The 52,532-nt window shown below is 41.8% G+C and overlaps 1 protein-coding gene across 1 annotated transcript; it reads right to left on the bottom strand.

Moving 5' to 3' along the window:
- Nucleotides 1-19,191: 19,191 nt before the first annotated feature.
- STARD6 (StAR related lipid transfer domain containing 6) lies at nucleotides 19,192-44,119 on the bottom strand. The gene is made up of 7 exons (XM_063456821.1): nucleotides 44,003-44,119; nucleotides 40,692-40,781; nucleotides 39,221-39,270; nucleotides 30,531-30,657; nucleotides 29,371-29,488; nucleotides 27,572-27,665; nucleotides 19,192-19,454 (listed from the first exon to the last, which is right to left on the bottom strand). Exons 2-7 carry the CDS (start codon nucleotides 40,779-40,781, stop codon nucleotides 19,307-19,309), a joined length of 627 nt encoding a protein of 208 aa, XP_063312891.1. The 5' UTR covers nucleotides 44,003-44,119; the 3' UTR covers nucleotides 19,192-19,306.
- Nucleotides 44,120-52,532: the final 8,413 nt, after the last annotated feature.

The raw sequence follows: 52,532 nt of genomic DNA, 5'->3' as shown, positions 1-52,532 counted from the left end.
TTAAGGAGTGCTCCCAATTAACTGGTATAGATGTTAGTGGACATGCCTAAAACAGACAGGAAAGAGTAATAAAAAGATATACCAATAGGCTTAATATGAGAGAATTAGGAAATAGATAAAGGGGTTATAGCAACTATCAAAAGCAAGGTACACTGAGTATATGGTAAGCTCCCAAGTATCCTGGCTAAACAAATGTTACAATTAAACTTTATTAGCTGTTGCCAAAATGATACAGTTGCCTCAGTGTGCTTTTGCAGGTATTGCTGCTAATCCCTATAACGTTACTGGGAGACTGCTTCAAGGGCTGTATAACGGTAAAATTGGTTATCCTTGGTGTTGGAGCGATTAAACAGCCGAAATAAATATTATAACCCTATTGAAGCAGACATGCCAGTAATGCAGGTGTAGTAAAGTAGGGAGAGAATAAGGTAATGTATCCTCCCCTGCTAAACACCTATAATGGATATACAGGTAGATAAAGGGAGATAGGGGGGAGAACCTGTGTGAGATTGTCCCCTAATCGAGGAGGGCAGCTAAAGGTGCTAACTCAAAAGCCGAGGAATATCTGTCTTAGTCCTATAATGGCTGAAAGCACTACTATGCTAGTTCCCTGCAAACTCCTTGTAACACCTTCGTGGGTGTTCTATGCTAACACTCGCGCTAGGAGTAAAGTCCCTATACAGATCAGCTACCTGTTGAAATTCCTATTCTCCGTAAAGCATGATATGATCGTCTTACAAAATAATACAAAACATAAGTGCGATAAAGGATTCCCTTAGGTGCATGGTGAGTGCACGGTGAGTGCTCTAGTGAAGTGTAGGGATATCCTAAGGCAAAGACCCGACGCGCGTTTCGGAGTTTAAAACTCCTTCGTCAGGGGCTGAAATTTGCCGCCCAGACCCCCCCGGTTTTAAATGTGGTTCGACCAATCAGGTAGCGAGACCCAGATCGGTCATCAGTGACGTATCGGTTGTATACCACGTGAGAATGCCGTGGGTGAAATACATACGTCACAAGATTGGCAGCTTAACTGCCCTCCCCCTTATACTCTTACGACATGATATGGACATAGATCCTGCCCATGATTGTAACGAGATATTTAGGTTGGATACTTGCAGTATAGATTCGGTTTTTGAGTGTCTTAAAGGTACATAGTTACTGTGTAAATATGTGTTCCTTTATGGCCCAACTTCTGGGACCAGGAAAAATGTAAATTGCCCAGGTCATATGAGTTATGAAGGTTACAGTGATTTTACAATATCATTTCTTGAAGTAATGGGGTTGCTGTAAATTCATATTTATCATTAGTATCTCTAGTTACAGATCGATAAATGGGTAGATATTTAATGAAGAATGAAAGTAGTAAAAGGGGCAGGGGGGAAAAAAGAAGGGGGGGGGGATGGGAAAAAATAAAAAATTGTTTTGGAACACCAGAGGGCTAGATAATGTCCTCGGGTGGTGAGTGATCAACATAAACGTGAAAATGTGAAATACACATAAATAATTAAATTAGCTAAGGTATTCTTTATTATAAAATTATAAGATTAAGAATGTCCATGAAATATATTGGAGACTTTTAGATAAATGGGGTATACGAGAATCCCTCGTTAAGACCCCTGGGGGACAGCGTTTGTAGGCGATAAATCCAATAGCACTCACGTCTTCTCAGACGTTGATCCCAGTTACCTTTTCTTTGGTCTGGTTTGATTAACTCAATACCCAAAAAGTTCAGGACAGTGGGATCTCCTTTATGAGCTGTCTTGACGTGTCTTGAAACTGGAGTGTCAATATTCCTTGTTGATTTGACTGAGTTTATATGTTCGAGTATTCGTCTTTTAAAGGGTCTGAATGTTTTTCCAACATACTTGAGGTGACATTGACAATTAATCAGGTATACTACCCCTTTCGAGTTGCAGTTAAAAAATGACAGGGGTTTAAAGTTCTCGGTTTTAGTGCTATTGCTGAAGTCTTTTTAATTCGGGCTTATATATCTACACGCTTTGCACCTCCCACATCTGTAGGTGCCTTTGATTTTTTCCGACAACCAATGTGTCGGAGGTTGGATAGGTTGAAAATGGCTGTGTACCAACATGTCCCTTAGGTTTTGGCCCCTTCTTGCTGTTAGGGATGCATATGATGGGAGTACATCCCTTAATTGTGCATCTTGTTTTAGGAGGGGCCAGAACCGGTTCATGATTGTTTTGACCTGGTCCCAGCCTGAATCAAAAGTTGCAATGCATCTAATTTGTGTCTGTGCTGCTTCCTTAGAAGTTGACCAGGTCCACCTTCCAGTAGAGGAGAACTCTGGGCCCAGTGACCTGCCGACTACAAGACGCCAATATGACCTACCGTTGGACAATGCCTAAAACCCTGTCAGTTGACCACAACAGCACCACTCTTAAACTCACCTCTATAAAGGAGGCAGACTCCTTCCTTCAAGCGTTGGGGCTCCCACCGGTAACTGGTCCACCTGACACACGTACCACCTCTCACACATGGGACCCCACAAGGACTGTCCCCTTCGTACCCCGAAGGAGAGGCGCCCCGATAGCAGCCACTTGATTCCAACTTATTTAAAAAAAAAAAAAGTCCACAGGAGCAATTGTTATTTTTGTCTATTTCTTTAGCTAATATATAAGAAGTTCTGAATAGCACACGTTTATGTTCCATCTCCCAGTTTTATAGTGTCATCTCCTTGGGGTGCGTTAAACCACAGGTTGACACGATCACCAGTGAGTATCCCACAACCTACACTGGTCACCACCGCAAAAGGGCTAATACAGTGGCCACCACCATCTATCTCCCTCCCCCCACGACCCCCTTGGTTAGGGGTCATAGACCACACTCATACCGCACATGCAAATACATGGCACATAGGGCACATAACTGGTAAAGAATGCCCAAACACAACGTACTTAGCCCCTATGCCCAAGCCAGTGTCACAACTGAAGGCTATGTGGTACATTCCCTCATCACTGTCGCTCCCACTAGTGTCCATCTACACAGTGCAATCAATAGTTGTCATTAATTAATGTTTAAAGCTTAGATGTGTAGGACCTACCAAACGACACAATGTTTTTCTCTTGTGACTACAGTATAACTGCGATAGGCCTAGTTAGTTTGTCATATCCTACAAGACTAAAATTAAAATGTGCAATGTTCTCAAATGCCGCATATACAGGTGATACTCAAAAAATTTGAATATCGTGCAAAAGTTCATTTATTTCAGTAATGCAACGTAAAAGGGAAAACTAATATATGAGATAGACACATTACATGCAAAGCAAGATAGTTCAAGCCGTGATTTGGCATAAGTGCGATGATTATGGCTTACAGCTCATGAAAACCCAAATCCACAATCTCAGTAAATTTGAATATTGTGAAAAGGTGCAATACTCTAGGCTTACAGTGTTACACTTCAATCACCTAAGTAAGCCATAACACCTGCAAAGGGTTTCTGAGCCTTTAAATTGTCTCTGTCTGTTCAGTAGGAATCACAATCATGGGGAAGACTGCTGACCTGACAGTTGTGCAGAAAACCATAATTGACACTCTCAACAAGGAGGGAAAGCCTCAGAAAGGTAATTGCAAAGGAAGTTGGATGTTCCCAAAGTGCTGTATCAGAGCACATTAATAGAAAGTTATGTGGAAGAAAAAGGTGCACAAGCAGCAGGGATGACCGCAGCCTGGAGAGGATTTTCAGGAAAAGGCCATTCAAAAGTGTTGGGGACTTTCACAAGGAGTGGACTCAGGCTGGAGTTAGTGCATCAAGAGCCACCACACACAGACGGATCCTGGACATGGGCTTCAGATGTCGTGTTCCTCTTGTCAAGCCGCTCCTGAGCAACAAATAACGTCAGAAGCGTCTTACCTAGGCTAAAGAAAAACAGACCTGGTCTGTTGCTCAGTGGTCCAAAGTCCTCTTTTCTGATGAGAGCAACTTTTGCATCTCTTTTGAAAACAAGGACCCAGAGTCTGGGGGAAGAATGGAGAGGCACACACTGCAAGATGCATGAAGTCCAGTGTGAAGTTTCCACAGTCTGTGTTGATTTGGGGAGCCAAGTCATCTGCTGGTGTTGGTCCACTGTGCTTCATTAAGTCCAGGGTTAACGCAGCCGTCTATCAGGAGATTTTGGAGTACTTCATGCTTCCTTCCGCAGAAGAGCTTAATGGGGATACCCACTACATTTTCCAGCAGGACTTGGCACCTGCCCACACTGCCAAGAGCATCAAAGCCTGGTTAAATGACGGTGGGATTACTGTGCTTGATTGGTCAGCAAATGGGGCATTGCCAAGAGAAAGATGAGACATGAGACCGAACAATGCAGAAGAGCTGAAGGCCGCTATTGAAGCATCCTGGTCTTCCATAACACCTCAGCAGTGCCACAGGCTGATAGCTTCCATGCCACGCCGCATTGAGGCAGTAATTGCTCCAAAAGGGGCCCAAACAAAGTACTGAGTCCATATGCATGCTTATACTTTTCAGAGGTCCGATGTTCTATGTATACTCTTAGTTTTATTGATTGCATGTAATATTATAATTTACGGAGATTGTGGATTTGGGGTTTTCATAAGCTGTAAACCATAATCATCGCACTTATGACAAATAACGACAAACTATCTTGCTTTGCATGTAATGCATCTATCTCATATATTAGTTTCCCCTTTTATGTTGCATTACTGAAATAAATGAATTTTTGCACAATATTCTAATTTTTCGAGTATCACCTGTATGATAGAGGAATGTGTTACATGAGGGTTATGTAGTTTCAAGTTAGTAACAAGGTGTTAGTAAGTAACGTGATGGTTTTCTTTTAGCTTAGGAAACAATAGATTGTGGGTAGCATAAAACTCTGCTGGAGTTTGTACATAGTGCAAGCTTATAAGGTATGTGTCATCCAGTTAGTTGGTTAGATGTGCCTGTGCAGTGTTAGTCGTGGAATTAACCCCTGAACAACCCCAGTTTAGCGTGGAATGTGGTCACATGAAAGCATACATTCAGAAAAAACAGTAATAGCTTATGATTAGTAGTAACATCAGCTTGGTTTTAGATGGGGACCAATGATTATTATGGCAGCAGCTGTAGCTTATAGAAATGTAGCTCTGAGCAGTGTCTCTGAGAGTTGATGGCGTTGTTCTTGGGGTGACTTGTCCATGTTAGCCAATGCCTTGGCTCGATAGAGTGGGGACACTCCGGGCAATGCAGCTTGAGTAGGATGTGCCAGGGCATCGCCCGCACCTCACTGCATCTGAGATGGGGTCTGCATCTGGGGTCCATGGACCCTAACAACGTGGTGCTCCAAGTCCCTCCCTTTTGGGGGATTGCGGGGGCTTCGAGCAGTCCGCCGCTGCTTGCGGTTTGCTAATCTCCGCCGGCGTGGTCGGTGTTTTACAGTTTTTGCCGGGGTGGCCCTCAGCTCAGATATGCCAGGATTAGGTTTCGCCGTTGCTTGCAAAGGTGCTTTGCCCTGAGGAGGCCCAGGCTCCCCTCGGCTCTCGCCCTTGCACTCACCTCCCTGGTACTGAGCTTGTGGGGTTGACATCCTAGCCTCCAGCCTTTGCCAGAATCTCTGGAATGCCTTGTTCAGGCGTTGCAGCATGTGGTCCACCGAGCCTGGTAGGACCGTCACCGGCCTGTGCATCGCCAGCCTCTGTATAGAGAGCACGTCCACCATCTTGGGGGTATTTGTCGGGGGCCTGTGTCCAGGGCTGCCATCAGAAATTTTGGGGCCCCTGACAAAGCACAAGGTCTGGGCCCCCCCTCCCCCGCCCCCTCCCTCCCGGGCCCGCCCACGCCCTACCTAGTCTGCTGACAATGATGCGGGACTGAATGTGGTGTGTATAGTGGAAGTGAATTAGAATGTGTGTAATGGATGTAGTGTTTGTGTGTATTAGATACTGTTTGTGCAGTGAATGCAGAGTGTGTGTTTGTGTAGCGGATGCAGTGTGTATAGTGAACGCAGAGTGTGTTTGAGTAGTGGATGTAGTGTGTGTACAGTGATGTAGTGTGTGTTTGTGTAGTGGATGTAGTGTTTGTATGTACTAGATGAAATGTGTTTAGTGGATGCAGTGTCTGTAGTGGATGTAGTGTGTGTATTAGACGCAGTGTCTGTGTATAGTGAATGCAGAGTGTTTCAATTTGTGGTGGATGTAGTGTGTGTACTGTGAATACAGGATGTTTGTGTAGTGGATGCTGTGTGTACAGTTAATGCAGAGTGTGTGTCAGTATAGTGAATCCAGAGTGTGTGCATAGTTTAGTGAATGCAGAGTGTGTGTTAGTGTGTAATGAATGCAGAGTGTGTGTTAGTGTGTAGTGAATGCAGTGTGTCAGTGTAATGAATGTAGTGTGTGTGTTAGTGCAGTGAATGCAGAGTGTGTGTAAATGTGTAGTGAATGCAGAGTGTGTGTTAATGTGTAGTGAATGCAGAGTGTGTGTTAATGTGTAGTGAATGCAGAGTGTGTGTTAATGTGTAGGGAATGCAGAGTGTGTGTTAATGTGTAGGGAATGCAGAGTGTGTGTTAATGTGTAGGGAATGCAGAGTGTGTGTTAATGTGTAGGGAATGCAGAGAATGTGTTAGTGTGTAGCGGATGCAGAGTGTGTGTTAGTGTAGTAAATGCACTGTGTTAATGTGTAGTGAATGCAGAGGGTGTGTTAGTGTGTAGCGGATGCAGAGTGTGTGTTAGTGTAGTGAATGCAGAGTGTTAATGTGTAGTGAATGCAGAGAGTGTTTGAGTAGTGGATGTAGTGTGTGTACAGTGATGTAGTGTGTGTTTGTGTAGTGAATGTAGTGTTTGTATGTACTAGATGAAATGTGTTTAGTGGATGTAGTGGATGTAGTGTGTGTATTAGACACAGTGTCTGTGTATAGTGAATGCAGAGTGTTTCAATTTGTGGTGGATGTAGTGTGTGTACTGTGAATACAGGATGTTTGTGTAGTGGATGCTGTGTGCACAGTTGATGCAGAGTGTATGTTAGTGTAGTGAATGCAGAGTGTGTGCATAGTTTAGTGAATGCAGAGTGTGTGTTAGTGTGTAATAAATGCAGAGTGTGTGTTAGGGTGTAGTGAATGCAGAGTGTGTCATTGTAATGAATGTAGTGTGTGTGTAAATTTGTAGTGAATGCAGAGTGTGTGTTAATGTGTAGTGAATGCAGAGAGTGTGTTAATGTGTAGTGAATGCAGAGAGTGTGTTAATGTGTAGTGAATGCAGAGAGTGTGTTAGTGTAGTGAATGCAGAAAGTGTGTTAGTGTGTAGCGGATGCAGAGTGTGTGTTAGTGTAGTGAATGCAGAGAGTGTGTTAGTGTGTAGCGGATGCAGAGTGTGTGTTAGTGTAGTGAATGCAGAGTGTTAATGTGTAGTGAATGCAGAGAGTGTGTTAGTGTGTAGCGGATGCAGAGTGTGTGTTAGTGTAGTGAATGCAGAGTGTGTTAATGTGTAGCGAATGCAGAGTGTGTGTCAGTATAGTGGATGCAGTGAGTGTGTTAGTGTGTAGTGTATGCAGAGTGCATGTTGTATTAGTGAATGCAGTGTGTGTATTGTATTAGTGTATGCAGTGTGTTTGTTGTGTTAGTGTATGCAGTATGTATGTTGTGTTAGTGTATGCAGTATGTATGTTGTGTTAGTGTATGCAGTATGTATGTTGTGTTAGTGTATGCAGTGTGTGTGTTAGTGTATGCAGTGTGTGTTGTATTAGTGTATGCAGTGTGTGTTGTGTCAGTGTATGCAGAGTGTGTTGTGTCAGTGTATGCAGAGTGTGTTGTGTTGGTGTATGCAGAGTGTGTTGGTGTATGCAGAGTGTGTTGTGTTGGTGTATGCATAGTGTGTTGTGTTGGTGTATGCATAGTGTTTTGTGTCAGTGTATGCATAGTGTTTTGTGTCAGTGTATGCAGAGTGTGTGTTGTGTTAGTGTATGCAGTGTGTGTTGTGTTAGTGTATGCAGAATGTGTTGTGTCAGTGTATGCAGAGTGTGTGTGTTGTGTTAGTGTATGTGTGTGTGTTGTGTCAGTGTATGCAGTGTGTGTGCTGTGTCAGTGTATGTAGTGTGTGTGTTGTGTCAGTGTATGCAGTGTGTGTGTGTGTTGTGTCAGTGTATGCAATGTGTGTGTGTGTGTTGTGTCAGTGTATGCAATGTGTGTGTGTTGTGTCAGTGTATGTAGTGTGTGTGTGCTGTGTCAGTGTATGTAGTGTGTGTGTGTGTGTTGTGTCAGTGTATGCAGTGTGTGTGCTGTGTCAGTTTATGTAGTGTGTGTGTGTGTGTTGTCAGTGTATGCAGTGTGTGTGTGTTGTGTCAGTGTATGCAGTGTGTGTGTGTGTGTGTTGTGTCAGTGTATGCAGTGTGTGTGTGTGTGTGTTGTGTCAGTGTATGCAGTGTGTGTGTGTGTTGTGTCAGTGTATGCAGTGTGTGTGTGTTGTGTCAGTGTATGTAGTGTGTGTGTTTGTGTTGTGTCAGTGTATGCAGTGTGTGTGTGTGTGTTGTGTCAGTGTATGCAGTGTGTGTGTGTTGTGTCAGTGTATGCAGTGTGTGTGTGTGTGTGTGTGTGTGTGTGTTGTGTCAGTGTATGCAGTGTGTGTGTGTTGTGTCAGTGTATGCAGTATGTGTGTGTTGTGTCAGTGTGTTGTGTCAGTGTATGCAGTGTGTGTGTGTGTTGTGTCAGTGTATGCAGTGTGTGTGTGTGTGTGTGTTGTGTCAGTGTATGCAGTGTGTGTGTGTGTGTGTGTGTTGTGTCAGTGTATGCAGTGTGTGTGTGTGTTGTGTCAGTGTATGCAGTGTGTGTGTGTGTGTGTGTGTGTGTGTTGTGTCAGTGTATGCAGTGTGTGTGTGTGTGTTGTGTCAGTGTATGCAGTGTGTGTGTGTGTAAATGTGCTGGGGTGTGGGGGAGGGGGGGGGCATTTTAACATAATAAAAAAAAAAAAAAAAAAAAATTGTTTCTCCCCCCTCCCTTACCTGTGTCTAGGGAGGGGGGAGATTCCATCCCTGGTGGTCCGGTGGCATGGTGGGGCCCCCCGGCTTCCCAGTTACCGCAGAAGGGGCCCAGGCAGCACACAGCCTCTTCTCTTCTCTCCTCCAATAACTCTCGCGAGACCCGCGGAGCGTTGCCATGGCAACCGGGTCTCGCGAGAGTTATTAGCAGAAACGAGAAGAAGAGAAGCTGTGTGCTGCCTGGGCCCCCTCTGCGGTAACTGGGAAGCCGGGGGCCCGGGGCTGCACACATAGATAGCGATATTCGCTATCTATGTGTGCAGAGAGGGAAAGTGGGGCCCAGGACTGCCAGAGCAGTCCGGGCCCCCCAGGGCCGCCGGGCCCGTGACAACTGTCACGGTTGTCACCCCCTGATGGCGGCCCTGCCTGTGTCGGTCGCCAAATTGATGTGTGGGCATGTGGGGCTAGCCAGGGGGGACCGGGATAACCCCCGCCGGTCCATGGGGGGGAAGTGGGACAGCACTGGTCAGTGTCCTCACCACCAGTCAAAGCAGTAGGATAGCGGCCGTCTCTCCCCAGCACTGTCGCTGGTAGACCGCAGAGCTTTGAGATGGGCTTCCCGGTGTCACAGGGCTTCACGGAAGGTGTCATCAGAACCGTTGGTGTCTCAGTATCAAGCTTGTTATAGCTCTGCGTCCAAGTGAGTTTTAGCTCAGCTTGTTTCCATGATTATTGGGTGCCAGACGCGGGAGCTCGTGCAACACACGTCTGGTCTGTTTAGTAGCTTGGCTTGATTTAACAAGCTTTCCAAATGATTCAATATTGTAAGAAAAACTTTCTAAATGATTACTGTATCTACAGAAGTCACAATTAAAGCCTATGAAACTCTTTAATATTAAATATTTTGTAAAGCTTATTAAATTGAAACCCATGATTGTTAATACAATAAGTATCCATGAATCGTATCTACTGTTAGCTCTGCATCCATTTATTATCAATCAACTTTTCATAAGCCAAAAAGTCAGTACTTTTGTGGCATAGGCTCTGTGGTAGTTATAGTTAGATTCCACAAAAATACTGACTAGCTATTTCTTCCACCCTATATACTACTAAGAAAGCTATTTTGCCTTGAAAATTGTTCTCTTGCTAATATATCAAATTTATGATATATATAAACATAGAATGTGATGGCAGATAAGAACCATTCGGCCCATCTAGTCTGCCTAATTTTCTAACTACTTTCATTAGTCCCTGGCCTTATTCCTATCCCACACATGGTTAAATTCCTTTACTGTGGTAACATCTACCACTTCAGCTGGAAGGCTATTCCATGCATCCACTACCCTCTGAGTAAAATAATACTTCCTGATAATTTTTTAAACCTTTGCCCCTCTAATTTAAGACTGTCCTCTTGTTGTGGTAGTTTTTTCTTCTATTAAATACAGTCTCCTTCTTTACTGTGTTGATTCCCTTTATGTATTTAAATGTTTCTATCATATCCCCCCTGTCTTGTCTTTCCTCCAAGCTATACATGTTAAGTTCCGTTAACCTTTCCTTGTAAGTTTTATCCTGCAATCCATGAACCAGTTTAGTAGCCCTTCTCTGAACTCTCTCTAAAGTATCAATATCCTTCTGGAGATACGGTCTCCAGTACTGTGTACAGTACTCCAAGTGAGGTCTCACTAGCGTTCTGTACAATGGCATGAGCACTTCCCTCTTTCTACTGCTAATACCGCCCCCTATACAACCAATCATTCTGCTAGCATTTCCTGCTGCTCTATTACATTGTCTGCCTATCTTTAAGTAATTTGAAATAATTACCCCTAAATCCCTTTCCTCAGATGTTGAGGTTAGCTCTCTATCAAATATTCTGAACTCTGCCCTTGCACTTATCCACATTAAATGTCAGCTGCCACAACTCTTTACCTTAATCATTTGCCATTTGGTTTATCCCTCCTGGAACATCAACCCTGTTAAAGACCATCAACCCTGTTAAAGACATACTTTACCATCTGCAATACCACTATAAAAAATATTAAAGAGAATGAGTCCAAGTACCCCACTGGTGACAAGACCATGCTTCGAATATACTCTATTGACTACAACCCTCTGTTGCTTGTCACTCAACCACCCACTTACCCATTCAACAATCCAAACGTAAAGATTGCAGTTTATTGATAAGCCTTCTATGTGCAACAGTGTCAAAAGTTGTTCTAGTTGTTCAACAATCCTATCCTTTAACATGGTTTCCACTACTGAAGTAAGGCTTACTGGCCTATAGTTGCCTGACTCCTCCCTATTACCTTTCTTGTGAATGGGCACAGCATTCACTAACTTCCAATCTTCTGGGACTACTCCTGTTAACAATGATTGGTTAAATAAATCTGTTAATGGTTTTGCTGGTACACCACTAAGCTCTTTTAATAATTTTGGGCGTATTCCATCACATCCCATTGATTTATTTGTCTTTACTTTTGACAGTGGAAATAGAACCTCTTCCTCTGTAAATTCACATGTAACAAATGACTAATTTGTCCTTTTTCCTAACTGAGGCCCCTTTCCTTCATTTTCATCTGTAAATACTGAACAAAAATATTAATTGAGGAAGTCAGCTAGACCTTTATCCTCTTCTACATACCTTCCTTCTTTTGTTTTTAATCTAACTAATCCTTGTTTTACTTTTCTTTTCTCATTTAGGTATCTAAAAAAAGTTTTGTCCCCCTTTTTTACTGACTGTGCTATTTTCTCTTCTGTGTGTGATTTGGAAGCTCTTATAACTTGCTTAGCCTCTTTCTGTCTAATCTCATAGATCTGTCTATCTTCCTCACTCTGTTTTTTTTTTTATAATTACTAAATGCTAACTTTTAGTTTTTTTTACTATTTTGGCCACATCTGCGGAGTACCACAGTGGTTTCTTAAATTTTTTGCTTTTAATGACAAGCCTAATGCAATTTTCTGTTGCCTTCAGCAGTGCAACCTTTAAATAATCCCATTTCTCTTGGACTCCATTTAAATAGCTTCAGTCTGATAATGACTCCTTTATACATATTCTAATTGTAGAAAAGTCTGTTTTTCTAAAGTCTAAAACCACACTGACTGATGATCACTGGATCCTAAACTTTCACTTACATTAATACAGTGGGACCTCGGTTTACGAATTTAATGCGTTCTCCGGGATGTTTCGTATTGCGAAAAATTCGTAAACCGAAACACGGTTTCCCATAGGAATGCATTGAAAACCAATTAATTTGTTCCGGAGGTGAGAAAAAAGTCAAATAAAGTATTTTATCTGTTCAAAACTCTTTATAAAGTGCACTTTAAAGGCATAAATACTGTACAGGGACATGATTAATCAAGCAATAACATTTCAAACATCCAACTTTATGTTTTAAAACATCACACATCAACACACAGTAAAAGGCATGCAAACAACCAAGCTCAGCTCCCTACCTTTCCACTTCTTGAGATGCACCAAAAAGGCTCCAAAACCTGCTGCAAAAGGCTCCAAAAGGCTCCAAAACCTGCTGCAAATGGCTCCAAAAGGATCTAAAACCTGCTGCAAATGGCTCCAAAAGGCTCCAAAACCTGCTGCAAATGGCTCCAAAAGGATCTAAAACCTGCTGCAAATGGCTCCAAAAGGATCTAAAACCTGCTGCAAATGGCTCCAAAAGGATCTAAAACCTGCTGCAAATGGCTCCAAAAGGCTCCACAAGGCTCCACAACTTGCTGCAAATGGCTCCAAAACCTCTCCAACACCTCCACACTACACACTCACGTGCTACCCACACTTCAGTATGCAGGGGGCGGAGCTATAAACTGGGACACTTGTTTCGTATTGTGAAAAAAATACGTAAACCGAGGCATTTTTTTAAATGAATTTTTATACGTAAACCGAATTTTTCATTTACCGAGGCATTCGTTAACCGAGGTTCCACTGTATGTGATACTAAATCTCCATTTGTTAACACTAAATCTAGCATGGCCTCTTTACGCGTTGGCTCCTCAACAAGTTGTTTTAGAGATAATCCCAATAGGGAGTTTAGAATATGTGTGCTCCTGGCACAAACAGCTGTTTTGGTTTTCCAGTTCACATCAGGAAGATTAACCCCTTAAGGACCAAACTTCTGGAATAAAAGGGAATCATGACATATCACACATGTCATGTGTCCTTAAGGGGTTAAAGTCACCCATGATGATAACTTCGCCCTTCAATTGGATTGATGTTTTATCACCTCCCCCCCCCCCCCCCCCCTAGTTTAAATACATCCTAGCAAAACCTATGAACTGCTCAATGAAAACATTTGTTCCCTATTGAGAAAGATGCAAACCATCTTTTTTGTACAGTTTATTTCCATTCCAAATAGAGCTACCATGAGAAATGAAGCCAAATCCTTGCTCCTGACACCATTCACCAAGCCACAAGTTAAAGTCCCTAATACGCATCCGCCTGTCATTCTGAGTGTTATGCACAGGCAGAACTTTAGAGAATGACAGTGTGGAAGCAACATGCTGTATATCATTGGCAAAAACACAAAAAACTTCCTTGACCTCTGAAACCTCATTGCAAGCCAAGTCATTTGTCCCTAGATGGAAAAGTACATCTAATTCCCCTTCCGGCTTTGCTCGCCTAACAATATTACAAATACGTCTCCTGTCTCTGTGAGCAGTAGCTCCGGGAAGACATCTCACAAGACCACTATTGTCCAGCTCCACACCTCTTATGATAGAATCCCCCAACAACAACTGCTTTCTATTAGGCCTCACCATAGTCTCCAATCCTGTCTCCATTATACCACTACACTCGGTGCCTGAGCCTGTCTCCACAACACCACTACACTCAGTGCCTGAGCCTGTCTCCACAACACCACTACACTCAGTGCCTGAGCCTGTCTCCACAACACCATTACCCTCAGTGCCGGTGTCTGTCTCCACAACACCATTACCCTCAGTGCCTGAGCCTGTCTCCACAACACCATTAACATCAGTGCCTGAGCCTGTCTCAACAACACCACTACACTCGGTGCCTAAGCTTGTCTCCATAGCACCACTATACTCAGTGCCTAAGCCTGTCTCCATAACACCATTAAACTCTGAAAGTGCTGAAAATGAATTGTGTATCAAGGTAAAGGCCTTCATTTACTAATTTATTTTAAATATGGTAATGCGACATTGTCAACTTTGTTTAGTGTGACCATCTAATTTACTGATGACTGCATCAAAGCCTTGCTTCGATCTTTACTTCATCAAATCTTCTAATTGTATTTGTCTTGTTATACAGCATATTAGAACATAGAATCATTACGTAAGTTTAATTAAATCATCTTTCTTTGTCTTAGAAATGTGCCAGCCCTTTCAGTAATGGGACATAATGCTATTTTCTATTAAGTGAACTCTTAATGCCCTTGGGACAGACGTGAAGGCTACTTTAGATGCAGTGCGAATTCCTTTCTTGCATAAATTTAATTAGTTTAAAAGATCTGTCCATTAGCCACAATAGAATTTTGTCACTTAGATAAGAGTAAAACTGCATAAAAACTTACAACTATGGTGGAAAAAATTAGGCACAATTGGAAATATATCCCTTTAGAGCAGGGATGTAAATTCATGTGAAGTCCCTGTTAAATATAACATAGCAAAGCATTATGGGAGTCCTCCAAAACAGCTAGATGGCCATGATGATGGATGGTTGGGAGAGATAGGATGAGAACCAGGCTATTACAGTCTCACAAAGGCCAAGAGTGTGAACGGTTTGAAGGAGTGTGATCAACCGTTCTAAAGCCTCAGAGAGGTCTAAAAGATCTAGTATGGAATAGCAGACTATACTAAGATCATTAAAAACTTTAGTCAGCAGTTCTGTAAAATACTGTATAGCAGATGGAAGCAAGACTGAGGATGGATGAGAAAGATAGAGTTGAGAAAGTGACAGCCAATGGTGCCACCACCCCTGCCCTGGACTTGGAAAAAAGTTTTAAACATCTTATTTTTGGGGGGGAGGGGCACTACAGAAGGAGTTACGCTAACCAAAACCACTGGTTTTTGGTTGGAGTAACCCTTTAAGAATGGAACAAGACAAGAAGGGAGAGATCTGATAAGATGGTATGGGATCAAGGGGGCAGGTGGTAGGGTGAGAGAAAGGAGAACCACGAAAAGGGCCTGAAGGGTAGAAAATACTTATTAAAAGTTGTGTTGAGAGAGAGGAGTTGCAAAGGAGATATGATTAATCTTGTAAATAAATAGCCTCCAAAGTTGTATAAGTGAAATGACACTAAATGCATTTATTGCAGAAGTGTAGATAGGAACCGCACTCAATCCCTAATCAGTCCCTAAGCAGCCACCCGGTGCCCTGGAGCAGGACCAGCAATCCCACAACAGCAAAGCAAATAGAAGAAATATCTCCAGGCACTCAGGACGTTAAAGCCGCAGGCAGATTTATTGAAACAGAAAGAACAGCAACGTTTCGACCTAACAGGCTGTTAGGCCGAAACGTTGCTGTCCTTTCTGTTTCAATAAATCTGCCTGCGGCTTTAACATCCTGAGTGCCTGGAGATATTTCTTCTCTTTATTACATGCATTTAGGCACTGCCCCAGACTACTACATCAGGAAAAGCCATAGTAACGGCTTTGTATTTTAGTCCTTAAAGCAGGCATCTCAAACTCTGCCTCTCCCCCCAGATGTTGTTGAACTGCCATTGCCATGATTCTCTGGCTGTTTATTGCATTCAAAGAATTAAGGAGTTGTAAGCTATCAACATCTGGGAGAAAGAATGTGAGATTGAGACATTGTATGCACTAAAATTGCTTCATCTAATTGAACTGGTTATCGCGTCTAGAGTCCCTTGACATCATCCTTCCATTCAGCAGTAAACTGTTTTTTGATGTTTTAATGCTAAACAAGAGTCCCCAGGTAACAATCTCCTCTGTGCTGGCTTGTTTAATGAGGAAGCATTAACCTGTGCAGCAATAGGCATCTATGATTAGCTGAACGTGTCAGCTGACCAAATTCAGTCTATCAAAGTGCCATTGCCAGTATGAATTGGTATGGCTACAAGGAAGTGTGTAACCATTGCCTTAGCCTCACTTCCAGTGGGGATTGAGCTTTGGGAAACCAGGGACCCTCTGTGTTCCTTTAATATAAGATAGATGGATAGGCAGACATGTGGAAATGTTATTGCTTATTTCATCAGATGCTTGACAGTAAATGTTTTTTTTTTGTTGTTTTTTTTAAATGACCGGAAATATGTGTTGAAATATTTTGTATAGTAAAACAAACGATAAAATACCAATTTGTAGTCAATTAAAATTTATATTTATTGTGGCATAGACAAAGTACAAGTACAGAAACTATATTCAACCTGATACTATATCACCACTGGTTAATTCACATGTTCACAAAAATATCTACCGTAGATAGATTATAGAAATGAAAACCATCTCTGAACTGGAGTAAATAATATTTCTAGACCAGGGATATAGTTAGACAAACCTGCTCTAGAACTTTGCTCTGTAATAGTACAAGCCCTCTATATCTTGATGCAGCATATTTTTGTGTCCCACTCTGAGCATCATAAGCACAGTGTAGTGGTCATGTTGCCAGGAACACCCAGACATCCCACTCCTTTCCAGGAACAGTTGGAATATTTCCCTGAGGCCTGCTGTTTCTTGTTTCTAAAACAGTGAGAAGTTCTCTGCTCGAGTTAAGCTCAGTGGTGCAGGGCCAGCTGATTGGCTGAGAGTGTCAGCTGATAATTCTCAGTCAATCAGCTGGCCCTGTGCACCAGAAAAGAACAGACTTGAAGCGCCGCCTGGTGACCCCAAGTAAGAAGTCAAATTGCTCTAAAACGGTTTAACTATTTACACTGGGGGTTATGCCAGGGTACTTCTGGCATCCTAATCAGCACAGCTTACTGTAGTGGTTATGATGCTTGAAGGGTTCTAAAAAAAAAAAAAATGCATCTTATTTTTAAAATCTCTATTTAGCCCTTAAAAGCACATCTTAAAAACTACTGGATTTGTAGTCACCATGGCACAGGTAAATCAGTCAGAATGCCAATTAACACTGTTCTGATGATCTCCAAGGAAATTACAATGTCCTCAGCTGCGTGAACTGAAATCCAAGTTTTAGTGTAAAACATTTAGGCAGTGACTATAACCGAGTTGGACATTTGTTCCAAAACTGCTATTTTAGCCTAAATTTTAGATTCCCTCCAATTCCGTGTTTAGTGAATAATCTTATTACGTGAGAAAGCACCATTTTCATGAGGTAGTAGTGGAATGTTACATAAAATGAATCAATGTAAAATAGGATGCTGTTATGTCATTCATTTTCCATGGTGATCCGCCTCCCAAAATTTTATTGAATATGTGGACATTACAGCCTTATAGGAAAGGATTTCAGGTCAACAACAGAAAACACATGCATGACTATACATGACACAGACTATGACACAAGTGTCCTAATACAATAAATTGATTCCTTTTTTAATGGTGTGTGTGAGGCAACTAGGCACAAGAAATGCAGAAATTCATTTTCATTTTTGTCCAAGCTGCTAAAAGACCCTACTGGACTGAGCACCTATTTATTTCTGCGGGTTCTCCACTTAAGTCAGTAGGGATTCAGTACTTATGATGCACAGCTAAAATATGCTGTTTTTCCTTCGTTTATAGAGAACGTGGATCACATATTTGAACTTTGAACTGTTGCTCATCTCCTCCACTGCAGTATCTAGAAGACCCATAAGCTCCTGCTCGCATCTTCTATTAGCCCTTCTGAGCTAAGCCCAAAAGCTCCTAGCTGCAGTGGGTGGATTGCGGCACTTGACAGAACCCAGGTCAAACAGTTGTAAAATGGGGAGAGGGTGCCAGGGCGCTCCTGTCACCATTGTCACTACAGTGCACTAAAATGATTGCAGTGCCGGGATAGTTCCTTTAAAAAGGAAATATTGGCGTGGATGGGTTCTGAAGAGATTTTAATAGACAACGACATTGAAGGTCGAGTGGTCAGTGAAAGTCTACAGAGCCCAGAGTTGCACTTGTTTTCCACTAAATTACACTTATGCATTATGTACCTTTTTATATTGCAAATGTTTGTTTTAATCATAGGACTAATAATGGTTACTGGAAGTGTTACTGTCATGACTCCTTAAAAGGAAAGCACCATGATATACTTTTCCACTTTGCATGAGATTTGTAGGAGTTCTATCCCAACGTGGCAGCTGCAACCAGCCATAAATTAGGCTCAGGACAGATCTCAATTAAAGCAGCCCTGTCACTGTCACTGCTGAATTTGCAAAACCCCCAACAATGACCTCCGCTGGGGGTCCAGTGGCCAGGGGGGCAAGCAGCAGTGAGTTCTACATACTTGAACCTTTCCACCGTGGGCTCTGCCATCTTCTTCTGGAGGGTCCTCTTCAGAAGTGCCAGGAGCCAATGTCACTGTTGTACTCTTGTGCATGTGAGAATACAGCATTGAGATCCGAGGATCCCGCGAGGTCGTATTCATAGACAGAGCCAATTCCAAGCAGCCATCAGTGGTGATGACTGGGGGATTGACACTTCTAGACAGCGATAGCTCCGCCCAGTGTGTAGACATTTCAGGTGTAGGAAATATACAGAGACAAAGTAGTCCCTACCTCAGTATATCTTTTGACTTGGTTGGAATTTCAGTGAAATTCCACCACAGACAAAATTAGTATTTCATAAATTGTGACAGTGCAGCTTTAAAAAGGTGTCCAAAAGCTTAATGTTTACTAATTTCAGGCAGACATGTATGCCCCGTGTTGCTAAAATTAGGGTTCAAGTACTGCACAATTGCCATCAAATCATGCATTAGAACAGTGGTTTAACGACTGGTTTAGGAAAAACTCCATCACAAGAAATAATGCACAGAGGACACTACCACTGATGCAATACAAATAGGTAGCTTAACACAAAGTAGACACAGTTCTTATGATGTCTTGACTAATGTACAACTATCCTGGATGGCCTGACTACGTTCATTTTAAATTTAGAAGAATGCATTTGTTTTCATTCTTGACTTTCAGACAGATCTTGGCATAATTTTGTTATTTTGTAAATTAAATTGCAACATGAGAACATTTCTAAGGAAATAACACAATATTACCATTTTTTTTCTTTTGGGGCATGCATTCTGAGGTCTATTTGGTAATTTTAGAATTGTGTTCTAAATATATGTAACTTGCTTTGGAATTTTCAATTTCATTGGCTCATTTTTACTGAATGTCAATGCCAAGTAGAATGTCCGTGAAAATTACTAGACAAATTGGCAATCTCTTTTAATGAAACACAATATTTGGGTAGCATGGCTTGCCCAACTTGCAGTGTTTTTCAGTCAAAAGGGAAAAGCCACCAAAAGAGAATTGTTATATTTATGGTAAATACTTTTTCAAACCAATCCTCACATCATTGACAAGACCGACTACATTGTTCGGAAGAGCAGACTCCACCACAGAACGAGGAAGCAAACCACCAAGTTCAGGTTGAATGAAAACCACAAATTTGCAATGAGCTGGATTTCTGAAAAAAAATATATATTTTGTTAGTTTTTGCAATGTTATGGCTATTTATGAGTAAAATGCAGGTTATAACACTAAAAAGGAGAGCTATAAATAAAATAATGGACAATGCTGTAAAGTAAGTAAACATTAAAAGTAAACATTTTACTTGTTTCCATGGTTACTGCTTGACAATAAACATTTGGCCCCAGAATTGCTCTTAATATATAATGCTAGTCCATGTCATATTTTGATTAACATATTGGTTTATATTCAATATCAAAGTAAGCTGCGGATCGTTGAATACCAAGTTTATAATTTAGACCGAAATAGTAGAATTAGAAACAATATCACCCACTGTTATGGCTTCTAAGTTTCAGCTTAGTTGTCAATCCTCCACAATTTCCTTTTAGTGAATAAATCCTATTAAAGGAATACTCCAAGCACCATAACCACTACACACACTGTAGTGGTTATAGACCCCACCCAATCTTACTAGTTTAACTGTTTGCGGATGGTTTGATTTCTTATATGAGGTCCGCTAGACGCCGGTCACTGCTACTATGACAACCTGAAGTTGTCTCCACTGAGCTAAGCCTGTTGGTGCAGGGTTTAGCTCATTGGCTGAGCACAGTCAGCAGACACTCTTAGACAATAAGCTGACCCTGCACAGCAGAGCTTTGTTCAGGAGAGCTAAATTCTAGCTCTCCATGAAAAAAGTGATAGGCACCTAAATTAACTATTACACTGGGGGAGGCACCAGGGCACGTTGATCATTACTGCACGCTGTACTAGTTGTGGTGCTTCAAGTGTTTCCTTAAGAAATATCTGCCTAGAATTCATATATAAAAGAAACACACGTGCCTTTCTAACCCCAAATAAAAATAATGTACAAATAAACAGCTAAAATAAGAATAAAACATTATGCTGAAAAATTTACTCTCATATTAAAGGGACACTATAGGCACCAAAACTACTTTAGCTTAATTGAACAGCGTTGGTGTATAGATAATGGCCCCACACGATCACTGCTAAATTTGTTGCCATTTAGGAGTTGAATCACTTTGTTTATACAGCCCTAGTCACACCTGCATGTGATTTGCACAGCCTTCTTAAACACTTTCTGAAAAGGAATCTATATATTTTAGGTTCCTGTATTGCACAGTCTGCTTAATCTAGAAACAAAGTTGTGAGTTTTCAAGCCTAGGCTTGAGCAGACACTAGAGGGCGCTAGAAACCAAGAGTAAAATAATAATTACCAATCCAGAAGCTGAAGGCTTTAGTTATTTATTTATAAAACATTTTACCAGGAAGAATACATTGAGATTTCTCTCGTTTTTTAAAGTATGTCCTGGGTCCACAAAACATTGCATTGATACAATAGGGTACAATAAAATACAAAAACAATATTAATACACAATATATACAAAATTTAACATAGAACAGATAGGAAATATATAATCAACCATGACAGGTGCATTCTGTTTTGAGATATGTGGAGACTCAAAAGGGATCTCTTAAAGTATTTTAGGCCTAGGGAAGATTTGAAAGTGTGCTGGAGGTCGTTCCATAATTGCGGTGCTCTGTAGGAAAAGGAGGATCGGGCTGCTTTCTTTTTGTATTGAGGTAGACTAATTAAAGGATCACTATAGTGTCAGGAAAACAAACTCATTTTCCTGACACTATATACTCCTTGGGGAACCCTCACCCTCAGGGTCCCCCTCCTGTGGTGCTAAAGGGGTTAAAACCAATTACTTACCTTTATCCAGCGCCAGGCTCCCTGGTGACCTCTCCTCCCCCGCCGATGTCAGCTCCCGAGTGGAGCAGAATGCGCATGCGAGGCAAGAGCCGCATGCGCGCGCATTCTAACAGTCCATAGGAAAGCAGTTCTCAATGCTTTCCTATGGACGTTCTGCACGCTGTATGCGAATTTTGCATCAAGCATCGCAGAAGCGCCTCTAGTGGCTGTCAGGAAGACAGCCACTAGAGGTTGGATTAACCCTGCCATATATACTCACATTTCTCTGAAACTGCTATGTTTACATGTGAAGGGTTAAAACCTGAAGGACATTGCACCCAGACCACTTCATTGAGTTGAAGTGGTCTGGGTGACTATAGTATCCCTTTTACCCCTTAAGGACCAAACTTCTGGAATAAAAGGGAATCATGATTTGTCACACATGTCATGTGTCCTTAAGGGGTTAAAGTGCTGGTACTGGATCGGAGGTTATAGGAGGTGGGAACAGCCATGGAGAGCATTCTGCTCAGGCAGGGTGTGAGTTTCCCAGAAAAGCTCTTAAACACAAGACTGGAAAGATGAAGGGTGCGTCTGGATTCCAGCGACAGCCAGTTTAGTTATTTTAGCATGTCACAATGGTGGGTCCTGTAATTACATTGTAGCACAAAGCGGCAGAACGAGTTATACAATGTATTACATTTACTAAGGTGGGTTTGCGGTGCAGGTGCATATACTACATCCCCATAATCAATTATTGGCATCAGCATTTGCTGTACAATCTTTTCCTTTACTGTAGGGCTTAGGCAGGATTTGTTTCTGTACAGGGCACCTAGTTTTGGATAAAGTTTAGATGCAAGTTTTTCTATGTGGAGGCCAAAAGATAGATTGGGGTCTAACAACATAACCAAGTGTTTGAAAGTGGAAGTGAAAGTGTTTGGATTGTGGTCATTGTGCTGTCTGATTTTGTTTTGATGCATAGATGGGAATTGGTCATTTGTGTAATTCAGGTACTGTTCCAAAAATGATTGTGACAGTTTTGTCAGTGTTTAGGAAGAGTTTGTTTTTTTGTGATCCACCTTTCTGCCTATATGAACCATAAAATATCAGAAAGAAATAAAGTGGTTAAATCCAAATGAAACAATTTATTTCATATTTACACACTTAAACACATAAAAAAAAGAATATATAGATATAAAAGCAGTGTCAACCAAGACCAAAATCTTGCACTATAGAAGGTAAAAAAGATGCAAGAAAACCCAAAGTAGAAAAAACACAGTTTGTAATTGGAGTTTTCTTTTCTTCGGAGCATACAGTTTCAATTTTACTCCTGAAGAAGTCCCGACCACGACGGTACGAAATGCGTTAAGCGACTTGCAGTTACGCCAAGACCTTACGACCACCATTTTTATTGCACTTTAAGGTATGCAATATCAGGAGTCGCGACCAGTGGGGTTTTCTTGCATCTTTACCTACTATTGTGCAAGGCTCCGGACTTGGTTGGCACTGCTATTAAATCTATATATTGTATTCTATTTTTTATCTGTTTGAGTGTGTAAATATGAAATAAACAATGTTATTTGGATTTAATTCTTTTATTTCTTTTTGATATTTTATCGTCGCTAGCATAACTAAAGTGTGAGAGCAATAACTCCAAATTTAACACACCTGCTCCCCATTCACACCTGAGACCTTGTAACACTAACGAGTCACATGACACCAGGGAAAGAAAATGGCTAATTTAGCCGAATTTGGACATTTCCACTTAGGGGTGTACTCATTAATGGCTGTGTGTTGAGTTATTTTGAGGGGACAGCAAATTTACACTGTTATACAGGCTGTACACTTACTACTTTACATTGTGGCAGAGTGTCATTTCTTCAGTGTTGTCATATGAAAATATATAATAAAATATTTACAAAAAAAGTGAGGGGTGTAATCACTTTTGTGAGATACTGTATATCACAAAGTTGTAAAAATGAAGTAATCAAAGCTGAACCCAATGTAACATTCCTGACGTCAACACAGAACTCCACAGTAGCAGTTTGTACATAACCTCTATGTTGTATATGTCTGTGCTGAAACAACCGTTAACTTTGCTAATGACCATTAAATATACAGTATGTTGTGGTCAGCTAAGAGTAAACATATTAATTTAGACAACATTGTCAGTCAGAAAAAACTCAAACTATACTACACTGATCTGCCCAACATTAAAACCACTGATAAGTGTCAGGGAAACTCCTGATCTCTTGTATACTTCAAGGTCTCCTGATTAGAATAGTTGTTAGGAGCCTGGAGAAGTAATCAAACAGACACCAGTCGTATAATCAAACTTCTGATCTTTTATGGGAGAGCAAAGGGAATTTATACAGTTTAGACAAGCAGGCATACTGCCAGAAACATTTCTAACAAGTTTCATATCTAACTAGTTTCATATAGCATTTCTTTTTAACCTTGAAAAACTATTGAAACTAGTAGTTTGAGACAAGATGGATCGACATAGGCTCCTATCCTTTACACAAGTGAAGTAAATAACATTGATTATATGGTTACAATGACACCTGTCAAGGGGTGGGATATATTACACAGAAAGTAAACAGTCCATTTCTTGAATTTAATGTGTTGGAGAACAGTAAAATGGGTATGCAAAAAGATTTGAGTGACTTTGACAAACGCCAAATAGTGAAGCCAGACGAGTGGGTCAGAGCATCTCCAAAATGGCAAGTCTTGTAGAGTGTTCCTGGTATGCAGTGGTTAGTACCTACCAAAATGTGGTGCAAGGAAGGACAACCAGTGAATTGGTTTCAGAGTCATGGGCACCCAAGGCTTGTTGATCACACAGAAGAGCTACCATAGCTCAAATTGCTGAAACACTTAATGCTGCCCATTATAGAAAAGTGTCGTAACACACCGCGCGTCGCAGTTTGCTGTGAATAGGGCTGCGTAGCCACAGACTGGTCAGAAGGCCGATGATGAATCCTGTACACCATGCAGGCGCATTAGCCCCCCTGTCAGGTTTCACTGTAGGAGACAGAGCACGGACCCAGCACAGAGGGAGACTGGTGATGGAGTCAGGTGAGCACAGCAAGGGTGTTTTAACCTTTACAGTGCGGGAGGGGGCGCCAGGGATGGGGGGGGGGGGGGGGGGGCACAGGGAGCTACAGTGCCAGGAATACAACTTTGTATTCCTAGCACTATAGTATCCCATTAAGCATTAAAATCTGATATAGTAGACAAAGTTAGCATAGATATACCAAACAGCTGTATAACTATTAGCAAAATCATAATCTTCATATGGCTGATTAAAGTGCAGTAACCTCCAGCACAGTCACAGCCTCCCTTTTCTGTGAAAGCCATGGACGTTTACAGCTGACCTTGTACCCTGCTCCATACAGATTATATAAGATTCCAGTTTAGATTGTAAGTGTGAAGACAGGGCTCTTAAATACTGTATTTTTCCTGCCTAATAAATAAAGGTTTATAATAACCTTCATAATGTATCCAGCATTTATGAATTTCGTTGTCAAGAAATGATGATATATAAAGTATGATCATATACATTTGCTTCAGTTGGGTGATAGCAGTGCATGTAAACTGTGTCCATGTGGGTTCATTATTTTGCGTGAGTATCCAAGACTAATAATTAAAGGGACACTATAGTCACCAGAACAACTACAGCTTATTGAATTTGTTCTGGTGAGTAGAATCATTCCCTTCAGACTTTTTGCTGTAAACTCAGAGAAAATGCAGTGTTTACATTACAGCCAGTGGCGTACATACCAGGGTCGCAGGGGTCGCGGCTGCGACCGGGCCCGGCCCACCAGGGGGCCCGGCCGCCCTGCGACCCAGGTATGTAGCCACTGGGCCAGCCTCTTCTCCTGGGGGGCCCAAGAGCCGGCCACCTCAGGGCCCCCCGAGGCTGGCCCTGCTGTCACCAGGTTGGCGGGCGCGCGAGGGAGCACTCTCCCCTGTGTGCTCCCTCTTCAGCTCCCTCGCGCGCCGTACTGAAACCGGAGCCGGAACCGGCTCCGGTATCAGTACGCGCGCGCAAGGGAGCTGAAGAGGGAGCACACAGGGGAGAATGCTCCCTCGCGCGCCCGCAGGACCAGCCAGCCGGGTGACACCACTGGACCCCAGGGAATCCCCTCAGCTCTCCCACAGGTAAGGAGGCTGGGGGGATTAAATAAATAAATAAAAAAACGTGTGAGTGTATGTTAGTGAGTGTATGTTAGTGTGAGTGTATCTTAGTGTGAGTGTATCTTAGTGTGAGTGTATCTTAGTGTGAGTGTGTGTTAGTGAGTGTGTGTGTTAGTGAGAGTGTATGTTAGTGAGAGTGTATGTTAGTGTGAGTGTATGTTAGTGTTAGTGTGAGTGTATGTTAGTGTGAGTGTGTGAGTGTGTGTGTGTGTGTGTGTGTTAGTGTCAGAGTGTGAGCGTGTGTTAGAGTGTGTGAGTGTGTGTGTTAGTGTTAGAGTGTGTGTGTTAGTGTCAGTGTGAGCGTGTGTTAGAGTGTGAGCGTGTGTTAGAGTGCGAGCGTGTGTTAGAGTGCAAGCGTGTGTTAGAGTGCAAGCGTGTGTTAGAGTGCGAGCGTGTGTTAGAGTGCGAGCGTGTGTTAGAGTGCGAGCGTGTGTTAGAGTGCGAGCGTGTGTTAGAGTGTGAGCGTGTGTTAGAGTGCGAGCGTGTGTTAGAGTGTGAGCGTGTTAGTGTATGTGTGTGTGTTAGTGTGTGTGTGTGTGTTAGTGTGTGTGTGTGTGTTAGTGTTGGTGTCAGAGTGTGTGTGTGTTAGTGTCAGAGTGTGTGTGTGTTAGTGTCAGAGTGTGTGTGTTTGAGTGTGCGTGTTAGTGTTAGAGTGTGTCTGTGTGCGTCTGTTAGTGAGTATGTATGTTTGGCACTAAGTGTGTATGTATGTCTGTCACTGAGTGTGTGTCTGTCAGTTAATGTGTGCGTGTGTGTCTTAAGCACTTACCTTTCTCCAGGGCCGGACTCCCTTGGCGCTGGGGATCTCTCCGCCCCAATCCGCCTCTCAGCTCCGAATGCGCATGCGTGGCAAGAGCCACGCGCGCATTCAAACCGCCCATAGGAAAGCATTACTCAATGCTTTCCTATGGACGTTCAGCATCTTCTCACTGTGATTTTCACAGTGAGAATCGCAGAAAATCCTCTAGCGGCTGGATGAGACAGCCACTAGAGGCTGGATTAACCCTCAGTGAAACATAGCAGTTTCTCTGAAACTGCTATGTTTTCAGCTGCAGGGTTAACACTAGAGAGACCTGACACCCAGACCACTTCATTGAGCTGATGTGATCTGGGTGTCTGTAGTGGTCCTTTAAGTGTATGTGTTTATGCATGCACTGGTGTACATACCGTGGTCGCAGGGGTCGCAGCCCTGCGACCAGGTGCCCGCCGCCATGTGTTGCGGCTCCGGCCCGCGCAGAGTAAGCGCGCGCGCGGGGGGCCCACGGATCAGTTTTCGCACCGGGGCCCCATGGGTTGTGTGTACGCCACTGATTACAGCCTAGTGATAACTTCACTGACCACTCCTCAGATGGCTGTTAGAGATCCTTCCTGGGTCATGGCTGCCTAAAATGCATCCAAGCATTCAGTATCTCCGCCCTCTGCATGCAGACACTGAACTTTCCTCATAGAGATTAATTGATTCAATTCATCTCAATGAGGAGATGCTGATTGGCCAGGGCTGTGTTTGAATCATGCTGGCTCTGCCACTTATCTGTCTCCTTGTCTGTCTCAGCCAATCCTATGGGGAAGCATTGTGATGGGATCAGGCCACCACTTCTGATGATGTCAGCAGACAGCTTGTTTTTCTGAGGCAAACAGCATGCAGATCTACAGCTTCAGGCTTGAATACAGTAAGATTTTGCTATATTTATGGAGGCATGAGGGGCACAGGGGGGCTAGATGGTGGTTTTAACACTATAGTGTCAGGAATACCTTTGTGTTCCTGACCCTATAGTGATCCTTTAAGTGACATTTTTTTTTGTTTCCTCTATAATCTCAATCACAAAGTTGTTCATGCAGCCTAAATTATCACTGGACTACTGTTGTGAACAGGTAATATCTTAAAGCGACAGTTATGTCCAAGTGTAGTTTTTTTCTTTTATAAAGCAGGATACAGAACAAAATTAAATAAGTGCAAAAATATAGGAATATATACTCACATTTTCTCTACACTATACAAAACATAAAATTGTAGCAGTGGCTACCTGTACTTATATGGCAGCATTGGTACACTATACAAAACTTAAAATTGTAGCAGTGGCTACCTGTACTTATATGGCAGCATTGCTACGAACAATCTTTTACATAAAAAAAAAATATATATATATATATATGACAAATTTAATATAAATCTAAACAATGTTTCCCTTCTTTCATATACTTACTCTGGTAAAGGCGAACAAATGTATCCACATGGATTATTGTAGCCACGTACATATGAGGTAGATGGTGGGCATTTTGCGCATTCCACACTTATAGCTGTTCAATTTAAAAAGAATTACATAAAAACAGGATTCAAGCAAGATACCATAAAACATATACATTCGCTATCCACAATGTCATGAAGGACTGTTTGTTTTACAAAAGCTTCTCTGTCGCTATATTAGGATCACTGTAGGGTTAAAACCATCATTTAGGTGGCTTGCCCCCCCCCCCCTTAACCTTCCTCAAAGGTAATAAAACTTACCTTATTTCCAGTACTGCGCGAGTCCACCGGTGCTGGCCCTGATCTTGCATATACAAGATCTTGTCTGTGTATACCAATGAGTTTGTCCTTAGTAAGCGTGTGTGTTAGAGAGTTTATCTGTGTATACCAATGAGTTTGTCTTTAGTAAGCGTGTGTGTCAGAGAGTTTTTCTGTGTATACCAATAAGTTTGTCTTTAGTAAGCGTGTGTGTCAGAGAGTTTGTCTTTAGTAAGCGTGTGTCAGAGAATTTGTCTGTGTATAGCAATGAGTTTGTCTTTAGTAAAGCGTGTGTCAGAGAGTTTGTCTGTACTAATTTTGTGTCTATGTCACTGAGCTTATCTGTGTGTTTTGGGGATCTTGTCTAGGTTAGCGAGTTTGTCTGTAAGTAAGATGGATGTAGAGAGTCTACCTGTATTAGTCCAGTGACGCAAATGTAAAATGACAGATGAAATTAGTATCTTGTAAAACAGGTATGCCCGAAAGGTAGAGATCTGATGTTTTAAAACTACAACTTCCATGATGCTTTGTCATTCTAGAGGCATGCATGCATCATGGGAGTTGTAGTTCAACACATCTACCTTTTGGGCACCCCTTTTGTAAAATCTTTTTTTTTTATTGGATAAATAGAATTTTGGATGACAAGATTTTGGGAGATCTACCCTTTCTCAAGTTTAAAGCATTTCTGAGAGAAATGATACATGACTAAAGTGAGAATCCAAAGTGAATTCCAAGTGAATTTCAAATTTAAGGCCAAAGTAGCCAACCTGGATTTTTTTCAGTTCAGATATTTTGACCTTAACTTTGAATTCTCACTTTAGTGAATAACGCTGATAGAATAGTTGTGATACAAAGTTAATGTGTCATGAGAGTGCAGGTAATATACAGGTCTGATTAGGGTAAGGAGGAAAAAAAGAAAATAGACCCCATTTTTCACTTTTATTTTTATTTCCTCTTTTGTGACATTCTCTGCTCATCACACACAATATATGTGCTAGCTTCTGGAAGAATGGTGTGGTGGGTTTTCCCCTTAAAATCCAAATGCAAAATAAAGGCTTGCCTTTATGTTTGCCATCATGTTTGCCATTCTAATTTTAATTACTACAAGTTGGAGTTTAGTGAATAAACCCCCACTGTGACACTCCATATAAAAATTTTCAGTCGCAATTCCTAGCCTAGCCCTGGTGTATGCAGAGTGGGGATAGGCAGTCTGCAGTCATTTATAATAGGTCCCCAGTGTTATGATGGTAGCTCTGCATGTACTAATTATACTATATGTAGAGAGTATGTCATTGAAAAAAATAGCAGGAAAGAAGAACATGCTTGTCAGATTTGCTGTTCTTGAAGCCCAAAGTGTGTCTATATCCTGAGAGGGCAGGTGCAAAACATTCAAAGCAGAGAAGGATAATCCGAGAGCCATGGAAAGACAGCCCTATATGATAGCATCATTTTAGGAAAAAAGTAAGATGTGCAAAATATTGGTTGTTAGTGTCAACTTACAGTTGGTGGTGATGACTCCTCCATCATATCGCTTGACATGTATCAGATCAATAAATTCCCTTGGAGATATTAGACCCATTCCATAACTGTGGGTCAAACTTTGGCTGATGAAAGTGTCCTTTAAAATAAAAATTGTATGAGCCCAATGACATCAAGCAGAACACATTTTTGGTTTATTCATTAAACAGTACGTTTCTTTTTCAGCTGGTGTGCAAACATTCATACTGAGGTCAGCTCAGTACATCTCACAGTTTAAAGAAACTCCGTAGTACATCCTTGACTTTTAGAACATATCCCTTTAACACAAAATTCAAGAAAAGGTAAAGAGAAGTGCTCTTACTTGTTGAGGAATGGTGGCAATGAACATCTTTTTGATATTACTGCCTGGGGGTACAGTATGAAATAAATTAAAATCATCTAGAGCTATACTGTGTTTAAATAATACACCGGAAACACAGCCTTCATCGTTGGTAGAGCAGTTGAGTTTGTAAATGTGTTTACAGGCAATTAGTCTTAATCTCTTTCGTTATGGTTTTTTTTTGTTATCTTTTTTAACCCCTTAAGGACACATGACATGTGTGACATGTCATGATTCCATTTTATTCCAGAATCTTGGTCCTTAAGGGGTTAAAGATGATGTCATGCTTGTGTTATATAAATGCTCTTCAGAGCAGAGAGGTGAAATAATGTCTGAAAGATTGGCAAACCAGTTTGACTAATTAGATTTCGAAAGACATGTAGTCCTTATACAGATAAATATTCAGTGTTTATCATTAGTATAATTTATCATTAGTATCATACTGGCTCTATTGTTGCGTCAAATCAAATTGAGCTCAGAGTGTTTTAAAAACAAACAAACACTCATTATAGATAACCACTACATGTCTGCTAAGCAGTACTAGTTAAAGTTTTAAATGTAGAGCAATCACTTGAGATTCCATTGGTTTCCACGTCGATTGTTCTTGTTTTAGAACTTGGCTAAAACATTTAAGCTAAGTCATTTACATTTCAACACCTGTGCATCCAAGGGTAAATTCTCAAAAATATAAGACCTAATTATTTGGTTACCTTTGACCTTCCTTATTAGATGACATATACTCCTTGTGTATAAAAGACAATGCTGTCCTGCATATGACATGATGGGATGTCAGAAGAATCACCTTGTTAACTTGTTCCACTATACTGTACGACTCCAGTGCTTTGTCCCACTTGGATCTGTACTCCGGTAGATAGAGAAAAGGAATGATTCTTTCTGGAGTTTCTTCGACTATTCCTTCTCCGCGATATCTTGGATTGGAAGATAAAAACAAACAAACCTGTAACTGAACATCTACTGATGTACTTATAACTCCTAAGGACGGAGGTAATTGTACAAGTTTTGACCAAAATAAAACAAACCTAGAATTTGAGCTACAACCATAATTCATCTCTTTCACATTAAAGAACCACTATAGGCACCCAGACCACTTCAGCGTAATGAAGTGGTCTGGGTGCCTGGTCCAGCTAGGGTTAACCCTTTTTTTTTATAAACATAGCAGTTTCAGAGAAACTGCTATGTTTATACTGAGGGTTAATCCAGCCTCTAGAGGCTGTCTCATTGACAGCCGCTAAAGGCACTTGCATGCTTCTCACTGTGAAAATCACAGTAAGAAGACGCCAGCGTCCATAGGAAAGCATTGTAAATGCTTTCCTATGAGACCGGCTGAATGCACGCGCGGCTCCTGCCGCGCATGCGCATTCAGCCTATGACGTCGCAAGGAAGGAGGAGAGGAGGAGGAAAGCTCCCCGCCCGGCGCTGGAGAAAGGTAAGATTTTAACTCCTTCGTCTCTCCAGAACCCGGCGGGAGGGGGACCCTGAGGGTGGGGGCACCCTCAGGGCACTATAGTGCCAGGAAAACGAGTATGTTTTCCTGGCACTATAGTGGTCCTTTAAGTGCACCCACACTTATTATATATCATTTTGTTCAGGAGAAACAGGGCTTTATCTGCACATAACATATTTGTGTATAAATCATAATTAATATGAATTAATTTTAAAAAGTGTAAGAAATTAGGGAATTGTGTTATTTTCCAAGATCCGCATGGCATTTAACTGTGAATTTCATAATGCTGTTAGCTTTTACTGCAATAAAACACATTTGTATGCTGTGATGTCCCACAAGTACAATGATGTCCCCATGTGCAGGTTTTATGGAGTTTTGGAAAGTTACAGGGTCAAGTATAGGGCTTGCAAATGAAAATCAGATTTTGGCTTTACAAGCTGCACTGTTATCGTATCCTGTTTGTTCTCGATATTGAGTGACGCTATCCTAAGAAAGAAAGGTGTGTTGCTACCTTCAAAAGGCAAACATGTGCATATATTGAGTCCTACATTCATCAGGCTCTACCCCATTTGAGTGCTTCTATTTATCTGCACTTTACCCTCCATGTGGCTTTAGACCATCTGCACGATATATATTGTTTGTTTATATTTTTAACATGTGCTGCTCCAATACCTTTTATACAACACTGTGCCTGTAAGCATAAGATAACCCCTGCTTTAGCACTCCACTGCTACTATGGTTCCCTTAATTATACACTATTGATTGTACTGGTGAGGGGATTAAGATTAACCCCACACAGTTGTTTAGAGCTGCTGTTGTGTTTTATGTCATTTTAAGGGTTTCTGCACACTTTACTTTGTTTTTATACAGTGTTACAATTAGTGTTTATGGTTAAGGTTCCGTTGTTCCGGTTTAGGGTTAGTTAGTGCTTAGGTTTAGTTAGTGTTAGTTAGGGCTTATTACTGTTTAGAGTTATGCTTTCAATTAATGTTTAGGGATGAGTTTATAAATAAAATTTGTGTTTAGGGTTATGGTTATGGTAAGGTTTAGCATTCAGATTATAGCTGGCATTAGCATTGGTGAAATAAACACATCTTCACTTTACTATATAAAAAAAAACAAAAACAAAAAACACAATTAGCAGGTCACTAATTTAGCCCTATAGTTTTAGAAAACCTTGGCACAGGTGTACAAATGGGATATTAGCACACATAAATAATGTGAATGTAAAGAAATATAAAATAAAAATTAATACCACAGATTGTGAAAGAAAATGGTGAAAAAAGGTACCCCAATAAAGTTCAAAATAGATTATGTGAGAGACCAGATGGTGTCCACATTTGGAAATTGTATGCCTTTTTTTTAGTAATGTAAATGTGTGAGCTTCTGTAATACCCCATAATGCAACATAGGCCAATCCTCACTTTCAGAAGTTATATATTTATATATTACATCAAAATAAAGCCATCTCTGTCCTACAAAACAATAAAGAAGGTATATATGAGAGTGGAGGCGGCACCTATCCATGACAGACATATCTTGCAAGAGCTCTGTGATGCGTGCTTCTATAGCGATCACTCCGGCAACTCTGACAATTCTTGGTGCTGGACCATGTGGGAAGAAATCTAAAAAGCATCAGCTGGTTAACAGCTCTGTTTCCCAAGATATAGGAGCATTTCTTAGCTATACCCAGAATACTGTTCCACCTAAGATGGCACATGACTAGGCCTCCTTATCAGCCACCTCTTAGGACTCTGCTCGGCTGTTTCTATGCAGAAAGACCCCTTTTCCTTTCTCCCTTATCCTATCTGTGCCTTACTTTTATTGTCTTTCAGGCATTCTCCGAGGGCATGTTAATCTGACAGATTTCTTTCTACTTCTTTATATCGTGAGTTTAGGACTGTTATACGGTTTTTCCTTGTGATGGATATTACTAGCTAGTTCTCATCTTAATATGTTAAACTGCCATCTAAAAATCTAAATTAAAAAAAACTGAACAAATTGTGGTTCTTATTAGGAATCTACCAAAATCATTTTCCCAGAGTCGATTCAGAGTCGATTGCCGATAACTGGTGCCGTAATTCTGTGCGTTTATAGTTTTGAAAAAGCAGCACAATTTCTACACAAATTTGACATTAACTGAACATGCTGACAGCAATAACACTCCTATCACTCTCAGACAGCCTGTACATGCTGGGGTCAGTGAGATTCCAAAACGAATGAATAATACTGAACGCATGTATTAAGATACTATGTAATGATTACAATATTAACAGCTTTATATTGTATATTAATATATTATATATATATTGTAATTTTAAGATATAAAGCTGCTTATATTGTAATCATTACATAGTATCTTAATACATGCTGTCAGTATTATTCACTCGTTTTATATATATAGAAGGCTTGGCCTGTAATTGTGGGAGGCACTTAATTTCCCTATTTAAACCCAGTAAGCCCCTGCTTACCTGTCTTCGACGATCTCGGAAGTGCTTCAGTGTACTTCCGGTTTACAGTTCCATGACGTCAGTTTTCCCGCCCGCCGGCAGCCCGGTTCAAACGCCCTGCGGCTGTATTCGTGAGTATACCGCTCTTGCCTTACACGGACGGCATCAAAATCGTAAGTTTAGCCCTGTCGCTCACGGGCTCGGATTCACTCCGCTCCTGCATTTTCTCGGGCAGTGTAACACGTTCAGTTACACTTACACCTCGTAGTCTCATTCAGCCGCACCGGGTTGCCATACGTTTTCGTTTAGTTGGCGCAATATCTTCATTCTGTTCCGTATTTTTATTTTTTTTGAATATTGTTCACGTTTTCAGCTATGATTTAGTAGTTACGTTTTATAAAAGGGGTTTAGGCGGGTTGTAGTATTGCCCAGTATTCTAAACTTCTGTGTTTAAAGTAGTTTATATGATCCCCTTAAAGTCATAAATAGCTAAGTAGAGTAAATAGGGGGTATGTTGTTCCTTTGTGTTAAATGGCTGTTCATGTCCTGTTTTTTTCTTTTTGTAGTCCTTACTAGTACTGACACTTCTCGCAAGTGGCCCTTCGCGGGTATACGTATTCGCAGCTTTGTTATAGAGGTAGGCCTCGGTTTCACCCAGTTCATTTGTGTGTATGTTATAGTTAAATAGTACGTATCATAAATAGGTCACGTTTCTTTTCCTTTAGTTCCGTTGCTTCCCTTCAGGATTATACTTTATTAGGTCAAATAAAGTTTCCTTCCTCTGCAGGTATGTTATTGGTGTGTCCTGGGGGGGGGGGGGGGGGGTTCGAGGACTAGTTGTAATTCTCCCGCCAACTTAGGTATGTTCCCATAGGCCTCTTTGCCTATAAGTTTAGAGGTCCCGCAAGGCATAGGTCAGCCCTTACGTTCGGAGGTTCAGGCCAATCGTCCCAACGCATAGCTATAGCCTTGCTTCAAAAATTAGTTAGGGCCTCACCAGTCACGGCCAAATGTTTGCTTCTTTCTCATGTCACCGAGAGGCCAACTCCCCGCCACCCACCTCAGTGGCACCAAGGCCCCACGCGCCAAATCATAGTTAGTGCCTCTCATAGCCACTTGGCAAGTAGTTAGGGCCTCATCTGCCACCAACGTAAGCTAAGCTAATACAATTTCGCCTATGGGCACTAGCCTAGTAAGTGGGGTCCCTCCAGCTATTTATTTTCAGTACTAAACTCGCCCTCTCTGCCCCCTTAGAATCTCCAACGCTTCGGTGTTAGAAGACAATCTGTCGGTTACCAGCACCCCGCTCAGGTCGGGCACGCAGAGAACGCAACCAACCCCTCCAAGTCCAGCTTCCAGCTATCGCTCCTGGACTATCCCTAAGATTACCGCTGAACTTAAAAAGAGAAATATCCCTTATCCGGCTTCAGCTAGGAAGAATGAACTTTTTCGTTTATTGAACTCTACTGAGGATAACGAAAGGCCTGGCCCTAGTTCACAGGTTAATGTTCTTAATAGCCTGGCTGAATTACACGCCATGATGGCCTCCCTAGTGTCCTCAGTTGCCACCATCAATAACAGATTGGATAACCTGGAAGCTAGTAACGTTCCTACAGTCCCCGAGATTCCCGGGCCGGTTGTCCAACCCACGCCCGCCCTAGGAGGTAACAGTGACCCTCCACCGGCTAGGAAAGTTACTAACGTTATTAATCCTATTCACCTAATACCGCAGTCTCTCAGACGTGACATCATAGAGGGAAAGGATGTTAACTTGGCCTCGCTACTGATAGCGGCTCAAGACGTGGTAGAAAACAGGGCATACACGTTTGAGGACCTATCAGTAGTGATGAGGGCCAGGGACCCTAGGTTGAATAGGAAACTTAACATTCCTGAGTTTGTCTTGGCATTTGGCCTATACAGAGACGTTATCTGTACTGCTTTTCCCCTCCGCAGAGAGGAGCTAGATTTGTACCTACACAAGGTGATAGAGCTAGCTTATAAGTACGGGGGCTTTGCCTTTTACGACTATCACAAGTCATTCTCCTCTAGGTCAGCCGCTTCATTGTCCCAGTATAATACAGTCACGGACTGGGGTCAGCTAGATACAGAGTTGTTTCTTATGCATTTTGCAGGTCTCAAAACCCCTTCCTGTGCCATTTGCTCGTCTGCAGCTCACTCCATTAATTTCTGTCCTGAGAACGTAGCTATCCCCTCTACCAGTAACGCCAACTCCGATTTTCAGTCAACTTCCAACCAGAAGGAGATTAGAGACAAATTAGGCAGGCCTATAGTGTTCTTGGGCAAAGCTCAGGTCTGCAATAATTTTAATGCTGGGGGTTGTAGTTACAGTGCTTGTAGGTTGCTGCATGTGTGCTCGCTTTGTTTCAGGGCACATGCCAAGACGATGTGCCCTAACAAATTGTACCCAAAAAAGGCATCTACTCCAATAAACATACCGAGTTTGCAACGTTACCTGGCTAATCATCCTTCTTTACATCTGGTGGAATTTCTCACATTAGGGTTCACTCACGGGTTTCACACAGGCTTTGTCTCTCTCCCCTCAGGCATCTTGGAGTGCCCCAACCTTCAGTCAGCTCTCACAGACCCCGACACCCTACAAGTACTCTTACAGAAAGAAGTAGATAACGGCTTCATGATAGGCCCTTTCACTACTCCTCCTTTCTCCTCATGGAGAACTAACCCTCTAGGTATCGCCACTGGGAAGTTTAACAACAAAAAGAGACTTATTATTGATTTTTCTGCACCACACGCCTCTCCCACACCTAGCCTAAATGCACTGATCCCGTCAGAAGATTTTTCTCTTCAGTACGCTAGAATCGATGATGCCATTCAAGCGATTATTAACTCCGGGAAGGCAGCCTGGTTAAGTAAGTCAGATATTACTAACGCCTTTAAGTTACTTCCCATTCATCGATCACTCTGGCATCTGCACGGAGTTAAGTGGCTAGACAACTACTATTTCGCTACCAGGCTTACTTTCGGCTCCAAAAGTAGCCCCAAGCTATTCGACCTGTTCGCCGAAACCTTGACTTGGCTTCTCCTTAACTTCTGCAGATGCCCAGTTGTCATTCATTATTTAGATGACTTCCTCACCATTGAACCTCACCACTGCACTCCACGCAGCCTTAATCACTTGCTCACGCTCTTCAAAGATTTAGGTGTCCCCGTAGCCCAGGACAAAACTGAAGGTCCCAAAACCGAAATTACTTTTCTAGGGATTACACTCAACTCTGTCACCATGCACGCCAGCCTGCCCCAGGAGAAAGTAGACCGAATTCTGTCTTACATTAGCACCTGCATGTCACTAGGCACTTGCACCAGGAAACAGCTACAGTCACTTTTAGGCTCACTTAATTTCGCCATGAGAATAATTCCACAGGGTAGGTCTTTCGTTTCCAGAATCCTTTCACTTTTGCACGGTCTCCCTGATGATGACTCCACTACAACCCTAGACGAGTCAGCTACAGCTGACCTGAGAATGTGGCAGCTGTTCCTTTCCTCGTGGAATGGCAGGTCACTGTTTGTTCCCCCCGTTTCCGACGATTCCCCAGTACTCTGGACTGACGCTTCAGGTGCCTTAGGATATGCGGCCATATTTGGAGACGAGTGGCTATACGACTCCTGGCCGGTCGGAACCACGTCACTCGAGAGATTCAGTACCACCTCCTCTCTTTTTGAGATCTACCCTATCGTAGCAGCAGCTTACACGTGGGGGGTAGAGTGGAGGGGGCAGTCAGTCAGGTGTTTTTGTGACAACTTAGCTACCTGTAACATCATCAACAAGGGCCGCTCTCAGTCCCTCACGATCATGAACCTAGTCAGGAGACTCACTTGGCTAGCAGCTAATCTCCAGTTCTGCATATCCTGTGTCCACGTCCCAGGTATACAAAATACTGCCGCTGATGCTCTGTCACGCTTCAATTTGCAGGAGTTCTTCAGACTACATCCTACAGCTTCCCAGCAACCCAGGGTACCTCCAAAATTCGAAGACCTGGTAATGCATTAAGCTCTCTCCTACATCTGAGCGGCACGCTTGCTCAGGCGGGTTTATCCCTCAACACGAGGAAAGCCTATTACAGAGCATATGAACTGTTTATGTGTTTCATTCGTAATTACTGTGTAATAAATGTTTTTTCTGTTGAAACCATGGTTGCTTTCACAACTTTTTGCCACTTTTCTCTTAATCTATCTTACAACACAATCAAACTCTACTTAACGGGAATCCAACACTACATGTTAACCTCCTTTCCCAACAAGTCTCCTTTCCTATCTTCCTACCCTCTTAAAAGTGTCCTTGTCAGTACACATACCCACTAAACGCCTTCCCATAGATAGTAAGCTGTTTAAGAACTTGTCCGATATACTCGACACGTCCCCTTTCGAACATATCACAAACCTCGTTGTCAAATCAGCGGCTTATCTAGCCTTTTACGGTTTCTTGAGACCCAAAGAGTTCACCGTAGAGAGAGCCTCCGATTTCAGCTCGTGCCTCCAAAAGAAACACTTAATTAAAAATCTAGATCACTACACTTTGTCCGTTACCCGCACCAAAACAAGCCAATCAGGCCCACCAGTGGAAATTAACTTTTATCCCACTTCAACCAAATGGTGTCCCGTTCGTGTATTGGATAAGCTAGTAGCAGCCCAAGCTAATTCCGCTCCCGATAGCCCACTTCTAGATATTCTAGGGAAACCCCTGACCACAAAAGTTTTCATGCTTTACATACGCACCCTTTTACTCCGTTTGGGACAAAACCCACGGTCATTCTCGGGCCATTCTTTTCGCATTGGAGCAGCCACAGCTGCCTCAGGTAATCATGTACCGACACACATAATTAAAAACATGGGGAGGTGGAAATCATCCGCATACAACAGATACATTCCCAATCCAGAGAAAGAGATAAGGATGGCTTTCTGTGATATGACTAAATGATGTACCGCTTAATAAACGCATTTTGTTTTAAATGGTTATTATTTTTGCCCTCTTTTACAGGCCTAACCTTACGTCAGTTTCGGCACACCTCAACTGACTTGCTATTAAGGAACTACTTATTTTAAACCCTGTTTTCCTTACGTCCTCGGAATGTGCCGTACACAAATAGAAGGCTTGGCCTGTAATTGTGGGAGGCACTTAATTTCCCTATTTAAACCCAGTAAGCCCCTGCTTACCTGTCTTCGACGATCTCGGAAGTGCCCCTCCCACCGCACCCTCAATTTTATCATTTTCCTAGGTGGGCCCTCTTTTACAGGCCTAACCTTACGTCAGTTTCGGCACACCTCAACTGACTTGCTATTAAGGAACTACTTATTTTAAACCCTGTTTTCCTTACGTCCTCGGAATGTGCCGTACACAAATATATATATATGGAATTTGCATTATATCTCTGCCAGATCACACAATGGCAAACTTGTATTGACAGCACATGACCATTTTTTATATATAATTGTAATGATTTTACATTGCTTTATTTTGCATGATATACTGTTTATCATGTAGTGGTTATGTCTATTTATATCATAAAGGATTTTTTTTTTTTTTTTTTTACTAATACTTACATGCTTCCCAAATAATCATTTGATGATTTCCATGAAACCAATACATCTCTCTGAAAGAAAAGCAAATAGAAAGGGATACATGGTAAAAAATGTTTTTTATTTTTTTATTATCATTTATAAAATGCCAACAAGTTCCATGGCGCTGTACAGTGGGTGGACTAACAGACACGTATTTTTAACCAGACGAGTTGGTCGCACAGGAACAGAGGGATTGAGGGCCCTTCTCAATGAGCTTACATGTTAGAGGGAGTGGGGTAATGTGACACAAAAGGTAAGGGTAGGGTAGTAAAGTAGGTTGCTAGGATAGTATTCACTGAGGGGTTATAGTTTTCAGGAGGGGAATCAGGGTGCGTGTAGGAAAGCTGTTCACAGTTTAATTGATATGCTTTCCTAAAGAAGTAAGTTTTCAAAGATTATTTTTGAAGGAGTGGAGATTGGGTGAGAGTCTTACAGAGAGGGGCATGGTGTTTCATAGGAATGGTGCAGCCCTAGAAAAGTCTTTAAGGTGAGCGTCAGAGGTAGGAGTAAGAACAGAGGTTAGACGTAGGTCTCCGGCGGGACATATTTGTGTATTAGTGAGGATAAGTAGGTGGGAGCAGCAAGTCTGCTTAAATTGAATCCTATATCTTATGGGCAGCCACCGTAGGGACTGACAAAGGGGTGAGGCATGGGAGGAAGATGAGCCTCTCCGCAGCATTCATTATAGACTGTAACAGGGCAAGTTGGGAACATGTAAGAAAACTGAGAAGCGGAATACAGTAGTCAAGGTGAGAAAGGACAGCAGCATCGACAAGCACCTTTGCCGTATCAGGTGTTAAATAGGGTCAGATGCGGGCAATGTTTTTGAGATGGAAGTGGCAGGATTTGGCGATTGATTGGACATGAGAGATGAAGGAGACGTCGGAGTCAATGAGAACACCTAGGCAGTGAGTCTTAGAGGTAGAGCGGATGGTAGCCCATTGACTTGGAGGGACACAGATAAGAGAGTAGCAACACTTGAGGGAGGGAAGTCCAGAAGTTCTGTTTTAGACAGGTTCAGTTTAAGGAAATGAGCAGCCATCCAGTTGGAAATAGCAGAGAGGCAGTCAGAGACACGAGTCAAGAGGGGTGGTGAGAAATAAGGGGAGGACAGAAATGTGTGCGTCATCCACATAGAAAAAGATGAGTTTACCAAGGGAGGCAGTGTAGATTGAAAACAATAGGGGACCAAGGACAGAGCCATGGGGAACACCAACAGAGAGGGATTGGGGAGAAGAGGCAGAGACAAAGAAAGACACACTGAATTAACTCATTCTCTAAAACAGGGGTGTCCAAAAGGTAGATCCTTATATGTTGTAGAACTACAACTCCCATGATGCTTAAGAATAGTTTTAGAATAACAAACCATCATGGAAGTTGTAGTTTTAAAACATCTTGGGATCTACCTTTTGGGCACCGCTGCTCTAAAGTAAAGTGATTGATATATACTTACTGAAGTCTTCAATTTTTTCCATCCTGTTGTATCTTGACTGTACGAATAAATCTTTTTTGAAACTTCATCTGCGATCTTCTCATAATCCATCTTTAAAAAAAATTTTTAAAAAAATACTGTAAGTATTACTTCCTTTTTACTCAAATATTCATTTATTTTTTCTTGACTAACTCAAGCTTTTGGGACTTGTCACAATTGTATCAATAGATGCACTTGTATGTATCCAGTATTTACTATTTGCAAACATGAGCCGACGTTTTTTTAGAAGTTTGCAAGGCTGGAGTGTATGGTATAAATAAATTCTTTGTTTTAAATGATTTTTATTTTGTTTGACGTATTGTTAGCTGACCTTTCTCAGTGATATGGTTAAATGCAATGTTGCCTGCGCAGAGGCGTTTTTGTAAAATACATTAGACGGGATGCATGGGCCTGAGCAGAGGCCTAGGTTAGCATTACATTGCAGGAGCTATCATTTGTGTTTCACAAACATTGCAGGATCAGGCATTAGTGTTTCATAGTCATTCAGGTAGGCTGATTACCCATAGCGTAGCAGGCCAAGTGAGGCGCTAGTGATCTCATGTTATATTAATTATCCTTTGCAGTAAAATGGTTTATTTTCAACCTCTAACCCCGTAGGGTGTGGGGTACAGTTGTAGATGCTGTGTCCTATTCAAGGGTGTATGTTCATGTGTGGAGGGTATGTGAGAGCATGTGGCATCGTCGTAATGAGTGACGCTATCGGATGTCGTTTCGTCCTGTATTCAGTGTTGGTTTGCGGTGTTGTTGTGTATTGTGCTGAAAGAGCCCGGTCAGTGTGTCTAATCTGGTACATCTGTGGCGTCCTGCCGTGGGACCCATTGTCGGGTCGGGCGTGGGGACGTAGTGTGTGTCGGGTTCATGTTGCGGATCGGTCTGTGGTAGGGCCATGTGTGTTTCGGTTCATGTGTGGTTTGTGTAAAGAAGGGAGGGGGGAAGAATGAGAGGGAGTGCGGGGAGGGATGGAAGAAGGAGGGAAGGGAGGAGGGGGCGACTGCTCCAGCTGCCGTCCCAGGTGCCGGTGCCCAGATATCCCTTATTTGTATGGCCCGGTATTGAGGTGTGGTCAGATATTGTAGAAATTCGTCTGTGGCGACATATCGTAGCCAGTGGAACCATCTTGCCATGTGTTTTTCTTTGGCTGTTGCTGTGGTGGCCTTCAGGTCCTCAAATTTTCTTGCGTCTTCCACCTCCTCCATCCAACGTCTGAGTGGGGGTGTGCGTGGTTGTTTCCAAAATATGGGTAAATAAATTCTTTGATTTGTAGCAAATAAAAATTCAGATTGCACAATCGAGGCTTAAATAGCTGACCTAGACCAATTCCCCAAATAGTCACAGATCAGCTATTTTTACTTTAGTTATGCATTTTGCATTTCAATTTGCTGCAATTATTAGGAGTGCTGGCAGGGTCACCATCAGTCGGTGAAAGTCCATATTGTGTAATGTCATGAGAAGGCCCACTGGGGGGAAAACCAGCACCAGTACATACGTTTTTCTTGGGTGGCAGCAATTTTAGCTGCTGATTCTAAAAAGGTTTCTGCTGCTGCTTTGGAGCATAGCTCCTATTTTAAACACAAACAAATGTACCCCAGTTCTACCCATGACACATGATCATCACAGCAAAGATGGACTTATGTGAGAGAGGGAAAAAATCTGTATTTACAAAATGTATTTTATATTCTGCACTATTTTCTCATACACAAAGATAAATATTCAGGAAAACTGCACTTAAATCGGAATTGTGGACAATGGATAAAGGAACAACGCGGATAAAAATAATTAAAAAAAACAGTAATTTTACTTACCGTATAGTCCTTTTTTCTTAGTATAGTGGCAGTACTTACAAGTGAGATGTTCCTTATGGTTCTGGACAAGAAGCTCCCCCTTCTTAGAATTTAATTGCTGTCCTTCGCCTGCTGCCTCCATATAAATGCAAGCCAGGGTATCATACCAGTAATACAAAAGAACCAAACAGAGACTGAATAATGCAAATTCATTGAATCCATATGAAAGAGGAGGGAAAGCCAGTACTGCCACTATACTAAGAAAAAATAAATTTACGGTAAGTAAAATTACTGTTTTTCGTTTCGTATAGTGGCAGTACTTACAAGTGGGATATAGCAAGACCCCTGCAACAAAATAAAGGGAGGGGACTCAGCAGGCCACAGCTTGCAGCACCTTACGCCCCAAAGCAGCTTCAGATGATGAGAATACGTCCAGCCTATAATGCTTGATAAAGGTATGCAAGGAAGACCAAGTAGCAGCTTTGCAGATGTCTGCAGGCGAGGCGGCTGCTTTTTCAGCCCAGGAGGTCGCCATAGCTCTAGTGGAATGAGCCTTTCACGGGAATCTAAGGGGAACCCCTTTGGATTGATAAGCCAACCTGATGGTACTTGTCAGCCATCTGGCCAAAGAGGGTCCGGAGAGAGCACAACCCCTGTTAGTGCCTTGAAAGTAGACAAATAGATGATCTGAGGATCTAAACCCCTGAGTCTTCTGAAGGTAGATCTTCAGGGATCTTCTAACATCCAGGAGATGCCACTTTCTTTCCAGATCCGATGTAGGAGATTGACAAAAAGCCAGCAGGATAATAGGTTGGTTAATAGCAGCACTTGAGATAACCTTAGGCAAAAAAGAAGGCTTGGTGTGCAGGACCACTTTGTCTTGATGAAAAATAGTGAACTCCGGAGAGGAAGACAGAGCTCGGATCTCACCTATTCTTCTAGCAGAGGTGATAGCCACCAGGAAAGCCGTCTTGAAGGTAAGCAGCTTGATAGAAAACTCCAGTAATGGTTCAAACGGTGGTTCACAAAGGGCTTGAAGCACCAGAGACAGATCCCAGGTAGGGAAAGGTACTTGTTCTGGTCCTAAGTGCCCCTTTAAATTCTGTCACATTGTTGCATGCCACTGTTTAAATAATACCTCTCAATATGTTATGCAAACCATTTACAAAGCTGTCACATTGTTGCATGCCACTGTTTAAATAATACATCTCAATAAACCATTTACAAAGAATGTATGGAGCTATAGTCCAAACAGTCTAGGGGCACAATTTGGCAACCGTATAAATTGTCTAAAAACATATATAAATATAAAATATAAAAAATATCCATAAATATTCAACACAGTATCATGCACAATGCAAACTATGTAGCACATTGTAATTTGACACCCATTACATTTGTTACTGATTTCCTTCATCATACAGTATTGCATTTATTTTTGCAGAAATAAAACTTATCTATTTGGCAATGTCCTATATTTTAATATCTTACCTATTTGACTGGACGTCCTGAAAAATCTGAATCACAGCTCTATTCCTTTTTTTTTTGTACTTTGAACAATAACCTTGGTTCTTTGTGTTTTGTAACATAGATTACACCTAACAGGGAGGTTTGCCAGGAAGTCATAATGTATGAGCAGGCAGCTGTACTTACACTTAAATGTGAACCGTGACTGCTTAGTCATGTGACTGAATTTCATGTTTAGTTCAACCATCTTAAATGAGGGCAAAAAAATGAATGTAAAAAGCCATTCTATGAGAGAGAACATGATCTGAGTTTCAGTCCAACCAAGCAGATGTTTTCAAATCCCATACTGCATATTGTGCTACAGATTAGTGGGAAATACAATTCTGGGTATTAACTGCACATGTCATTCTCCCAACTTTCCCTTTTTAGGAGGGACAGTCCCTATTTTGGACCTAAATCCCTCTTTTCTATGCTACGGTCCTCCATTTCCAGGAGCTCAATATTGTTGGTGTGTCTGAGTGTGTAACAGCTCCACAGCAATAATACTCACATTATTGTTTCTTTAAACTACAATAAATGTGTTTAGAAATCAGTCTTTTTGAGCAAATAAGATACATTGTTCATGTTCTAAATTATATTTTAGTTGTATAAATTATTACTAAATCATCTAAAGTTTCTCTGAACAGCCCGCTCCAGGACACAAATCCACACACACCCCTAAAATTAAAGAGTCCACTTGGAATTTTGGGAGGGTTGAATTAACCTCTTAGGGACCTAGGCTTTTCTAAGATTACAATGTCAATAATAACATAGAATGTGACGGCAGATAAGAACCATTCGGCCCATCTAGTCTGCCCAATTTTCTAAATACTTTCATTAGTCCCTGGCCTTATCTTATAGTTAGGATAGCCTTATGCCTATCCCACGCATGCTTAAATTCCTTTACTGTGTTAACCTCTACCACTTCAGCTGAAAGGCTATCCCATGCATCCAGTACCTTCTCAGTACCTTCCTGATATTATTTTTAAACCTTTGCCCCTCTAATTTAAGACTATGTCCTCTTGTTGTGGTAGCTTTTCTTCTTTTAAATATAGTCTCCTCCTTTACTGTGTTGATTCCCTTTATGTATTTAAATGTTTCTACCATACCCCCCCTGTCTTGTCTTTCCTCCAAGCTATACATGTTAAGATCCTTTAACCTTTCCTTGTAAATTTTATACTGCAATCCATGAACCGGTTTAGTAGCCCTTCTCTGAACTCTCTCTGAAGTATCAATCTGACCATTTTTCTAGTTTACCTTAATCATTAGCCATTTGGCTTATCCCTCCTGGAACATCAACCCTGTTACATATCTTAGTATCATCAGCAAAAAGACATTCCTTACCATCAAGACCTTCTGCAATATCACTAATAAAAATATTAAAGAGAATGGGTCCAAGTACAGATCCCTGAGGTACCCCACTGGTGACAATCCCATGCTTCGAATATACTCCATTGACTACAACCCTCTGTTGCCTGTCACTCAGCCACTGCCTTACCCATTCAACAATATTGGAATCCAAACTTAAAGTTTGCAGTTTGTTGATAAGCCTTCTATGTGCAACAGTGTCAAAAGCCTTACTAAATCTAGGTAGGCAATGTCTACTGCACAATCCTGATCTATTATTTTAGTTACCCAATCAAAAAGATCAATAAGATTCGTTTGGCATATTCTACCTGAAGTAAACCCATGTTTTCTCTGATCTAGAAATTCATGTGTTTTTAGATGTTCAGCAATCCCATCCTTTAACATGGTTTCCATTACTTTCCCCACTACTGAAGTAAGACTTACTGGCCTATAGTTGCCCGACTCCTATAACCAATATAAAGTGAAAGATGCTAAAATAGTGATACTAAAAAGCAATAAAGTTTCAGCTGCATACACTAAACACACAGTGCAAAGTTCATTTAGCATTAACCAGTTTTAATGCTGCACTGGAAACATCATAAAAGTGCATCAACCTTAAAGTGCATCAAATTCCAATAAGTTTAAAGTGCCACTTCTAGTGCATAAAATATATATTTTTTCAATAACAATTTTTTATTTTTTTTTAGTAATTACATAAAGTGCTCTCATTGTTTACACAATAAGGTTAAATAATTCCATATAGAGTAAAACCCCACAGAGATCAAATCCTTGTAAAAAAAATCCTCTAGAAAAAAGACACACTTCAAACTCTGCATTTGTGACCGTCTGTACATAGTGCATCCTACGTACTAAAGGTCACAAGGACAGGAAAGAATATAAATAATATTACTAGTGGCATAGGTAATAAATTGCATTACTGTATACTCTTTAACCATTCACAAATTATTCAATCCATAATTAAAGGGACACTATAGTCACCAGAACAGCTACAGCTTAATGTAGTTGCTCTGGTGAGTATAGTTAGTCCCTGCAGGCATTTTCATGTAAACACTGCCTTTTCAGAGACAAGGCAGTGTTTACATTTCAGTCTAGGACCACCTCAAGTGGCCACTCCTCAGCCATTGGAGGTTCTTCCTGGGTCAGTGCTGCATAGCATGGGGATGCTGAATTTTCCTCATAGAGATGCATTCAATCAATGCATCTCTATGAGGGGATTCTGATTGGCAGGGCGGCGTTTGGCTCTGACTCTGATCATCTCATTGGCTGAGATCATCAGAATTGACAATCTCAACCAATCTAATACTTTCCTTTGGAAAAGCTTTGTGATTGTCTGAGATCATCAATTCTGATTATCTCAGCCAAGGAGGCGGATTGGGGGTGGAGCTAGTGCCAGTGGACCAGCACCACAAAAAGGTGACACCAAGGGGTCCTCTGCCAGCGCCAACCAATATTTATTACTATCCTTCTCAATACGTTATGGTTGCCTGAAAAATAAAAAAATGAGGGGAGCCTCTTGATCTTATTTATCTGGTCTACTGGTCTGGTCTTTTCTTTCTCTTTAAGTAATTCCAATCTTTCTATAACATTCACTTGTTCCAATGCCTCTTTTAAAACCATTTCATTCTAATTTGTCCCTCTAGTTACTAGAGTCTAGTACTTCCCTCAGTAATTTAGCTACTTGTTCCTGAAAAAGTATTTATTCTAACAGTTCCTTTTAATTCTCAGAAGCTGGCTGTGGGGATATTGTTTAGCCACAGACTCTAGTGACAACTCTTTATAAATATCCACCTTCTAAAACGAAGTCTGAAAACTCCCATCTTTAATGTATGTTCCAAATAATGTATATGAACCTCACCACTGTTCGTGGTCAATTTATTCTCCCATGTGTTATCATTAGGGAGTCAAGATAATTATTCAGTTCTTCTCTAGATCCAAAACAGGTCATCAATGACTAGGCCAAACAGTGTCTGGATACTGAGATAACCAAGGGGGAGGATTATCCGTGATGGAGAATAGTTAAAGAGCCTAGGAGAAGAATTTCCAAAACATCTGATTTACATGAGACAAATGTGTGTGCTTTTTTAGTATAAAAGGACTCTGTAGGCATCAAAACAACTTTAGCTCGAAGGGAAACTATAGTACTATGAAAACAAAGTTGTTTCCCTAGCACTATAGCTCCCTATAGTGCCCCCCTACCTTGCACCCCTTTATTACTTGCCTGACTCCAGCACCAATGTCCCTCAGCGCTGGTTCAGGCTCTGGCTCTGCTCCTCCTTCGCTGATGTCCGTTGGTGGGGTGGACCTAACACCCATGAGTGCGAGCAACGCGATTGCATTAGTACTTCCTCCATAGGAAAGCATTGTATAATTCTTTTGGGTGATTTTGGGTGATGCTGGTGATGGTGATGCATCAGTTAGGCGACCAAAAGTCACCTAACCACCCACAAGTCCCTCTAGTAGCTATCTGGTAGACAGCTACTAGAGGTGGAGTGACCCTGCAAGGTAATTATTACATGCGCGGTTGCACATGCGCGGTACTGGCATTTTCCGGTCTCTCCTTTTAAATTCAGCGTGAGGGGATTTATTGTTTGGTACAAGCTGGGGTTTGCTGTGTGCCTGCTAGAGCATCTGATGGTATCCTCGGTACACTACTTCAATCACCTTATTTGAAGGCATTGGAGCTGGTGATCTCCTGTTCTTCTGGCCGATTGGATTTGTTTTCCTTGCCTGAAGGTATGCTTTTATTATTCTTTCAGTTTTTTCTTTGCCTTTCAGTGTTTGATTGTGTCAGAATAAGCCTGTAATATATGTTCATATATGGCTTTTATTTCAGCCCCAGCAAGACGTTGGATTCCCCTCCAAGTAAAGCAAGGGTTAAACCAACGAATGCTTAAATTGTTTGTCTTCTGCACCTTAGGGTAAGAACCTTTGCAGAGAATAGCAGATGCTTCCCATAGAAGTTCCCAACAACACAACCTTAAACTCTGGATTTCCCAAGCTATTGCCGAGAGCTTTCAGTCTACCACGGATAAAAGTGGTCCATATAAAAACGCAGAGCGGAACCTCAGTCTTCATGCTCTAAAGAAGAACCTGATATGTGGGAGGTCTCAGATTATTGTGAGAGGGAAGTTGAATATACCGCCGGGTCTCTTGACTCTAAGTCTATTGATAGGCTGATTACCCTTTTCAGGGACACTCTTAGCCTCACGGAAGAGAAATCAGAGTTGAGAGAGGCTGACCGGTTCTTTGAGGATCTGAATCCAAATAGACCAACATTTCCGGTGCATTCTGCTGTTAAGGACACAATCCTTCAAGAATAGAACAAACATGAAAGGAAACCCACCTTAAAGACTAAGGTTTCAAGGATTTATCCTTACTCAGCTGTATGATTTATATGCCTAAGGAAACTACGCTCCACATTGGCTCCATGGCCTACCTTAGAGTACCGATGGAAAAGTGTATGGATGGGGATCTCATAAAACCCTATTTAGTCCTGGGCTCCGCACTACATCCTGCAGTGTCCTTAACCACTTTCTTGAGACCTTGAGATTGCTAACCTTGAGGAGGACATTGACCGTGGAGTCCGCATAGAACATCTTCTGAAATCTCTCAAGGTCTCTCAATCTCTCAAGGTCTTCAGCCTGGCTATGGTGTTTTGCTCGGAAGCCTCTTTAGATATCACTTGTATGTTTGTAGAAGGTATGGCTTTATCTGTGGCCTCTAGATAGGGCCTTGTGGCTTCATTTGTGGGGGGCAGACTATGCCTCCAAAGCATTGTTGTGTGGTTCTCCGTGTCTGGGGGATTTTTTGTTTGGTACAACCCGGATGAAGCCATTCAAAAGGCTGCAGATGGCGAAAAAGCCTTTTTGCTGCAAGAAAGAAAGAAGCCTTTTTCCTCTTCCGGGAAAAACAAACGTTTCAAGGATCGGTTCTTTCGGGTTAACAGAAGCTATAACCCAGGAAGGGAGTATTCTAGAAATTCATCTTGGAGAAGCTTCTCCCAGTCCTAGGCAAATAAAGCTTCCAGAGGAAGAGGTGCTAGTACATCTGGGAAGAACTTTGGAAGGTCTTCAGGTCCTTTTAGGGATTGTGGGGGGAAACTAAGGTTCTTCTACCCTGTTTGGGGCGCAAATATCACAGGCATCTGGGTCAGTTCTATCTTAATAGAAGTTACAGTATTGAGTTCTCCTCTTAACCAAGATCCACTCTCTTCAAGAAGTCAAGGGTATTGACAGGCACCAATCAAGGAGCCATGAGGAAATGCATCATTCAGGAACAAGGGGTAAAAGCAGAAGTTCCACGGAGAGGTTCAAAGACATTTACTCCACAGCGTTTTTGGCTCCAAAACTACCAAGGAAGTAGCATCTGTTTCTCAACTCGAAGGAGTGAATTCCATGCTCAATGTGAGAACATTCAAAATGGAATCCCTACAGACCATTATGAAAAACATCAAAATAGGGGATTGGATAACTTCGATAGACCTGAAGGATGCCTACTACCAATTCAACTATGAACTGCAATCATATGAAATCTGATTCTGGGCTCTAGGAAAACACTTCTAATTCAGGGGCCTTCTGTTTGGTCTCAGCTTGGCACCTAGAATGTTCTTGGAGGTTCTTGTCACTTTAATAGCCTTTATAAGAGAACGCTTGGACGATATCCTCTTCATAGGTCCATCTCACCAGATTGTTCATCATCACTGGAGTATAATGAGCCACTTTCTTCGAGATCATGGTTGGCTTCTAATCATAGAGAAGAGCTCACTGATTCCTTCTCAAAGGATTATCTTCATGGGAGCAGTGATTGATATGATCTCAGCCCATCTCTTCCGTCAGGGCCCTGTAAATCTGAGACAAAATAGGAAAAATACAAAGTCTCACAAAGGCCTCAGAGATAGAAATCACGAGCCTCTTAGGTTCTCTGACATTAACTATCGGGCTGGTTAAATGGGCCCAATGGAAGTATTGTCCTATTCAGCATTGCCTCCTTCTTCAATTCAACAGAATAGAAGCAGATTTCCCGGTAAGAAAAGGGTTGAACTGGTGTAAGGGAAATAATAATTGTCGGAAGGTTTCACGTTGGAGGGATCTTCTTGGAACATAATTACAATCACCTCTTATGTGATTAACCAGGGAGGCACTTTTGAAAGAACTAGCTCTCGTGATGGAAGTGGCCATGAATGGGCTTCGAGGTCTAAAGGCAATCTATCTTCTGGGTTCAGAGAACGTTACTATGGACTCCCTCGGCAGAACAGAAATTCTTCCAGAAGAATGGAGGCTTCACCAGGCGGTTTTCTCATGGATTGCCCATACCCCAGATCAACCTTATGGCATCTGTAGAGGAATTCTACTCTCTCCGTCAGACAATCGGGTGATGGGCCAGGATGCCCTTTTCTTTTCCTAGGTCATTCGATCTGGGGTATGCGTTCCCTCCCCTACCCATGATACCCAGATTTCTGCGATAGGTTTGGACAGAAGGCAACACTGTTATTGCTATTATCCCGGTCTGGCCTAGAGGCCATGGTTTCCTCTCTTAATCAAGTTGAGTCAGGAACGACTTCTGCTTCTCCCAATGATGATAGATCTGCTGAGTTAAGGTCCATCCTCATCCAGAACTCCTCAAGCTGGGGTCTTTAAAAGGAGAGACGTCAATTTGGCCTCTCTGAAGCAGTGGTTGATACCCTTTTGCAGTCTAGAAAGGGTTTTACTTCCCCGTGCTACTATAGATTCTGGGATATATTCAGAGAATGGGCATTGACCAGGAGCATTAACTTCTTGCAACCTCGTAATACTAAGATCCTGGTTTTCCTTCAGGAAGGTGTGGAGAAAAGCCTTAGCCTCAATACTTAGCCTCAATCCTCAGCTTTTTCAGCATTATGCAATATCTCACGGGCTTCGGATCCTTTGGTTTCAAGATTCTTCAAGGCAGCTTGCAGGTTGAGTCCTCCTTCCAGATCAGTTACCCCCCCCCCCCTTGCGAGCTTCCTGTTGTTCTCAACGACCTGACTGATGATCCTTTTTGTTCCCCTTGAAAATTTGGATACTACCCTTCTGACTTACAAGACTTTGTTTTTGGTGACTGTCACTTCCGTAAGAAGAACAGAGATTATAGCCCGTTCTACCATGACAAATTTATCAGGATTGGGTGTGTCTGAGACCAATACCGGAGTTTCTTCCTAAGGTGGTATCTCAGTTTCATCTCTCTCAATGAGTGGTTCTTCCATCAATCTATCCTAATCCAACTTCTAGTGAAGAAGTTAGGGGGAAACGTTTGGATGTTAAGAACGGTCTGTCTCAATACCTTCTTCATTCTAAGTCATACGGAAAGACTGACCAACTCTTCGTTCTACCTTCAGGAACTAGGTGAGGCAGCTTCTTTATCTACGTTGAAACGTTGGATTTCGCTAATAATCAGGAAAGTGCACGTCTCTAAAGGTAAGTCTCCTCCAATCAAGGAGCATTGTAGACTTCATGGGATAATTGGGCAAAAGTTCCATACGATGATATTTGCAGAGCAGCCACCTGGTCTTCACTGATGACGTTCAGAAACGCTACAAACTGGACATAGCCTCTTCTTCCACCTCCTTTGGAAAGTGTTCTGTCTACAGTTTCTTTATACCACTGACATAAAAGTTCTCTGCAGCATGAGTGTCTGTATAGTGTCCTTTTCTCGTTTTCTTATTCCTACCCTATATTTCTGTGAGCTTGGGTATTACCCATAAGTGATGCTGCCACAATTAGCCAGGAATAGGGAAAATGTATGACAAACTTACCGTAATTTTCTTTTCCTGGCTATTTCTCATGGCAGCATCAGGGTTCCTGACCATTCTTTCCAGCTTTATAATTGGACTGTGGTGTAAGGGGAGGAGGGACTCTTTATACCTATCCGTATAATTAATACATCTAATTAATTCCTGTCCTGTGACTGCTAAGGGAGGAGCTACCATAAGTGATGTTGCCATGAGAAATAGCCAGGAAAAGAAAATTACGGTAAGATTGTCATAAATTTTTCTAATTAAGCTAAAGTTGTTTTGGTAAAAGTTTGAAAAAACTTTTCCAGCTGAAGAAGCCTGTTGGTGAAACGCATTCTGGAGGGAAAGAAGTGAGCAAAGAGACTTTTTAACTTGGACTTTTAGCCGAATAAGTGT

This window comes from Pelobates fuscus, chromosome 5 (genome assembly GCF_036172605.1).
Source record: "Pelobates fuscus isolate aPelFus1 chromosome 5, aPelFus1.pri, whole genome shotgun sequence".
NCBI classification, from domain to species: Eukaryota; Metazoa; Chordata; class Amphibia; order Anura; family Pelobatidae; genus Pelobates; species Pelobates fuscus.
Note: the sequence above shows the minus strand (reverse complement) of the source record. Positions and strands in the feature narration are given on the sequence as shown.

Coding starts and splice junctions, on each gene's coding strand:
- STARD6 (XM_063456821.1), bottom strand. CDS start 40,781: ATGGATTATGAGAAGATCGCAGATGAAGTTTCAAAAAAGATTTATTCG. Junction 30,658..39,220: donor AATGATTATTTGGGAAGCAT/GTAAGTATTAGT, acceptor TTCCAATCCAAG/ATATCGCGGAGAAGGAATAG. Junction 27,666..29,370: donor AGGAGTCATCACCACCAACT/GTAAGTTGACAC, acceptor TAAATTGAACAG/CTATAAGTGTGGAATGCGCA.